Source organism: Juglans regia, chromosome 7, assembly GCF_001411555.2.
Source record: "Juglans regia cultivar Chandler chromosome 7, Walnut 2.0, whole genome shotgun sequence".
In the NCBI taxonomy this organism is placed as follows: Eukaryota; Viridiplantae; Streptophyta; class Magnoliopsida; order Fagales; family Juglandaceae; genus Juglans; species Juglans regia.
This window is the reverse complement of record NC_049907.1, coordinates 18,875,455-18,946,248: the sequence shown is the minus strand read 5'-3', so window position 1 is coordinate 18,946,248 and position 70,794 is coordinate 18,875,455. Positions and strand designations below refer to the sequence as shown.

The 70,794-nt window shown below is 33.1% G+C and overlaps 2 protein-coding genes and 1 long non-coding RNA gene across 5 annotated transcripts; 2 read left to right on the top strand and 1 right to left on the bottom strand.

Moving 5' to 3' along the window:
- Nucleotides 1-13,519: 13,519 nt before the first annotated feature.
- LOC118349038 (protein CANDIDATE G-PROTEIN COUPLED RECEPTOR 7-like) lies at nt 13,520-14,988 on the bottom strand. The gene has a single exon (XM_035692412.1). It carries the CDS (start codon nt 14,973-14,975, stop codon nt 13,701-13,703), a length of 1,275 nt encoding a protein of 424 aa, XP_035548305.1. The 5' UTR covers nt 14,976-14,988; the 3' UTR covers nt 13,520-13,700.
- Nucleotides 14,989-20,123: 5,135 nt separating this feature from the next.
- On the top strand, nt 20,124-25,371 carry LOC108979671 (UPF0481 protein At3g47200-like). 3 transcript variants are annotated; one of them, XM_018950379.2, is made up of 3 exons: nt 20,124-20,187; nt 20,340-20,425; nt 23,541-25,371. In XM_018950379.2, exon 3 carries the CDS (start codon nt 23,565-23,567, stop codon nt 25,287-25,289), a length of 1,725 nt encoding a protein of 574 aa, XP_018805924.1. In that variant the 5' UTR covers nt 20,124-20,187; nt 20,340-20,425; nt 23,541-23,564; the 3' UTR covers nt 25,290-25,371. The 3 variants fall into 3 exon arrangements, with proteins under 3 accessions (XP_018805924.1, XP_018805929.1, XP_018805925.1); XM_018950384.2 differs by having other exon boundaries at nt 20,158-20,187; nt 20,355-20,425; nt 23,547-25,371; XM_018950380.2 differs by having other exon boundaries at nt 20,160-20,187; nt 20,355-20,425.
- LOC118349039 lies at nt 20,323-38,906 on the top strand. Its single transcript, XR_004802019.1, has 3 exons — nt 20,323-20,335; nt 38,184-38,185; nt 38,872-38,906. It is a non-coding gene; the product is annotated as an uncharacterized LOC118349039 (long non-coding RNA).
- The last annotated feature ends 31,888 nt before the right edge of the window (nt 38,907-70,794 follow it).

The following is a 70,794-nucleotide window of genomic DNA, read 5'->3' as shown; positions in this document are numbered from 1 at the left end:
GATGTAACACAGCAATTGTTAATAGTTAAATTAATTTTTAATACTTGTAAAATATTTAATTAAAATGTAATATAATATAATCACAAAATCTTTTGCACTAAAATTAAAATAGAAACTTAAAATATAGATGTAACATAGCAATTCTCAATAGTTACATTAATCTTTAATACTTAAAAAATATTTAATTAAAATATAATATAATATAATTACAAAATATTTTGCACTAGAATTAAAATGGAAACTTAAAATATAGATGTAACATAGCAATTGTAAATAGTTAAATTAATGTTTAATACTTATAAAATATTTAATTACAAAATAATATAATGAAATTACAAAATATTTTGCACTAAAATTAAAATAGAAACTTAAAATATAGATATAACATAGCAATTTTTAAAAGTTAAATTAATGTTTTATACTTATAAAATATTTAATTAAAATGTAATATAATATAATCACAAAATCTTTTGCACTAAAATTAAAATAGAAACTTAAAATATCGATGTAACATAGCAATTTTTAATACATAAATTAATGTTTAATACTTATAAAATAGTTAATTACAAAATAATATAATAATATTACAAAATATTTTGCACTAAAATTAAAATAGAAACTTAAAATATAGATGTAACATAGCAATTGTTAAAAGTTAAATTAATGTTTTATACTTATAAAATATTTAATTAAAATATAATATAATATAATCACAAAATCTTTCGCACTAAAATTAAAATAGAAACTTAAATATAGATGTAACATAGTAATTGTTAATAGTTAAATTGATGTTTAATACTTATAAAATATTTAATTACAAAATAATATGATAATATTACAAAATATTTTGCACTAAAATTAAAATAGAAACTTAAAATATAGAAGTAACATAGCAATTGTTAATATTTAAATTAATGTTTAATACTTATAAAGTATTTAGTTAAAATATAAAATAATATAATCACAAAATATTTTGTACCAAAACTAAAATGGAAACTTAGAATATAGATATAACATAGCAATTGTCAATAGTTAAATTAATGTTTAATACTTATAAAATATTTAATTAAAATATAATATAATATAATTACAAAATATTTTGCACTAAAATTAAAATGGAAACTTAAAATATAATATAACATAGCAATTTTTAATACTTAAATTAATGTTTAATACTTATAAAATATTTAATTACAAAATATTTTGCACTAAAATTCAAATGAAACTTAAAATATAAGATGTAACACATAGCAATTTAATGGTTAAATTAATGTTTAATCATTATAAAATATTTAATTAAAATATAAAACAATATAATCTGAAATATTTTGTACCTAAAACTAAAATGAGCACCAAGTATAGATATAACATAGCAATTCTCAAAGTTACATTAATGTTTATGCACTTAAAAATATTTAATTAAAATACCAATATAATATAATTTTAAAATATTTTGCACTAAATTCAAAAAATGGAAACTTAAAATATAATATAACATAGCAATTTTTAATACATAAATTAATGTTTAACACTTATAAAATATTTAATTACAAAATAATATAATGAAATTACAAAATATTTTGCACTAAAATTAAAATAGAAATTTAAAATATAGATATAACATAGCAATTTTAAAAGTTAAATTAATTTTTAATACTTGTAAAATATTTAATTAAAATGTAATATAATATAATCACAAAATCTTTTGCACTAAAATTAAATTAGAAACTTAAATTTAGATGTAATATAGTAATTGTTAATAGTTAAATTGATGTTTAATACTTATAAAATATTTAATTACAAAATAATATGATAATATTACAAAATATTTTGCACTAAAATTAAAATAGAAACTTAAAATATAGAAGTAACATAGCAATTGTTAATAGTTAAATTAATGTTTAATACTTATAAAGTATTTAGTTAAAATATAAAATAATATAATCACAAAATATTTTGTACCAAAACTAAAACGGAAACTTACAATATAGATATAACATAGCAATTCTCAATAGTTAAATTAATGTTTAATACTTATAAAATATTTAATTAAAATATAATATAATATAATTACAAAATATTTTGCACTAAAATTAAAATGGAAACTTAAAATATAATATAACATAGCAATTTTTAATACTTAAATTAATGTTTAATACTTATAAAATATTTAATTACAAAATAATATAATAAAATTACAAAATATTTTGTACAAAAATTAAAAAAGAAACTTAAAATATCGATATAACATAGCAATTTTTAATAGTTAAATTAATGTCTTATACTTATGGAATATTTAATTAAAATGTAATAATATAATTACAAAATATTTTACACTAAAATTAAAATAGAAACTTAAAATATAGATGTAACACAGCAATTGTTAATAGTTAAATTAATTTTTAATACTTGTAAAATATTTAATTAAAATGTAATATAATATAATCACAAAATCTTTTGCACTAAAATTAAATTAGAAACTTAAATATAGATGTAACATAGTAATTGTTAATAGTTAAATTGATGTTTAATACTTATAAAATATTTAATTACAAAATAATATGATAATATTACAAAATATTTTGCACTAAAATTAACATAGAAACTTAAAATATAGAAGTAACATAGCAATTGTTAATAGTTAAATTAATGTTTAATACTTATAAAGTATTTAGTTAAAATATAAAATAATATAATCACAAAATATTTTGTACCAAAACTAAAACGGAAACATACAATATAGATATAACATAGCAATTCTCAATAGTTAAATTAATGTTTAATACCTATAAAATATTTAATTAAAATATAATATAATATAATTACAAAATATTTTGCACTAAAATTAAAATGGAAACTTAAAATATAATATAACATAGCAATTTTTAATAGTTAAATTAATGTTTAATACTTATAAAATATTTAATTACAAAATATTTTGCACTAAAATTCAAATAGAAACTTAAAATATAGATGTAACATAGCAATTGTTAATAGTTAAATTAATGTTTAATACGTATAAAATATTTAATTAAAATATAAAATAATATAATCACAAAATATTTTGTACTAAAACTAAAATGGAAACTTAGAATATAGATATAACATAGCAATTCTCAAAAGTTACATTAATGTTTAATACTTAAAAAATATTTAATTAAAATATAATATAATATAATTACAAAATATTTTGCACTAGAATTAAAATTGAAACTTAAAATATAATATAACATAGCAATTTTTAATACATAAATTAATGTTTAACACTTATAAAATATTTAATTACAAAATAATATAATGAAATTACAAAATATTTTGCACTAAAATTAAAATAGAAACTTAAAATATAGATATAACATAGCAATTTTTAAAAGTTAAATTAATGTTTTATACTTATAAAATATTTAATTAAAATATAATATAATATAATCACAAAATCTTTCGCACTAAAATTAAAATAGAAACTTAAATTTAGATGTAACATAGTAATTGTTAATAGTTAAATTGATGTTTAATACTTATAAAATATTTAATTACAAAATAATATGATAATATTACAAAATCTTTTGCACTAAAATTAAAATAGAAACTTAAAATATAGAAGTAACATAGCAATTGTTAATAGTTAAATTAATGTTTAATACTTATAAAGTATTTAGTTAAAATATAAAATAATATAATCACAAAATATTTTGTACCAAAACTAAAATGGAAACTTAGAATATAGATATAACATAGCAATTCTCAATAGTTAAATTAATGTTTAATACTTATAAAATATTTAATTAAAATATAATATAATATAATTACAAAATATTTTGCACTAAAATTAAAATGGAAACTTAAAATATAATATAACATAGCAATTTTTAATACTTAAATTAATGTTTAATACTTATAAAATATTTAATTACAAAATAATATAATAAAATTACAAAATATTTTGTACTAAAATTAAAAAAGAAACTTAAAATATCGATATAACATAGCAATTTTTAATAGTTAAATTAATGTCTTATACTTATGGAATATTTAATTAAAATGTAATAATATAATTACAAAATATTTTACACTAAAATTAAAATAGAAACTTAAAATATAGATGTAACACAGCAATTGTTAATAGTTAAATTAATTTTTAATACTTGTAAAATATTTAATTAAAATGTAATATAATATAATCACAAAATCTTTTGCACTAAAATTAAATTAGAAACTTAAATATAGATGTAACATAGTAATTGTTAATAGTTAAATTGATGTTTAATACTTATAAAATATTTAATTACAAAATAATATGATAATATTACAAAATATTTTGCACTAAAATTAACATAGAAACTTAAAATATAGAAGTAACATAGCAATTGTTAATAGTTAAATTAATGTTTAATACTTATAAAGTATTTAGTTAAAATATAAAATAATATAATCACAAAATATTTTGTACCAAAACTAAAACGGAAACTTACAATATAGATATAACATAGCAATTCTCAATAGTTAAATTAATGTTTAATACTTATAAAATATTTAATTAAAATATAATATAATATAATTACAAAATATTTTGCACTAAAATTAAAATGGAAACTTAAAATATAAAATAACATAGCAATTTTTAATAGTTAAATTAATGTTTAATACTTATAAAATATTTAATTACAAAATATTTTGCACTAAAATTCAAATAGAAACTTAAAATATAGATGTAACATAGCAATTGTTAATAGTTAAATTAATGTTTAATACGTATAAAATATTTAATTAAAATATAAAATAATATAATCACAAAATATTTTGTACTAAAACTAAAATGGAAACTTAGAATATAGATATAACATAGCAATTCTCAAAAGTTACATTAATGTTTAATACTTAAAAAATATTTAATTAAAATATAATATAATATAATTACAAAATATTTTGCACTAGAATTAAAATGGAAACTTAAAATATAATATAACATAGCAATTTTTAATACATAAATTAATGTTTAACACTTATAAAATATTTAATTACAAAATAATATAATGAAATTACAAAATATTTTGCACTAAAATTAAAATAGAAACTTAAAATATAGATATAACATAGCAATTTTTAAAAGTTAAATTAATGTTTTATACTTATAAAATATTTAATTAAAATATAATATAATATAATCACAAAATCTTTCGCACTAAAATTAAAATAGAAACTTAAATTTAGATGTAACATAGTAATTGTTAATAGTTAAATTGATGTTTAATACTTATAAAATATTTAATTACAAAATAATATGATAATATTACAAAATCTTTTGCACTAAAATTAAAATAGAAACTTAAAATATAGAAGTAACATAGCAATTGTTAATAGTTAAATTAATGTTTAATACTTATAAAGTATTTAGTTAAAATATAAAATAATATAATCACAAAATATTTTGTACCAAAACTAAAATGGAAACTTAGAATATAGATATAACATAGCAATTCTCAATAGTTAAATTAATGTTTAATACTTATAAAATATTTAATTAAAATATAATATAATATAATTACAAAATATTTTGCACTAAAATTAAAATGGAAACTTAAAATATAATATAACATAGCAATTTTTAATACTTAAATTAATGTTTAATACTTATAAAATATTTAATTACAAAATAATATAATAAAATTACAAAATATTTTGTACTAAAATTAAAAAAGAAACTTAAAATATCGATATAACATAGCAATTTTTAATAGTTAAATTAATGTCTTATACTTATGGAATATTTAATTAAAATGTAATAATATAATTACAAAATATTTTACACTAAAATTAAAATAGAAACTTAAAATATAGATGTAACACAGCAATTGTTAATAGTTAAATTAATTTTTAATACTTGTAAAATATTTAATTAAAATGTAATATAATATAATCACAAAATCTTTTGCACTAAAATTAAATTAGAAACTTAAATATAGATGTAACATAGTAATTGTTAATAGTTAAATTGATGTTTAATACTTATAAAATATTTAATTACAAAATAATATGATAATATTACAAAATATTTTGCACTAAAATTAACATAGAAACTTAAAATATAGAAGTAACATAGCAATTGTTAATAGTTAAATTAATGTTTAATACTTATAAAGTATTTAGTTAAAATATAAAATAATATAATCACAAAATATTTTGTACCAAAACTAAAACGGAAACTTACAATATAGATATAACATAGCAATTCTCAATAGTTAAATTAATGTTTAATACTTATAAAATATTTAATTAAAATATAATATAATATAATTACAAAATATTTTGCACTAAAATTAAAATGGAAACTTAAAATATAATATAACATAGCAATTTTTAATAGTTAAATTAATGTTTAATACTTATAAAATATTTAATTACAGAATATTTTGCACTAAAATTCAAATAGAAACTTAAAATATAGATGTAACATAGCAATTGTTAATAGTTAAATTAATGTTTAATACGTATAAAATATTTAATTAAAATATAAAATAATATAATCACAAAATATTTTGTACTAAAACTAAAATGGAAACTTAGAATATAGATATAACATAGCAATTCTCAAAAGTTACATTAATGTTTAATACTTAAAAAATATTTAATTAAAATATAATATAATATAATTACAAAATATTTTGCACTAGAATTAAAATGGAAACTTAAAATATAATATAACATAGCAATTTTTAATACATAAATTAATGTTTAACACTTATAAAATATTTAATTACAAAATAATATAATGAAATTACAAAATATTTTGCACTAAAATTAAAATAGAAACTTAAAATATAGATATAACATAGCAATTTTTAAAAGTTAAATTAATGTTTTATACTTATAAAATATTTAATTAAAATATAATATAATATAATCACAAAATCTTTCGCACTAAAATTAAAATAGAAACTTAAATTTAGATGTAACATAGTAATTGTTAATAGTTAAATTGATGTTTAATACTTATAAAATATTTAATTACAAAATAATATGATAATATTACAAAATCTTTTGCACTAAAATTAAAATAGAAACTTAAAATATAGAAGTAACATAGCAATTGTTAATAGTTAAATTAATGTTTAATACTTATAAAGTATTTAGTTAAAATATAAAATAATATAATCACAAAATATTTTGTACCAAAACTAAAATGGAAACTTAGAATATAGATATAACATAGCAATTCTCAATAGTTAAATTAATGTTTAATACTTATAAAATATTTAATTAAAATATAATATAATATAATTACAAAATATTTTGCACTAAAATTAAAATGGAAACTTAAAATATAATATAACATAGCAATTTTTAATACTTAAATTAATGTTTAATACTTATAAAATATTTAATTACAAAATAATATAATAAAATTACAAAATATTTTGTACTAAAATTAAAAAAGAAACTTAAAATATCGATATAACATAGCAATTTTTAATAGTTAAATTAATGTCTTATACTTATGGAATATTTAATTAAAATGTAATAATATAATTACAAAATATTTTACACTAAAATTAAAATAGAAACTTAAAATATAGATGTAACACAGCAATTGTTAATAGTTAAATTAATTTTTAATACTTGTAAAATATTTAATTAAAATGTAATATAATATAATCACAAAATCTTTTGCACTAAAATTAAATTAGAAACTTAAATATAGATGTAACATAGTAATTGTTAATAGTTAAATTGATGTTTAATACTTATAAAATATTTAATTACAAAATAATATGATAATATTACAAAATATTTTGCACTAAAATTAACATAGAAACTTAAAATATAGAAGTAACATAGCAATTGTTAATAGTTAAATTAATGTTTAATACTTATAAAGTATTTAGTTAAAATATAAAATAATATAATCACAAAATATTTTGTACCAAAACTAAAACGGAAACTTACAATATAGATATAACATAGCAATTCTCAATAGTTAAATTAATGTTTAATACTTATAAAATATTTAATTAAAATATAATATAATATAATTACAAAATATTTTGCACTAAAATTAAAATGGAAACTTAAAATATAATATAACATAGCAATTTTTAATAGTTAAATTAATGTTTAATACTTATAAAATATTTAATTACAAAATATTTTGCACTAAAATTCAAATAGAAACTTAAAATATAGATGTAACATAGCAATTGTTAATAGTTAAATTAATGTTTAATACTTATAAAATATTTAATTAAAATATAAAATAATATAATCACAAAATATTTTGTACTAAAACTAAAATGGAAACTTAGAATATAGATATAACATAGCAATTCTCAAAAGTTACATTAATGTTTAATACTTAAAAAATATTTAATTAAAATATAATATAATATAATTACAAAATATTTTGCACTAGAATTAAAATGGAAACTTAAAATATAATATAACATAGCAATTTTTAATACATAAATTAATGTTTAACACTTATAAAATATTTAATTACAAAATAATATAATGAAATTACAAAATATTTTGCACTAAAATTAAAATAGAAACTTAAAATATAGATATAACATAGCAATTTTTAAAAGTTAAATTAATGTTTTATACTTATAAAATATTTAATTAAAATATAATATAATATAATCACAAAATCTTTCGCACTAAAATTAAAATAGAAACTTAAATTTAGATGTAACATAGTAATTGTTAATAGTTAAATTGATGTTTAATACTTATAAAATATTTAATTACAAAATAATATGATAATATTACAAAATCTTTTGCACTAAAATTAAAATAGAAACTTAAAATATAGAAGTAACATAGCAATTGTTAATAGTTAAATTAATGTTTAATACTTATAAAGTATTTAGTTAAAATATAAAATAATATAATCACAAAATATTTTGTACCAAAACTAAAATGGAAACTTAGAATATAGATATAACATAGCAATTCTCAATAGTTAAATTAATGTTTAATACTTATAAAATATTTAATTAAAATATAATATAATATAATTACAAAATATTTTGCACTAAAATTAAAATGGAAACTTAAAATATAATATAACATAGCAATTTTTAATACTTAAATTAATGTTTAATACTTATAAAATATTTAATTACAAAATAATATAATAAAATTACAAAATATTTTGTACTAAAATTAAAAAAGAAACTTAAAATATCGATATAACATAGCAATTTTTAATAGTTAAATTAATGTCTTATACTTATGGAATATTTAATTAAAATGTAATAATATAATTACAAAATATTTTACACTAAAATTAAAATAGAAACTTAAAATATAGATGTAACACATCAATTGTTAATAGTTAAATTAATTTTTAATACTTGTAAAATATTTAATTAAAATGTAATATAATATAATCACAAAATCTTTTGCACTAAAATTAAATTAGAAACTTAAATTTAGATGTAATATAGTAATTGTTAATAGTTAAATTGATGTTTAATACTTATAAAATATTTAATTACAAAATAATATGATAATATTACAAAATATTTTGCACTAAAATTAAAATAGAAACTTAAAATATAGAAGTAACATAGCAATTGTTAATAGTTAAATTAATGTTTAATACTTATAAAGTATTTAGTTAAAATATAAAATAATATAATCACAAAATATTTTGTACCAAAACTAAAACGGAAACTTACAATATAGATATAACATAGCAATTCTCAATAGTTAAATTAATGTTTAATACTTATAAAATATTTAATTAAAATATAATATAATATAATTACAAAATATTTTGCACTAAAATTAAAATGGAAACTTAAAATATAATATAACATAGCAATTTTTAATACTTAAATTAATGTTTAATACTTATAAAATATTTAATTACAAAATAATATAATAAAATTACAAAATATTTTGTACTAAAATTAAAAAAGAAACTTAAAATATCGATATAACATAGCAATTTTTAATAGTTAAATTAATGTCTTATACTTATGGAATATTTAATTAAAATGTAATATAATATAATTACAAAATATTTTGCACTAAAATTAAAATAGAAACTTAAAATATAGATGTAACACAGCAATTCTTAATAGTTAAATTAATTTTTAATACTTGTAAAATATTTAATTAAAATGTAATATAATATAATCACAAAATCTTTTGCACTAAAATTAAAATAGAAACTTAAAATATAGATGTAACATAGCAATTGTTAATAGTTAAATTAATGTTTAATACTTATAAAATATTTAATTACAAAATATTTTGCACTAAACTTAAAATAGAAACTTAAAATATAGATGTAACATTGCAATTGTTAATAGTTAAATTAATGTTTAATACTTATAAAATATTTAATTAAAATATAAAATAATATAATCACAAAATATTTTGTATTAAAACTAAAATGGAAACTTAGAATATAGATATAACATATCAATTCTCAATAGTTAAATTAATGTTTAATACTTATAAAATATTTAATTGAATTATAATATAATATAATTACAACATATTTTGCACTAAAATTAAAATGGAAACTTAAAATATAATATAACATAGCAATTTTTAATACTTAAATTAATGTTTAATACTTATAAAATATTTAATTACAAAATAATATAATAAAATTACAAAATATTTTGCACTAAAATTAAAATAGAAACTTAAAATATAGATATAACATAGCAATTTTTAATAGTTAAATTAATGTTTTATACTTATAAAATATTTAATTAAAATGTAATATAATATAATCACAAAATCTTGTGCACTAAAATTAAAATAGAAACTTAAAATATCGATGTAACATAGCAATTGTTAATAGTTAAATTAATGTTTAATACTTATAAAATAGTTAATTACAAAATAATATAATAATATTACAAAATATTTTGCACTAAAATTAAAATAGAAACTTAAAATATAGATGTGACATAGCAATTGTTAATTGTTAAATTAATGTTTAATACTTATAAAATATTTAATTAAAATATAAAATAATATAATCACAAAATATTTTGTACTAAAACTAAAATGGAAACTTAGAATATAGATATAACATAGCAATTGTTAATAGTTAAATTAATGTTTAATACTTATAAAATATTTAATTAAAATGTAATATAATATAATCACAAAATCTTTTGCACTAAAATTAAAATAGAAACTTAAAATATAGTTGTAACATAGCAATTCTCAATAGTTACATTATTGTTTAATACTTATAAAATATTTAATTACAAAATAATATAATAATATTACAAAATATTTTGCACAAAATTAAAATAGAAACTTAAAATATAGATGTAACATAGCAATTGTTAATAGTTAAATTAATGTTTAATACTTATAAAATATTTAATTAAAATATAAAATAATATAATCACAAAATATTTTGTACTAAAACTAAAATGGAAACTTAGAATATAGATATAACATAGCAATTCTCAATAGTTACATTAATGTTTAATACTTACTCGTGATGGTACACTTACTCGCACGTATGCACCGATTGCTACATCCTCTTGGTCTAAAGTTTTCCAAGATATGAAAGACCACATCAAAAACCGTTGTTTGGTAATAAGCTACACCTCAAGCAACTAAGTATAAAACATGTTACTTTTAAGTTACTTTGTATTTATATTAATTGTTTATAATTTTCGAAAGAATGAGTTTGAGTTTAATTTTGGCCGAAGAAATGATCGATTAACGATTGAGGAACTGATGTCAAATGCATTTCAGAGTTACAAAGGTTGATGTCATGCACATTATAAGAAGTTCAGTACTACAATAGATGTGTGCCAAAATCCATTCCAAGCAATTCCACCAAACGAATTAGAGAATGTTTGTGATATGTTTGAAAATCCTGCTTATCAGGTAAAATCGCTGCTATCTTTTTTTAATAGTATATCACATATGCATTAAACATATAGACTAATATTTTTTTTTGGAACAAAGTATTGTGAATAAAGCAAATAGATCAAATTTAAAGATAAATCATCATGCAGGTTCTCGATCTTTCCATCGTTTGTCTAACAAAATGGTAAGTTATTTTAGTGCCCGTAAAAAATTAACATATAATACATTTTTCTGATTTAAGTTCTAATATAGATTTTCCTATTACAGAAAGAAGAAAATCCATCTGACTGTGATCTGACCCAATTGTATGCTAAAATACATAAAAATCGTGATGGTGTTTGGGCCAGTCCCAAAGCAGAGGCAAATTATGTAAGTTTAAATTTTTTTAATTCCATTGTCACATAATATTTTTGTTACTTATATTAACTTTAATGTTGTTGCTTTTGTAGGATAAGATGATATCTCTTAAAGAAACTGTTGCGGATCCATCTGATGCATCATCTATCAACGATGCTTAGATTCTTTCTCAAGTTCTTGGATCACATTATGGATATTTGAGAGGTTTAGGACATTGCGTAAAACCATGCTCATTATCATCATCCTATTCTCGAGCCAGATCAAATGACGACAAGACTAAGGAATTGGAGGAAGCAGTACTTGAGATAAAACGATTGAGGTCCAAGGAAAAAGAGTTGCTGACCGGATTAGATTAAGCAGCGGATTTGAAGGCGAGATTAAAAGAGATGATGCAGTTGAATAACCAAAAAATGTTTGAACAATTATAATCAATGATGTACAAAAACTCTAAGCCACCACCAAAGTCTTAAAATTTATGTTTTCTTTCATTGCATTTATATTATGATGTTCCAAAAAATTTGAACAATTGATGTTTGAATTACAATTTTTGTAATATAAGTATGATATTTTTATTTAAATTCTGATTTGTATGATTAATACACTTCGAATGGTAAATAACCAGTTCGAATAGTAAATTACCATTTGTAATTCCATTCGAACTAAAACATACCCATTTGAACAAAAATTAACCCATTCGAATGACAAACGAGAAATACGGACGTTGGAACAATAAATTATTTGTTCGAACAACATTAATATGCAAAATCCCGTTCGAACGGATATAAGTTTCGAAAATAAAATTTCTATTTGAATAGACATAATTTTTGTTCGAACACAAGTCGTTTGAATAATTTATTAGTTTGAACGCGTAAAATCTGTTCGAACACTTTGTTCATTTGAATATAATCAAATATGATCATTAATTCGAATGAATATTTCATATTGTTCGAATGAATGTCTCAGTTTGTATAGAGAAATATTCCATTCAAACAATGTATTGAGACGAAATCAGTTCGTCTAAAAAAAATATTAGTTCGAATGGTTTCGACTGGATCCGCCCAATTTCATCTCTAAAAATGATTTTTTGCGATGAAATTTGATTTTCGTCTCTAAAACTTTTTGAGACAATCTTTCCGAGACAATTTTTCATTTCTAAATATAAGTTGGGACAAAAATTGAGTTTTTTGAGATAATTTTTTATCTCAAAAAACACAATCTCTTATAGCGAGATACTGTCCATTTCACATACATACATGAGTGTATGAAATCGTAACTGGTAACTTAAAATAACAGGCACAGTAGATCAAGCAACAAAAGAAAACACAAATTTTATATCCTGACAATTTCTGTAGTACTCAAATTTAACAATAGCCATTTTGTAATAGTTTGAAGTTTCTACCTCAACTCCCCAAATTGATTACTGCTCCAGCTCCAAAAATCTTCCTTGTTAACGCTCACAATTTGAACTCATCCTCAAGCTTCAGCGCCTAATCAACTGCTGCCTCCTCCTCATCATCGACCACAAAGTACGGGTTGTGTGCCTCGGGTTTGAACTTGTACCCGGTGAACACATAGAACGCCAGCGTCGCCAACTCTGCAGCCACGACATTCGTCCAAAGATATCGATACGAAGTGTTAGTCTCTAGTACACGCACCACAACGCGGGTAAAACAAATGTAGCAAATCACCCCGACGAAATACTGCCTAAACAAGGTCAAATTAACCGCCGCCGCCTTGCCGTCAGGCCTCGCCTCCTTGCGCAGGTTCTTGATCGACCACACGATAGGGAACAACACCGCGCAGCAGCAAACCACATCGACCAGCAAGAACACCTGATTCCAGGTGACCCAATCCTGCGCGAACGGCCCGCTCTTGTCGATAGCGACTTGAGCAATGTTCGCCACGACCTGAAGCGGGATCACAATCATCAAGACCTTCTTCTCCTTGTCCTGCAAATAGGGCTTCAAAAACGACCAGCCCGTGCCTATCAGAACAATGAGAGTAAAGAGAGCAATTCCGTTCAAGAAACTGAATATATAGAACAACACGTCCCATCCGTGCGCGCTACCGGTGCGCTTGATGAACGATTTTTCCTCGGCTTCGCAGAGCAGATTCAAAGCTTTGAGGATCAGAACGGCAAGCATGAAGAAATGAATACCGAACACTGTCAACCGCTTCTTGTACAGAACGGAGACCCAAAGGCCGGCGAGAGGGAAATAGACCAGAGAAAAGAGGAAGTAAATCCTCGGGAGAATGGTCTTCCCAGCGGGAAGGTAGTCCCGACGACTGTATGCTCCGTCAAGATTGTACATCGCCGACCTAACGTCCATGGAGACCGAGAGCTGGCTCTGGAGGCAGTTGGCGAAGACGAACGTGAACTGATCAGCGTCGGTCTCACTGAATACGATGCTAAAGCCTTTCGCGTCTTTGAGCTTATCGAATGTGTAGACAAGCTTGACAAGTTTGGAGAGGAGGGCGCACGAGACATCGCCGTCCTCCAGCTGCTGGAGCACGTGCATCCAAGAGTCCCGGGTGCAGAGGAAGAATCCGACCTTTGTGAGATCGAGATTCGTGGCGGAGAGGGAGATCTTGGAGACGTTGACCTCCAGACGACCCGTGTGGGTGAATCCAAACTCGTCGAAGGGAATAATCGGTCGGTTGTCAAATCTTACCTCCATGAATCGGATCTCGGCGAGGGAGACAGATGCAGAGAGGAAGAGGAGGAAGAGAGAGAGGAAGACGGAGCACGTAGAGAACGCCATGGGAGAACGGTGTAGTAATACTTTAATGTTGCATCTATTGGCAATTTATATAACGAAAAAACTACTTTACCTGCCAATTTCCAATTTTATTGCTCAAATTGACCGCCTGATAAAAATAAAAATAATTTTTTTTTATTTTTTTCAGTTAATAATTTTAAGTATATTAATATATTTTTTAAAATTTTTAAAAATATTTAAATATATTAAAAAAATATGAATAAAAAAAAATTATAAAAATAACTAGTGGTTAAAGTGAATAGACAACTCTAGACGATAGATTAGCCTGATTCTGACAAAATTAGAGTTGACGACACGTTCGACTCTGACAACTTGGAGCAGAGTCAAGTCCGAAATCAAATTTTCAAAATTTTTACTCTATCCTAAAATTGGGATAAAAAGAAGAAAAATTCACGGAGGCTCGAGCCTCGACCCCATCCGGGGGTCGCAAACTGACCATAGACTTTGGATCTACCCTAAATATCGAGACAGCCAATACTTGAATGTAATAATGACAAAATTCCTTTGTCATAGCTAGCTAGCTTGTAGAATTTTCCCCTACACGAACAACACATGATGACTTTTCTGACCTAGACTTATAGTGGGGCCAACAGCTTTCTTTTTTCTTTTCTTTTTTATTTTTTAAGCAAATTAAGCATAGTAAAGATAAACTATATAGTTACAAAGATACAAAATTTAGTGGGATGAAAATCCTAGACAATCTTTTCAAAATAAACAAAAAATAGCACCAAAATAAATAAAAAAAAAATAAAAAAAGAGGTAAGTCAAAAACTTGACTCCAACCTAATCCCACAAGATGATGCTTTTCAAAAGTAGTTTTAACACATAGTCTAGTAGACAGACTATAAACCTACGGCTAAACACCGTAGTCAAGAAGGGGTGCGTTGTATTTTGTTGATTTGGTCCAACTGTAAGAGACTATCATGGTCATATCATCTTGATCGCTGGTTAGGAAAAACAGAAACATAGACGAATAACAACTAAAAGATGACCCGATACACCGGTTAAAGATAGCCACCGACAAAAGTGGGGCGTGTAGGCACTGAGCAAAAAATGAGCATGCATATTTGAAAGATCAAAGGCCGCTGGCCATAGTGGTGCCACACGTGGCGGCTGGAAACCCCTTTTGATGCGGAGGCGCATGAGGCCTACGCGCACTATAAGTTGCACGTGAGCCACACATGTCACTGATTTGGATAATTTTCTTCCTCCAACTGACAGATTGGCAACTGGGGAGACCATTGGAGAGGCGCATGGCGATTAAAAAATGCCGGCAAGCAATAGATTGGAACAACTTGTTACTATTACCGAAAAATGTACAAAAAAACTGGAAATAAACTTATGAACTAGAATTGGGCGATCAGAGAGTGAGGTCGGCAGCTTGACTTGGCGACACCTTACTTGCTAGCTTATTTTTTTTAAGAAAATATATAAAACTTATTTTATAATATTAAAATATATTTCTTATTCCATATCCTAGTATCGAATCGAAGCATAGAGAACTTTACAAAAGAAGAGAAAAAAAAAAACTATAATCTACTGCGTTTGAGGATGGTGTATTGGTCTGTGACCAGAGATCTAGGATGGCCCAATCACTGGCTCACTATGGTGAGAAACTGTTAAAAGAGTAAAAGATTATAACTTCAATACTATTATAACCTCTTAATGTTCTATAAATAAAAGTGTAAATGTGGTTAATTAGTATGAAGGAATTAAGTGAGGGAAAAGAAAAGAAATAGTAATTTTTGTAAGGAAATGATTTATTGTTTTTGCTTCTAAAGCCTCTTTCTTTCCCCTAAGGCCTCGTTTGGATACAATAACTGTTTCATCTCTTCATTATAATTTTCATAAATTTTTATATAAAATATAATAAAAAATTCAACTTTTACAAATTTTAAAATAATAATAATATTAAAAAAATAATATTCTAAGAATATTTTATTCAACTTTCAACTTTTATCTCAACTCACTATCCAAACGGCACCTAAACCATATGTTGGGCTTTTTTTTTGTTAAACCCTAAACTAAACCAAATGCTAAATTAATTTTAATCTTTGTTTTAACCACAAATGTTTTTATTTATAATTTTTATAATTTTTTAATTACTAAATTTAATTGTTAGTATAGATTATTAATAATTTCTATTTAACTAGTGTCTAATTAGGTAATATTATACTATATTATTACATGTTATTAACTCATTATACTATTTTATACTAGTGTCTAACTTATTCCTATTATAGACTTGTGTTATATTGTTTAATTGCATGTCATTCTACTAAAGTATTACATGTTATTTTATTAGTTTCTAACTTAATTATACACTAAACGTAGTATTATATGTGTATTATAGTAGTGTTACTATAAATTAGTTATTATATATTAGTATTATATGTTATTATACATTAGTATTACATGTTGTTTTAAACTAGTATTACATGTTATTATACATTAGTGACTATACATTACTATTATACGTTATTATACATTAGTTATTATGCATTAGTATTACATATTATTATAAATTATACATTAATAGTTATACAGTAGTGTTACATGTTATTAGACATTAATTATTATGCATTATTATTACATGTTATTACACATTAATATTAGATGTTATTATACATTAGTGTTACATTGTAGTAATACTATGATGTTTATATATACTAAACTATTATTAGTCAATTTATATTATATTATAAGTATACTATTTTATAATAATTAGCTTATATTAGTAGATTATTGAATTTAACTATATAAGTTCTAGTTATATAATTATATAACTATACTAGTGTATATGATTAATATATTGATAAATACATATATTTTTATAAAACATGTACAATATCAAAATTGGATTCAGAGTTGGAGGGCAAAATCAGAGGTAGAGTCGGCCTGATGACACCTCCAACTCCAATTCCAGAGCAAAGTTAAATTCGAAGTTAGATTTTTAAATTTTTTCTCTACTATAAAAATAGGACAAAAAGAAGAAAAATTCATGGACCGACCCCATTATCTCCGGCCCGTAGGAACTACGCAAGTGATCAACCGAAACCTTCGGCGTCCAGGGGTCACCGACTGACCATAGACTTTGGGTCAACCCTAAATATTGGAAACAACCAATAATTGAATGTATAATGACAAAAATTCCTTATCATAGCTAGCTAGCTTGTAGAATTTTTCCCTACATAAATATTAATGCACGACTTTTCTAACATAGACTTATAGTGGTGGCCGGCGGCTTGACTTGGCCACACCTTACTGGCTAGCTTGATTTTGTAAAAATAAAATATAAAGCTTATTTTTTCATATTTAATAGTACTGCGTTTGAGGATGTTATATATTGGCCCAATCACTGGCTCATTTACATTATGGTGATTGGTGACAAACTGTTAAAGTACTAAAAGATTATAACTTTAATAATATTATAACCTTTTAATGTTCTATAAATAAAAGTGGATAAGTATTTAATGGCCTGAATAAAGACCAGCTGTCAATGCATTTTTTCAGCTTTTTGCAAGGATTTTAATGACCTGGGGGGCCAACGTTTGGGAAACCCACCCACCCGTGGCAATTAAGTATGGCCCGGGACTATTAAAGTTTGTAAATTGAGCTTATTATTTATTACACGTATTTTTCATTATATTTTTATTTAGCATTTTTTCATTATTTGGCCACGAGTGTCTCAACATGATTAAGCTGTTTCGTAAGTTTAGAATGATGATGGATATTCTAGTAACACTCTTCTATTATTAGTAAATTAAATATAGTGGAAATTAGAAGACAAATTATTATAAGGAAAATAATATGAAATAAAAGAAAACAAAGTCATCCTTCGTCACATAGAGATTATACGTAAAAAAAACCTCCTCCTTGATTCGCTTGGTCATATTGAATAATAATGTGGTGGAGACATGTACCACACATGCTTGATTGTTCATATTGCATGAGAATTAGCACTCTCAAGAGATATTGGGAGATAGTACTCATATAATTAGAGCAAAGAGAAAGGAAAATCTATGGACCAACCCTGCCCATCGTCACCATCCCGTAAGAACTACGAACTCACCCTAAGGTAAGGACTCCTTTGGCATCCAGAGGTTGCTGACCGATCGACCATAGACGTTGGGTCAACTCTAAATATCGAAACAACCAATAATTGAATGATCATGTATAATGACAAAAATTCATTGCCATAGCCAGCGAGCAGCTTGTAGAATTTTTCCCTACATGAATAAGTCATGACTTTTATTACATAGACTTATAAAGGTTGCTGGCGGCTTGACTTGGTCACACCCTAGTGGCTAGCTTTATTTTTATTTTTTCAAAAAATATAAAAATTATTTTTTAATTTTAAAATATATTTCTTATTACATATTATTTCTAGTATTAGATCGAGGCGTAGAGTACTTTACAAAATAAGAGATAAAACTATAATCTACTGCATTTGGGGGTGGTATGTGATCTTCATAAAGAGAGAGACATATATCTAGGATTTTAAAAGAGTAAAAGTGAGGGAAAAGAAAAGAAATAGTAGTTTTTACATGTATTTTAACATGTAGAATATTCACCAAATATAGAGATTAATCACTTTAATTAACTCATATGTATTTTGTCTTTACTGTGCATGCATGATCTAATTAATGGAGACCTTATAATTTTAACATGTTAACTCTCTTGCATACAAATGCCAAGTGGCTTTTGCTATATATATTTCGTGTAAGCTATTTGTCGTAATTTACAAATGCATCAGTGCCATCATTTAATCTAAAACTACTTACATTTTTCAATTGAAACAAAATTGTTTAGAATTTAATTGTTAAGATGGACAAGAAATTGGTTGCGTGGTACTGTTTAATATTAACAGTAGTAATTCCTAATAGCAGATGCAATTTAAAAATATATATATAAATATGAGATTATTATAACTTATTCAAAAATATCGAAAATGTTATATTTAATTATTTATATTAAATCCAAATGACTCACAGATGCTGCGGCATTTTCACGGTAAGAGACTAAAGAGTAGGTCGCCCCGTCATTATCTACGACGTTGACTCTGACTTAGTCCACACGTATGTGTGAAGGCATAACATTTGCAGGGATTATTAAAGTCGTCTGAGCTGTATTTAAATAAAGGGCAATCTACAGGAGTAGTGGGGGCGATCTACTTCTTATAATCATTAAGCAAGTAAGTCTAAAAGAAAAAGGTTTTTTTTACATTTCTTCTGTTTTGAGTTTTTTTATTTATTTATTTCCTCGTATATGTAGATTATAGCATACTAAAACAGTGAGGCCACTTTTTCTCCTTTCGATACTCACTGTGTAATTTTCAAATCGTAGTATTCATATTTTCAGGTGCAAAGGTAAAACTCAGCCATTTGAGAACGCGGGGATAGAAGTATCCTGAACAAGTTCAAAATCAAACGGTACATGAATCTTACAACATCAATAATTATTTTTGGCATTATCTATTCAATAGTTATTAGATCTTTCATTTGTTTTGCAAAAATGATTAAGATACATGTCTACATGGATCCCTCTCACATGAACAGTTCCTGTGAATTGATCATGTGCGGGTTCGTGTTTAAATAACCTATATCCCTGTCGTTATCATTTCTTTTAGAGTTCAATGTAAAATCAGTATTTGTTTTCACATTTTTAGAATTCGATATCTTAGTTTTCCCCTCACTCAAAATTGATTCATGAAAATCATGAAGAAACTCACAATTAAGTACTTCCATCAATCTCTCCTTAGAAAATTAATATAGGGCCACGTGTCAGCCTTTGATTGCGTGATATATGGCATCAATATCCACACAAGCCAATTAAAGGTTGACATATGGCATATTAATGTGTTAATCCAGCTGTTAATTATCTAGCGAGAAATTGATGAAGCTACTTAATTATGGGTTTCTTAAAATTTCTGAAGCAATTATACGATAGTTGAAAAATAAGATCCCGAATTATAAAAACGTGTAATTTTCAAATGGTTCGGTATTTAGTTTTTACGGTGCCAAAGCTAAATCATTTGAGAACTCAGAAATAGAAGTATTATACAAAAGTCCAAAATCAAACAGTACATAAATTTTAGTACAATTTCAATATATAATTATTTTTGGCATTACGAATTCAATAGTTATTAGATTCTTAATTTCTTTTATGTAAATGGTTAAGAAGCATGTACTTTCGCGGGTCTACACATAGATACCTCTAACAAGAAGAGTGCCCACAAATTGTTCATGTGAGAGATCCGTGTGAAAGTAAAATCACACATCAGTACCTAAATCTGAATCTATTCTCATCGTAAATAATCATTTTTTATCATAAATACTCATTTTTCTTATAATGTTGATGTTTAGCATTGCATAACCTTATTGTTAACATGAATTTCCCGTGTTAAATGCATTCGATCGTGACGTCTACGTATTTATTAAAAGAGATCTCATAAAAATAAATATCATATATTGACCTAACTCATTGTTATATGTTAAATTTATTTTATAATAAAAAAATTCTACAATTCTATATACAACAAACACATCAATTTCAAAAGTAGAGTTCTGCGAGAACTCTTTTCTAAACTAAACATCCTTCCTATGAAAATGTTAGTAGATTTCTTTGAATTTATTGCTTGATTATTTTAATTTATTTCTTTATTTAATAGTGAAGAAAATAATTATTAGTAAAGTTGTATACTTTTTTATTTTTTTTAATAATTAAAAATATTAAATAGAAAATATAAAAAAAAAAGGAGAAATTTTAAATATAGTACGGCGTCCCGCTAGCAGCACCCTTCCTGGTATACTTGTTGTCAGACCACGGACGGCTCAAGGCCATGGCAATTTAGGCAACTGCCCAAGGCCCCTGCTGGTAAAGGGTCTCAAAATTGTGAAAAAATAGATAAAAAGAAAAAATGATAGACCGAGAAATGCAGTGATGAGTAATGTTAGTTTCAAGTTTTAAATATATAAATTATATATATATTTTTTTATAAAAAATTAGGTTTTACGTATTAAAAAATAAAATATATTTTTTTAAATGCGGTCTATTGTTTTACAAAAAAATTGTATAGAACTTTCTATTTAAAGTTTTTACAGATCATTTCTCTAATATTATAGTTGTAAGACTTGACATATGACTTTAGATTTATCAGCTTAACTAAGTTGTTTTTCACACTTTATATATCTTTCACTCTTTCTTACGCTTAGATTCTTTGGTTTCCATTTTCTTATTGAAATATTTTAATTTTCTATTTGCATAATATTATTGATTTTATTTGGCTATTCTTATGAATTTAGGCTTCCCTTAGATTCTCAAGATCTTAAGCTCTTTAGTGTATTTGAGTTTCGATAGCGTCATAATTGTAAGTAGTTAGGACTATTGTTAACTTTAAATAAATTTTAAATGTTTACATATTTAATAAAACTATTTAATTTTTATTATTATATTAAATATAAAAGGGGCCTCATGATCTTAATTTTCGCTTATGCCTTATTTTATACCGAGCCGCCCGTGTCAGACATTGCTTTCACAATATATTCGCAAATCACAAATATAATAATATATAGAAAGGAAAATAATATACACATAATATTTTTCAGAACATTTTACATAATTTTAAACGATGAGTATTTTTATAAAACATTCTATAAAAGTAACATTCTTTTATAAAAGTACTCTCAATTTCAGAGATCAAAGCTACTTCAATCATCCCAGCTGATAGGTATATAGATGGGGTATTTGACTCACAGTCAATAGTTGCGGCATGCACAATGTTCATGATGATGATGATCACTAGTCTAGTCCACCCTCCTAATTACTCAATGTTTCCTTCGGTATATATAATAGTTATCTGACATTGGAAACTCTTATCACGAGCCTTTTATCAGAGAGCAGTAGAAGAATCCGCAGCAGGCCAGCGATTTACCCGGATCAAATTATTAAGCAAGCAAGTTCATTTCCTTTCGCTTCTTTAAACACACTAATTAAGACAGCAAGTCGATTTTAATTAACCTTTCTTCTTTTCTGCTTTCCTTTGTGATTTTTTTCCTTCTAACATACTGAAACATTTGGCCAGTTTTTTCTGTTCTGCAAAGCCGAATGAAAGGAAATAAAAAAAAAGATAAATAATAATTCCCATCTAATTATCTAGGTGTTTTTCCACTAGCCAAGGAATTGTCTAGTATTTCCAGTGAGTTCAGGTGATTTTTCCGTTTCTAAAGCCGGAATAAATATAAAAAATAATTCCCACCCTGAAAAATGGAACCTAAGCCGCGCGCAATACTAGAAATATCACTCAGCCAATTGTATTGTCTAGGCAAAATAAATGGAAAAGAAGCACCTTGATTATATTTATATTAGTGGAAAGGTTTGTCTTAGATGCATGTCATTTTTTTAATGGGAGCTTTTATAAAATTAGTGAAATTTGTATGCAAATACTTGAAACGGATCTTGTACTATGTCTCTAGAATATAAACCGATCTTCTACATTTTTATCATAAACTTGTTAATATTAATGAGAATTTGTATGCCTTGTATTAGGATCAGAGAGTTGCACACAAAATCATGGGTAGAGATGCTCTCTCCACTCGTATTGAGGCTATTGACAAAAAGCTAGCTGGGACTCCAATTAATGCTGAAGAGCGTTCTATATTTAAAGTGCACGAGCTGTTACTCAAGGTAAATGAGAAGGCTTACAAACCCGTTCTGCTTGCGATCGGTCCTTACAATGACCATGGCAAGGTTGGGCATGAGTTTATGGAAGAGCATAAACTGAGGTATCTGAAGCAAATGCTTCTAAGGAGAAATGAATGTAGTGTGAAAGATTACATCAGTGCCTTGAGTTATTTGGAAGAAAGAGCCCGGAATTGCTATGCCGAACGCATTAGCCTGAAAAAAGATGAGTTTGTAGAAATGATGCTACTTGATGGGTGTTTCATCATTGAGCTTTTCCGAAAGTATGAGGAGTGCAATTCAGGGGATAAGCATGATCCAATCTTCCAAATGAGCTGGATGCATAACGTAATAGCTCGCGATCTACTGTTATTTGAAAATCAACTTCCATACTTTGTTCTCACTAAATTGTTCGAGATGAGTGCGAGTGACCAGGCACCACTTCCTAATGCATCCATACATTCTGTAGAACACATCGTCGATAGTGAGCAGAACAATGAAATTACCCGTCTCAGAAGCTCAGTCTCCAACGATCAGAGTGGTCCGACAGGACTTAGTGATCTTGCCATTTCTTTTTTCTCTGGGTCATTACCATTTCAAGATTGGGAAGTCAAACCATCGATCTATTATTCAACCGAAAAGCCACTTTGTCGGATGCATAAAGCTATCACTCCTCCACTCGAAAAAATAGTACATGAGCATGATCTAAAGGTTGGAGAAATATTCAAGAAAGAAGATTTTAAGCATCTACTTGATCTAATACATACAATGATCACGCTTTCAGTATTTGATATGCAACTAGATCGTGCCATAGAACTTCAAGATGTTGGATGGAAATTTGGCCTGATACGTAGACTTGCAAGTCCTTTACTTGCAAAAATGGAAAATATAAAGAAGGGCAGTAAGAAATTTATGGAGCTAGTTTCTATAGAAAGGAATGAAGACCGCAAGTCAAAACATTGTGGAGCCAAATTCGAGATGATAGAGAAGTTTATGCGCCTACCTTTTTTGAATAAGATTGAAAATTGGAAGTCAATTCCTAACTGCAGAGAAGTTAAAGAGCTTGAAGTCGTAAAGTCAATACCCAGTGCAACGGAGCTTAAAGAGAGTGGAGTCAAATTCAAGGCGGCAAAGCAATGTTGCACGTTTGCCATAAATTTTAGCAATGGGGTATTGGAAATTTCGCCTTTGAGAATAGAAGATGAAACTGAAACTTTTTTGCGAAATCTAATTGCATTTGAGCAATATAGTGATCCAAACAATGATTCGAGTTATGTCACCGACTATATATGCTTCATCGATGATCTCATTAACTCTCCAAAGGATGTTGAATTACTCCGTCGGAAAGGAATCATTGAAAATTGGTTGGGTGATGATGAAGTTGCTTCCACCATGGTTAACAAGCTTGGCCACCATGTCACCGTTTCACCCAGCAAGTCCATTTACATTGAAACTTCCACTGATTTGAACAAGCACTGTGCCAAACGCCTGAATGTATGGATGGCAAAATTAAGGCACATTCATTTCAATAGTCCTTGGGCTTTGCTTTCAGTTTTGGCGGCTATCTTATTGCTTGGACTTGCAATTACACAGACTGTATTTTCCATTATTCATTAGATTTTTATGTAGTGTCTTAATCTTATTGTTCTCTTAGTTAATGTAATATAATGTTGAGTTTAATAGGATTTTAGAAATTAAATGAGCCATGTGGGTTCTCACCTAGTCTTTTGTTCGTGCTAAAAATTAATCACCTTTAATTGAATAATAATGTGGACACATGCTTGATCCTTCGTATTGCATGAGAATTATTAGCACTCGCCCACTACAATAGATTTTGACTTTTGTGAAGGATAAAATCCTTCACAAAACATAAGCAAACTGTCACAAATATTTTTTGTGACGGTTTGACACCATCACCATGACCGTCACCTAAAAGGCGTCACGTAATATTTTTATGACGGTTTACTGTTCAATTGTCACATTTTTTTTTTGGTGACGGTTGGAAGCCTTCCTTGAGTTGTAACATTCAAACGTGATTTTTTTTTTGTGACAGTTAAAATCCTTCACAGAAAGTAATATTCGCACGTAAAATTGACGCTCGAATGTTAACTCGACCACACAAATGATATTTACGTTCGAGTGTAACAATCTTCGAACGTTTTCTAGAACGTTTGAATGTAGCATTCAGATGTTAATGGAGAACCATTCGAATGTAAAATTTTTAACGTTCGGATGTTAGGTTGTCGTTCGCACGTATCTATTATAATCATTCGAACGTTTAGATCGTTTGTGCGTTGAAACGTGCGAACGTAACGTCCTATGTTCGAACGTGACATTACGTTCGCACGTTTTGTTGGAATTTGGTGGTATTTTGTTCGAACGTTGGTTCGAATGTGAAGCCATGTTCGAATGTTTGTTATTTACATGCGAACATTCTGATCAGAAATAGTAATTTCATAAAATTAAAAAGCATATAGATTGTTTCATATTACACCATAAATATAACAACTAATAATGTTTTATAGAGTTGCAAAATAGATAATAAAAGTTTATAATAATGATAATGATAATGATAATGATATATTGATCATTTCTTCTTTTTTCTTCGCTCACTGCGATCCTGCTAAAGTGAGATATCATGTTCCATCTGGACCATCATATCTCTCTATATTTGCTCTTAGACTTCAATGTGTATTCTCTCATTGTGGTCTCTTTGTTGCTCCTACAAACGTGTCTCTAAATCAGACTGTCGTGATAAGAGAGATTCCAACTCCTGTTGTTTCGACTTCCGAAGTAGAGGTCATGGAGAATGAACCGACACGCTTGAAAGAACAGCCCACACCTCTTACCAAACCAGACTTAGTCCCGAGCACTTGCATAAATATGTCTATGTCACTAGGAGATGATTCCTCAAAGGCTGATTGGATCTCAATCATTTTTTCTTCCAATTACAACAAAAATACACAATAAGTAAAATATTATAAGAAATGAGGAATCAAACATAATATGAATTCACATGTTGCATAATTTATTTATAAAAAATAACCTCATTTACATAATTATCTTTAGCGATAGGATTAACCCACTCACTGTGCTCATCAGTGTAAGTAACATCATAAACATGAATGAGTGAGAGATTTTCAAGATCATCACATTTCTAACAAAGCCACAGTAGTAATTTAAAAAATAATATTAGTACTTAAAATAAAAGAATATGATAAAAATGAGTGAATTTTAATAAGTTATTAATTACTATTTTACCAGCAAGATGCTGGAATGACCTTGAATCGGCACGATGGTGGATTGTCAAAGCCATTCTATTCTATACATTGATAGAACTTAAGTGCTGCAGGAGAAGTTAAAAATGTTAAATATAATATATGAAACCAATATAGATGTAAATAACTTGTGGGGAATAAATCTAGAATACCTGATAATCAGGACTTGCAAAAAGATCACAACACTTTCTCCAATCCTATAACTTCATTTTCTGAAAAAGGGACTGAACAGCCTCTTCCAACGTCTTGAATTTCTTGAAGTGGTCATGACATCGTCCCTTGTGACTCTGAAATAATTTAGCCATCAACTCATTCATAGTTCGTACGTCCTTGTTACAACCAAAATTGAGGTCGAATTCATCCTAAGAAGTGAATTGCATCGAAAACATGAAATCAAAACGTCTCTAAAAAAATTTATGATCATATATAAACTCATCAGTACATGACTCCCGTCACAACCTCGGCCTAATCCTAGGACAAGGCTGTGGAAATTTACCTTGTCTCCTACCTTAAAGTGTAGCTCCTTTCTTGTACGATTGGCATATTTCTTCTGCCTCTCTTGAGCCAAAGTAAGCCTTTTTCTGATGATAGCCACCTTTTCTTGCATAGTCTGAACTAAGTCAGGGCCCAACATCTTTTTCTCGCCAACCTCGTCCCAATAAAGGGGCTATCTACATTTACGCCCATACAAAACTTCGTATGGCGCTGCATCGATGCTCTCATGGTGGCTATTATTGTAGTCGAATTCAACTAGAGGCAAGTACTTTATCCAACTTTCTTTAAAGTCCAAGATACATGCATGTAACATATCCTCAAGGATCTGAATTGTCCTTTCGGATTGACTGCCTGTCTGAGGGTGGAAAGCAGTGCTGTAAGTCAATTATGTTCCCAAGTTCCTTTGCACACTCCTCCAAAAAGCTGAGGTAAACCGTGAGTCCCTATCCGATATTATCTTGGACGGAACTCCATGCAACCTAACTATCTCCTTGACGTATAACTCCGCCAACTTACTCATTGAGTAGGTCATCTGGACTGGTAGAAAATGGGCTGACTTCGTTAATCTGTAGACAATCACCCATACTGAATCTTGCCCTCCCTAGGCTTTAGGAAATCCCGTTACAAAATCCATGCTGATTTCATCCAATGGCCAAACTGGAATTGGCAATGGTTGCAGTGCTCCCGAGGGCCTTTGATGCTGGGCCTTAACCTTCTAGCATGTCAGGCACTGAGCTACAAAGTTGGCCACATCTCGTTTCATCCCACTCCACCAATAGTGTCGTCGCAGGTCTCGGTACATTTTGGTATTGTAACACCCCGCTCCTTCCTTCTTATGTATGTTTCTTCTTTCTAACGTGCGTTCCTTCTCTTTGACATAATCAAATTCCGAAGGCAGAAATTATGTAATTGTCCGCCCCTTCTATCTAGCGACTGCAAGCCTCGTTGTGCGTGCTGAACCCCGATGACGTGTTTTCAAAGATATTATGTGACTTTTAAGGCACGCCAAGTGTTTTAAATGTACTGGAAATATTTATATGAGGTATTTTCAGTATTATTGAATTAAGCTTGATTTTGAATAAGACAATTATAATATTTTTGAAGAGCTCCAAAAATATTAGAATTGTTGGAAATCATTTTAATATTATTATTAAAATGATTTCAGTTATTTAAAATATTATGAGATTTAAATTATGTTGAAAGCTTTAACTAATTAAATAGTTTATTCTTTTAAAGATATTAAATAAGACTTCATCATTTTATTAATAATGAAGGAATATTATTTTATAAACTAAAGTTTAGTTAAATAATATTCTACCTTTATTCCTCTAAGTGCTTTTAATTAAGTTAATATTTACGTAGTTTCAAATCAGTGTCTTAATCCTCCACCATTAGATCGTTTTGAGGATCCCAAGATGAAGGGATCAGGATTAAACCCAGACCTCTCTTCCTTCTCCCTCACTTTTCCCTCCCCTCTCTCTCTCCTCCCTTTCCCCTAGTGTATGCCGTAAGTCTCCCCTCCCTTTCTCGCCCGATTCTTCCATGGCCCAGCTCAGCGCCACTGCATGCTGCTTGGCCCCAACGCCACCACCATCGACATCCCCTCACGTCGGCAAGCAAGCCAGCTATGTCCAACGGTCCCCACGTGCAGCCCTCCCTCTCCTTTCACGGTGAGTAACCGAAATGGGTTTCACCCATTATCTCCTCCTTACGCCACCGTATGCGGCCACCCAGGGCCACTGAGCACCACCATGTGCTTCTCCTTCCCTACCCGTTCCTCCTCCACCTGACTCGAGGCCCATAGCCTCCCTCCACCGCACGAGCTCTCTCCCTCATGAGCACAGGTTCCTTACCCATTTCCCCACCATGCGCCGCCGTACGCAGCTACCCAGGCCACTGCACCTCCCACCGCCTCACACCGGTGACCGCCTTGCACGAACCCAAGCCACGACAACCTCCCTCTTCCCCTCCGTCGCACGCACACATGAAACCCATTTATGGGTTTCGCATGGCTTCAAGGCAACCGACGGCCCTAGCGCCGCTATGCGCCGGTGTTAGCTCCACCAGGCACCTCCCCTGGCCACCATGGCTCCTCCCCGAGCTACTCCAAGCCAACCAAGCTCTCCCTCTATTTTCCCATGCTTTGAGACCCACGACCTTAGCTCCTCCACAAGCCGCCGTGTCCCCGACGTGTGCCACCTCATCACCACAACGAGACCACCACTCCAGGACAATGACCCGACCCTCCAATGCCTAGACCCGCACCTCTAGCCACCTCCAATGGCCAAGGCAGCCATTGTACGTGGCTAGCCGCCATTGTACATGGCTAGATACATTGTGTACCGCCCTTCACAGCCACCACGAGGTCACCATGAGCCATTCCAAGACCACACCTAGCTATCTAAATGCCCAAACAGCCACCGTACGTGGGTTAGTCGCCACGTACGACCCTTCCGGCTTCATCAACCGTGACGGTCAGCGAGCAACGCACGGGTTATCCCATCGATGGAATAACCCTGTATCCCTCGTTATTATGTTAGATGTTAATTAGTTGATTAGGTTGTGGACTGTGCTGTTAGTATTTGTGGGGTTCGCTGTATTGTGATGTGCTATGTAGTGAAGTGTTGGGCATATTTGTGTAGTGCGCTGTGAAGTGTTGGGCGTAGTTGAGAAGTGCGATGTATAGTGTTGTGGACTGTGTTGTAATGATGGCATGGCATTTTGTGGAATGGGAAGAGTACATGTGGAGTGTACTCTGTGAGGCGTATCGTGTGTGAAGGTAGTACACATGGAGTGTACTCCATATGGTGGAGTGATGCACCATATGGCGGGTATGCTATAGTGGTGATGTGTCGTAGTGTGTGTGGAAAGAGTACACGAGGAGCGTACTCCATGAGGTAAAACGATAGAGTACACGTGGAGTGTACTCTGTGTGGCGTAGCGTGTGAGAAATGAGTATACGTGGTGTGTACTTCACGAGGCGCAGCGATACACCATGTGGTGGGTCGCAGAGATAAGGATGGTTGTGTGGTTGATGAGCGTAGAATGTGGTGAGTAGTGTCGAGAACTGTGGAACAGTGTCCCAAAGTAGTTATGATGTGGCTTGTAGTCTAAGGTGACAGGTGTCACCGTAATTGACTTATGGCTGGGAGTATGGGTGAAGTAGCAGAACAAGTATAAGAGTGCGCAACGGAAGCATGACTGGGGAACGTCACGAAGTGACATGGTTACTGGTAGTCGTGCTTGCGATGGGTGAGGAGTTAGTGTAGGAATGGCGTAGTAGAAGTAGGACGAGATGTCACGATGTGACAGGAGTACATGAGGGAACGTACTCACGATGTGTTAGGAGTTGACGTAGCAGGATGTTGGGTGACGTGACAAGGTCACGATGTAGCTTGGGAGTAGTCTCGAGCTATATGACGTGATGTAAGGCATAGTTGTGAACGGAGTCTTGTCATGTTATGTGTTTGGATGAATTGTTGAAAGGGACGGGTAGCATGAAGAGTCATGCTAGCTGGGTTGAGAGAAGGTTGGTATCGGAGTATGGTGCTTGTTTACATAAGAGGTGATCAACGTGTTATATGTTGATCTTAGGTGATAAAAGGGTTAGGTACGTGTGTACTCTGGTGAGACACATGTACCGGGCAGATTCACCTTATTTAATGGGTAATCTGTCCTAAGCATAGTTGAACGGTGCTTAAGCCTCAGACTCGGCTTAGAACTGTCTGGCTTGTATGGATGGGAATGAGGATTTAGTGTGGGCTAAGATGCATGGAGGCAGTGACGGGTGTATTGTCTAGGATTTGGATGCATGATTCCGTCAGTCGGAATCATGAGTCGGAATGTGGTCAGTAAGAAGAGTAAGACGATGGTCTTAGTGTCTTAATCCTAAGGTGAATCATGGGTTCACCTTAGTGGATGAGCACTTGAAGTAGAATGTCGGGTTGTAAGAGGTAGTGACCGTAAGTGGTCCCCGAAGGCTTTAACATAGTAAAGGGACACGTAAGAACACGGGATAGAAGGAGAGTGTTTCAAGTGAAGTGTAGCTTATGTCTTCTAAGTTTAAGTTGCTTATGCATTAGACAGAGAATGATGTTAAGGTTATGTGTATGCATGTAAGTTACCATCTGACATGTGCATGAATGGACTGCATGGTATGAAAGTAGCATGGAGACCAGGTAAGTATTACGTTCATACTCTTCTAGAGTTTTCTGAAATATACGAAAATGAAAATGAAACTCTTTCTCTTTACGACGCTTTACCAAACGACACTAAATGATGTTTTTACAAAAAACGTGCTAAGTATAAGTGTTCAAAGGTATAAATATGTACGGCCCTCCTTGGCAGCCCCTGTTTACGCACCCAAAGTATTAATTATACGCATGTGAATGGATGACTATACGCAGTATCTATTGTATGTATCTTCCACAAAAATCAATGGCATGAAAGACGATTTTCGGGCTTACGCCCCAAACGATGTTTTTCTCATGAAATGATGTTTTCTCATGAAAATGAATGTTTTCTCATGAAAGGACTATTAAAGGAAAGAAAGAACTGAATGAAAGTTCTAGCTCTTTAGAGCTGATATGAATAAATGAATGAAAAACAAGAAAGACATGAAAGCATGAAATGTATGAAAATACGTAACAGCCATATGAATGAAAAGGGTACCAATGAATGGGCAGATTGCAATGCCGGGTAAGTAGTACTGGTAGTGCACCTAGTGCTGCCTCCCATGAAAGGGATTCCCAACCTGTGGCCACGGGCGGAGTCCGGGTCCAAAGGAAGACCACTAACCTTAGCACGCAGGGCGTAACAGTGTGCATTGGCCTATGAAAGTGATAAGAAAGAATGTATGAATGCATGAACACATGAACTCTTTAAGAAATGAAGGCACTGACGGGAGAAACGTTTTACGATAAGAAAGCCTTTAAAGAAAAATCCCATCTAGTGACGTTTTCAAACAAATGCACGTATGCATATACGTATAGTATGTATGAATGATGAATGCATGAATAAAAACCTATGTTATTATATTTTAACTATATGAAGTAATGCTTACGAGTCATCGACTTATTTTAGTTTTTATCCATACCCCTCCCCCCACAAGGACCGAAGGAGCAATACTCGTCAGGACGGATATGGCCCATGGGGAAGAGCACGGAAGTCTAGGCATGAGTGTTTAAATGTATGAGAGGCCTTTTATTGTTAAAATTAATGTTTTCCGCTGTAAACCTCTTTTATTCTCAAAGCACATTTTATTTTATAACGTAGAGTCTTGCACCCTGGGTATGGAAGTAAAAAGTTTTAAATCGAACGATAATTCCCATCGTCTTTTCCAAAATCATGTTTTAAAAAGCCCCACCACAAGGACGGGCATTACAGGTACTACCCGGATGCACTGTGTATAGAGACCTATGTGCCTCCCTTAGTATTAGGTCTCATAACTCCTTCTTAGCTGGTATGCACAATCTTCCTCTACACCGTAGAGATCCATCCCCAGAAGCCACAAGGTCGAGGTGCTTCCCTTCCGAGACCTCCGTCTTGATCTTCTGGAAGTCAATGTCTTTGCCTTGAGCAGCTTTGATTTGGTCCAATATTGACGGACCAAGAACTAGGCTACCCTGTCTTGCTTGCACATCCTTCACCATCTCTACTCCCAGCTTTTCCATATCCAAAATAATAAATTTCTGGGGAGTATACATACTCATAAGAGTGCCAGAAGAAGACTTTTGACTGAGGGCATCTGCGACTACGTTGGCCTTGCCCAGGTGGTAGTTGATATTGCAGTTGTAATCTTTCAATAGCTCCAACCACCTGCGCTGCCTCATATTTAATTCCTTCTGAGTGAAAAATATTTTAAGCTCTTGTGGTCCATATAAATTTCGCAGCGTTCCCCATAAAGGTAGTGTCGCCATATCTTCAAGGCGAACACCACGACAGCCAACTCTAAATCATGGGTTGGGTAGTTGTGCTCATACTCCTTAAGTTGACACGAAGCGTATGCTACCACTCTTCCATGCTGCATAAGAACACATCCTAACCCTTTGTGTGAGGCATCGCTGTATATTACAAATCCACCAACACCCGAAGGTATAGTGAGAACAGGTTCCGTCATAAGTCTCTCCTCGAGCTCTTGGAAGCTCTTCTCACATTCCACAGTCCATATAAATTTCTCACCCTGTCTGGTCAACTTCGTTAAAGGAACTGCGATGCGAGAAAACCCCTCAATGAATCTTCGATAATACCCCACAAGACCAAGGAAGCTCCTAATTTATGGGACTGTCTTTGGTCTAGGCCATTCTACTATGGCCTCTACCTTTGCAGGATCTACAGAGATACAATCCTTTGACACTATATGGCCAAGGAAGGAAATCTTTTGTAGCCAAGACTCGCATTTATTGAATTTGGCATACAATTTCCTCTCCCACAACACCTGTAAGACAATCTCCAAATGCTTCGCATGCTCCTCCGGGGTTCTCGAGTAAATGAGAATGTCATCAATAAACACAACCACAAATTGGTCGACATATTCTTTAAAGGTACGGTTCATGAAGTCCATAAAAGCCGCTGGAGCATTGGTTAATCCGAAGGGCATTACTAGAAATTCATAATGCCCTTATCTCATTCTGAAAGCAGTCTTTGGGACATCCTCTACTTTAATCTTCAGTTGATGGTACCCTGAACGAAGATCAATCTTTGAAAATAATTGAGATCCCTGAAGTTGATCGAACAAATCATCGATCCGCAATAAAGGATATCGATTTTTAATAGTCACCCTATTCAGCTCTCTATAGTCAATGCAAAGTCGCAACGATTCGTCCTTCTTCCTTACAAAGAGAACCGGCGCACCCCATGGTGACACACTAGGGCGAATAAAGCCTTTCTCCAACAATTATTGCAATTGATCCTTGAGCTCATTGAGCTCCACAGGCGCCATCCGATATGGCGCTTTAGAAATGGGCGTCGTTCCCGAAATGAGGTCTATAGAGAACTCAATCTCCCTATCTGGAGGTAAGCTAGGCAGCTCATCCGAAAAGACATCAGGAAAATCCTTTACCACCTTAATATTTTACAACTTAGGCTCGTTTGGTGGCAGCATTACCAAACTAGCCAGAAATTTGGCGCAACCCTTCCTTAACATAGTGGTGGCCTTCATTGCAGAGATCACCCTTGGCATAGGACTCTTACCCACATCACAGAAATGAAACTTTGACTTGCTTGGTGGTCTAATGACCACTTCCTTCTTAAAACACTCCACACTAGCATGGTATCGAGACAACCAATCCATACCCAAAATCACGTCGAACTCCTCCATGTCGAACAATATTAAATTGGCAAAGAGACGTTGACCATGTACCTCTATCATGCAGCCATTTAGCATGGATTGACAATTCACGGATTTCCCAAGGGGCGAAGAGACAGACATAACAAACTCTAAGGGTTCAGGTATTTTCTCACTCAAACAAGCATATTTACGGGATATAAAAGAATGCGTGGCACTATAATCGAATAGCACTAATGCACGATGTGAGAATAGTGGAAGAATACTTGTCACCACATCAGGAGAAGCATCAACATCATCCATGGTAAGAACAAAGAGTCGAACTGGTACCAGATTCTTCTGCCCTGGGTTTGGCACCTGAGCATTAGGAGCCGCAAGCATTGGGCGATCTCGTATCACATGACTTGCCTTACCACACTTAAAGCAAGTGTTGGTCCCCATCAAGCATTTTCCAGCGTGAGGCTTGCCACATGCTTGACACGGAGGAGGAGATGCCACGGTACCATGTTAAGGAGATTTGATCATTTGAAGAGGCTTAGGTGCATGGCTGTACATTGGCCTCTTGCCTTTATTCTGCTCAAAAGCTTGGAATTGCCTCTTTCTCTGACTAAACTCTCCCGCACTGACGCGTAGATTCTCCTCCAGCATTACCACTCGATCTTCTAGGTTGGCAAACTTTCTAATTTTCAACACAAGAAGGGAGTCCATGATCTTGGGGTTCAAGCCTCTTTCAAGTTTTTCGGCCTTCAGCGACTCGGTAAGAACCAAATGTGGAGCCAACCTCGATAATTCTACAAATTTAGAGGCATATTGCCTCACTGTCATTGATCCCTGCTTTAGGCCTGCGAACTCCCTGGCCTTAGCCTCTCGAACTGGTAAGGGAAAGAATAGATTGTTAAAAACCTCCTTAAATTTGCTCTAAGAAATCGGAGTGGTTTCTCCCAACTCTTGTCGAATGAGCCCACGAGTGGCCCTCCACCACCCGTTAGCCACATCAGCCAAATTGTAAACCGCAAACTCTACTTTTTGTTCTTCTGTACAGGCAACCACACTGAAGATTTTCTCAAGGCGCTCTAGCCAGTTGTCAGCATCCAGTTCAGTACCCTTGCCATCGAACAACGGAGGGTGCTGTTTGCAGAAACGGTCAAAGGCAGTCAAGTGCGGGACTTGCACCTACATCATGGTTTGCCCGCTGGTGAAGGCCTCAATGAGGCCTGTCGCCGCGTCAATAAGGTCTCCCAAATGTCTGGGGGCCTCTGGTGGGTCCTCAAAATTAAGGGCACTGGGCCGCCCTCGACGCTTATTATTATTATTTTGAGTTGCCATACTGGAACATGTATGACAAGAATATTAGCAACTATTCGCAAAAAATAAACATACATGACTGGCAATCTTTTATAGAATTCATAACGTGCAGTAAAATAACATTTGAACCTGTTGTGGAGCTTGGCATACTTTACAGAGGGGGCTTCAGCCTAGTTATCCCTAAAGTCTACATGACTCCTTAACATTTGCTCTGATACCAAGATTTGTCACAACCCCGCCCTAATCCTAGGACGAGGTCGTGGCAATTTACCTTGTCTCCTACCTCAAAGTGTAACTCATTTCTTCTACGATTGGCATATTTCTTATGCCTCTCTTTAGCCAAAGCAAGCCTTTTTTTGATGATAGCCACCTTTTCTTGCATAGTCTGAATTAAATTAGGGCACAACATCTTTTTCTCACCAACCTTGTCCCAATAAAGGGGTGATCTACATTTGCGCCCATACAAAACTTCTTATGGCGCTGCGTCGATGCTCTCCTGGTGGCTATTATTGTAGTCGAATTCAACTAGCGGCAAGTACTTTATCAAACTTTCTTTAAAGTCCAAGATACATGCCCGTAACATATCCTCAAGGATCTGAATTGTCCTTTCGGATTGGCCGTCTGTCTGAGGGTGGAAAACAGTGCTGTAAGTCAATTCTATTCCCAGGTTCCTTTGCACACTCCTCCAAAAAGCTGAGGTAAACCGCGATGTCTTCCATATCTCAATGCTTCGGAAATATGTGCACGATCCTACACATGTGTTGGATTATGCACCCCTCCAGGTGCACAAGGACTTCTCATACGAGGAAGCGCCAGTCCAATTCTTGGATCTGGGGGTTCGAGTACTTCGCAACAAAACGATCCCGATGGTCAAAGTACTATGGAACCACCATACGGAACAAGAGGCGACGTGGGAGCACGAAGACAACATGAGGGATAAATATCCCACCCCTTTTCTTTGAGGTACGTCCAGTCTCGAGGACAAGATTATTTTATGGGGGGAGAGTTGTAATACCCGAATCCTACTACGTAAGTCCTTACGTCATCTATTAATTTTTAAGTTAAATATTTTGAGATAAAGACTTTTTTTATTTTATTAATTTATTTTAAGATGGGTGTATTTTTATTTTATGTGCGTTATTAAATAATTCAAGGGTATGATTTTTATGACCTTACAATATGTCTTTCAAACCCTTTAATTTTATTTACTCAAAAAATGATCCAAACTCTTTTTATCCATTCATTCTCTAGCTTATGGTACAAGTTTGATTAAATCCCTTTGACTTTTCTTCCCTTGAACTGTAGCTTCTCAAGAAGCCAAGTAAATCTCCTTACCTGTAGCTTCCTCCATTAGCCAAATTAAATCCCCTTTCATTCTCCTACACGACATCTTCCAAGGCAAAGTAAGTAATTTCTTTTCCTTAATCTCCTACACCTGTCGGTCCCAAGGCACACAAAAGAGAAAAAACTTCTCAAGTTTCCTTCCTTCATACGAGAAGCTCTTGGTTCCTCCAGTTCACACGTCCTCTCTCATTTCTTCAAGCCGATCTCTCTCATTTCCTAAACCTGAGATCTTCACCAGAAATCTTCATGGAAATCAACTTCGTAAGTAAATTTCTATGGCTCTAATCTCTAGTTTGAAATCTTAGATCTATGGGTTTAACCTAGGGTTCTTTTTTTTTACGAAATTTTCTGTTGTATTCCAGCCTTGGATCTTTCGGATTCCCTTCCTTTTTCTCTTCTATTGTGTATTTCCGTGGCTTGAAAGGGGACCAAAACAGGTAATATTCCTTCCACGAGATTTTCTTGTGATTGGGGTTTTTCTAAGGAAGTTTGTGCCTTGTAATTGATGGTTTCAAATTCTAGGCTAGCCGAGTGTTGTGTGGAAATTTCCTAGACCAGTTTCATGTTGCCTTCTCTATTGATTGATCTAATGGGTAGTAACCGAAACCCCTGTTTTCTGGGCAGACCGAGTGTGTTGAGGTGGCCTTTCAGTGTATCTCGTATCACTCGAAAATGACATATTTCTTATTTAACTTGGTTAGCCTCAAGTGTTGATTAATTGATTTGTTGATATATATATATATATATATATATGTATATGGATGATGAAATCGTGTGTGTTTAGGCTCTGTTTTGGTGTTCTAGCCGTGTGTTTGCAAGGCAAATTTTGTAGTCCTTTCTTGTGTTTCCTTGAGTCTAAGCCATGTTTTAATTATGCCTCTATGTGTTAAATTAATGGAGTTAAAGTTTTTAATTTTAGACATGTTTTCCCTAAGGTTTATGGCCTAAGTAAGCCACTAAGAGTTTTAAATCTAAACTAGTAAGCTTACCTTAGGAATTTTAATTTGCCAAGTGTTGTACCTTTTTAATTATACTATGTTTTCAGAAAAATATTTGAGGCTTTCTTAAGTTTTGTACAACTCTTGTATTATTTAATTCTATGGTTGAGTGTTAGTTAAGTGAGAGATGTTTAAGACCATGAATGTACTAAGACTTGCTAGCTATCCATGTACTACAGAAATTCTGAAAATATTCTATTTTGGAAGCCTAAATCAGCCCATTCCATCCCTTGCTCAACTTCACCCCTTTTGTTTAATCAAAGATAAACTTTAGTATGGAAAACCCTTGAAGAACAAGTGACAAAAACCAATCTCTTGTAAGCATTGTCTTTTGTTAGAGTTACTTTCACATGATGTTACAAAGCTGTCAGAATGCCATTTTGATAAAAAACAATTCTAGATTTAGTAGTACCTCCTCGTTCCCTACCATTCTTAAATAAATCCCTACCATCTTATACATTTTAACTTATGATTCCTACATATCCCTTGTATAGGAAATAATAGCCTTTAAAAAGGGACAGCAAGCAAGTTATATGCTTTCATGAGTTCTTTAAATGTCGGAATGAGGATATTAATGTTTGACTTAGTGCCATGTATGTAGCTAAGGGGTTAAGGAAGATGCTTTAATTTCAATTTGGAATTTAAGTGAGCGCGTAAGGGTATCGAATAGTAAAGTTTAAAGTGAAATGAATATTAATATGTTTATCTCATTTCATTGAATAGGAGTTTATTTTGAAGATTCAAGGAACCTACTAGTAAAGCATCGAGGTAAGTAGCTATGACCATGCTCCTTACACAAAGCTCTCTTATGAAAGAATGTCTCTCTCTTCAAATATTCTTTTTAAGAAAGAGTATATATTATGTACAAGCCTTTCTTGGTAGCCCCTGTTAAGCACCCTATTGATTATAATTGTGTGTATGTAAAGTAATGCATCACGAGATTTTATGCATGCTCTCTCTTAAATAGCTATGCCTTACCTATATGTAACATGACATGAAACACTCTTTTCAAAGAAGCGCATATGCATTTGGACTAAGGAAAGATAATGAAAACGTTTGACTGTAAAGAAAGGAAAGAAAAGGAATGACAACATGAAAATATGGATTGCATAGAAACCCTAAGCCGTGTGTAAACAGTGAGTTGAGAGAAACCCTAACCCTACTTCCCGCCGCCACCCGCACCCACCATTGATCGGAGAGGGACGCCGCAGTCACAAACGAGGTTGACGTGCCTCGACATCCTTGCTGAGGGCTATCGGAGTCGGTTCCTCATCGTCGAACTCTTTCTGTGTGTTTCTATGACGGCGTCGGCCACCGAGCACTTTGATTCCATCACAGATCTGATCGACTAACCCAGACGACTCCGTTGTGGGTCTCCGACGTCGGTCCTCCTCTGGCGACTGGGATTTTTCTGCTACTCTTCCGTTACCTTCTCCAGCAAACTGTGATTTGAGCCTTTCCACTAACCATCGGTACAGACTACTTCGACGAACTCCAGCAACCATTTTGTGGGCCTTCAACGTCAGTCATCCTCCGGCGACTAGTAGTTTTCTCCGTTAACTCAGGGATTTTTGGCAAAAAAATCCGTTAACTCAGGGATTTTTTTTTTTTTTTAACCTTAAGAGGATGAAGTGGCAATAGGGAGTAGTGGGAACAGATTTGCAGTGGGTTTGACAATGACGATGAAGCACGATGCAGTTTCCTCCCAATTGGAAGGAGAGAGGTGGTTGAAAGTTGAATAAAAAACTTTCGTTTTTACGAAAGAGAGAGGTAATATTTTTCGTATTTCTGAACGTAGCAAAAGGATAGCTAAGTTCATGTATCTAGGGGGGATGACAACTTCGTGGGTGGCTAAGTGGATTGAGGATTGTTTAGAACTTAACTGCCATGAAGGTTTCTTCAGAGAGTTAAGGATGGGTAATGGAGATTTTAGCATTCAACATCATGTTAATGCAAGGGGCAGTTTTCTGCATCTCTCTGGATTTGGAAATGTTTGTTGGTGATTCCGAAGGGCGCAAATGGCATTGGATGGAAAGGCTTTTTGCAATCCATTCTAAGTGTCATTGAATCCAAAACCATTACTAGAAGTGGGGAGTTTTTTGATGGAAAAACGATGGAAAGGCCTTCCTCAATCAAAGGTGCTTCGTACGCAGCAGTGTTGAGGTCACGGGCGGGGTAGGCCGAGATCAGCTCAGCAGTAGAAAGAAAGGGCAATGCACTTGTAGGAGACAAAAGATCTCAGGTGACATTGGGAGAGTTGGAGGGAGTCTTATGGGATGCCAAATCCCAATTGAAGGGAGTTATGGATTATGTAAGAGATCTAATGATTAAAGTGGATAAGGTGTTGGACCTAGTTGTGGGTACAAGTGTGCTACCAAGTGTGCTGAAAAGTGTGTAGGCAAAGGGTGTGTCAACGATAGGGTCATTGGACGCTGGCATCTTTGTTCATGCCAATGTCACTATGCCTTTTGAGGGAGGTGTAGGGTCTCAAGCACTTTGTAGTTGAAGATGAGGGTCCCTCCAAGGTCTCGAGTATTTTGGAAGATACAGTCGAGCCTCTTTTAGAAGATGCAAACTGGGCAACAGAAGGTAGTGCTTCCCCTCTTGAGGAAGCAGCACGGTAAGGATCATTGAGGGGTGGAGCTAATACACATAATGTTGATGGAGGGGAGGAATTTGCAATGGTAACAGATGGAGGGGACAACAACCAGATAGATGTTGAGCAACCATTGGGCGGGAAGGATTTTTCATTGGTGCCTCGTGTGGCGGAAAGTTTAGAATTGGCATTGGTGCCCCATGTGGGGGAAGGTTTAGAGTCGGGAGCGTAGTCGGGTATTGTGGATGGGGATAATGTCATTCCCCTGGTTTTTTTTCCTCCAATCAACAATATAGTGGGTTCAACATCGGATTGGATTCCGAATAAAGATAACGGGTTTCTACAAACCCTGGGACTTTCATATGGAGAACGAGAGAATATGAAGACCAATTTAAAACACTACTCAGTGCAATCGAGGCGAGCCATGCGCTTGAAACCAAATCTAAGTTTAAGAAAAGCAGGGAGTTGAAGAATCTTTCATGTTGGGTTGAGGATTAGTTTTAAGGAATCTAGGGGATGAGGTCGGGGAGGTGTAATGATAGTTTTCCAATTCGGGTTTGGTATATTTTGGGTAGGTTTTCATGGGCTTTTGGGTCATTATGGGCTTTCTTGTATGGGCTAGGTGTTTTTTTTGTATATGTCCAATGTACTTGGTTACTCCTATTGATATATATACATAATATTATTACTTATAAAAAAAAGCATGAAAGTACGTAATGGCCTTATGAATGAAAGGGTAACAAAGAATGGGCAGATTGCAATGCCCGGTAAGTAGTACTGGTAATGCACCCAGTCCTACCCCCCATGAAAGGGATTCCCAGCCTATGGCCACGGGCGGGATCTAGGTCTAAAAGACCTCTAACCCCAACACATGGGGCGTAATAGTGTGTACTGGCCAAAGAAAGTGAAACATAAAATAAAGTCATCTCAAAGAAATGTTTATGCATGAAGCAAAGAATCGTTTATGTATGAAAGCAAAGAAATGTTTATGCATGAAAGCAAATAAATGTTTATGCATGAAAGTATAGCTACTCCTTAAACTGTTTATGCATGAAAGCATTGGCAAGAATCAGCAAATGTTTTATGTATGCATGTTTTCAAAAGAAAAAATTATGTGATTAATAAGTTAACAGCATGGTGTACTGCTTACTGAGTATTAGATTCACTTTCTGTTTATGTTTTAAATGTGCAGGTATGGATGAAGAAGCTGTGGAGCTAGGCACTACCGAGGAGGGAGGGGCCGATGCTTAGAGTTTCCCTGACGGTTTGACTTTGATGATAATGGTTATGTTTTTATGTTTTTATGATGGGTCCCATGTTGGGACATTTTGTTGGGTTAATGTTAAGACAATATGTCTTCGGGCATGATGTAAATACTATGGTGGGGTGATGGTAATGGCGTAACTTCTATGGTGGGGTGATAGTAACCCCACATACGATGGTTAACACCTTTTTGTATGTGTTGTAGGGACTGAGTCCCCTCTTATTTAGGACTAGTTATGTTTGAATGAATGAATGATGGACTCTGAGAGTCCTTTATGTAAAATATTGAATAGATCGTCTATTAGGTGTTCTTTTAAACTAGAAGTGCAGAGTACATGCGAGACAAGTTCACGCATATCCTTTATTACCCTAGTAGAAAAAAAAAAAACATAATAAATAGTACTAAAAAAATGATAAGGAAAAAACAGGTAAATTGCCACAGCCTCGTCCTAGGATTAGGGTGGGGTTGTGACAACTCCGAATGTGATCCTTCACCTCATTCAGAGCATACCTCCATGATTGCACATAAAATGGAGCATAAGCATGGACTAGTGTGCCGACATAGGAGGAAAGCAATGCTACACTATCATCTACTCCTTGAGTAAAGTTATCAAGAATGTTAATCTTGATCTTTTAGTGCCTTCTATTTGTTTTCAGAGCAAGGCCACGTGTTAAGCCATGTCCGCGACGTGACAAGGCATCAACTAATATTTTTAAAATTATTAAATACAGTCTCCAAAATATTGAAATATAATTAATTATCAATAAAATTTCCTTACTGGTAGGTGTCGACTGGCTGTTTGTCTCTTGTGTATCAACTTGTTCAGGAGCGAAGTCCTCAGTTGGGGAGTCGCAAACGGGTTCAGAACTTGGGGGAGGAGGCACATTTCTTTGTTGTCGTTTTAGTGACATCCTTCAAAATGATTAATATTTTTAAAAACTTAGTATAGAATAATTTATAAAAAAAATGTATTGTATTGTTACCTATGTAAATAAAATATTTAATACTTTTATTCTTCACGTCCATATGTATTTTTTATGCTTGTTTCAGAATCGACTTCAATAAAATCTTTGTCATCATCATCATCATCATCTTCTTCTTCATCGACTTCCTCTTTAGACTCTTATTCTTCAGATTCTTATTCTTCAATTACATCATGAACTGAATGATCATTTAATATAGATGGGTCGAGATGTATGTGTGAGACATCATCTTTACATAAGGGGATTAGTTCAAGTGCACTGAGGTCAACAAATAAATTAATACCCTCTCCATCTTCCGGTAGGCTTCTATAATCGGAGTGTCATCTTCATCTCCACTATGATCGTGATCCACTACCATTCCTACATCATAAATATTCCGAGGCACAAATTTTTGTATGATTCGCCAAGTTGTCTCTCCACTATCTTCATCGGCCCTTTTCATTGGATCAACCAAGTAATAGACTTGGGTTGTTTGACAAGCTAATACGAATGGATCATCTTTGTACCATTTACATGCAATATTGACACTTGTAAAGTGACTATCCCTATGTATCGAAACCCGACCACCGCCTGTATCCCACCAATCACATTTAAAAACATATGTCACATTCCCATCTAGGTATTTTAATCCGATAATGTCACGTATGACACCATAGTAGTCAATATCATCTTTTTCCATGTCTTCTCTCGAGCAACACACCACAGTTTTGCATCTTTCGATTACGTTCACGGTCCATAGTATAAAATCTATAACCTCGAACTATGTATGCAATGTATCAAAGTACTCTGTGTGAGGGACCACGGGCCAATGCATGTAATTCGGAAGAAACTGATGCAGGATCATTAGCACATTGTTCCAAAATCTAACAATTGAAATAGTCAAAAAAATTATTAAAAGTAAACAAGAATTAAAATGGTTTAAAATTATTTTAAGTCATGGGACATTTAAAATGCAAACGCATTGTTCAATCCATCTGAAAAATTCTTCTTCGTGTCTCGCGTCTATATTCTCTATGCCTTTTTTCCTAAGTTTGTCTATGTACTCACTGCATATATAGAAGTACAAAAGAATAGAATTTTTGAACACAAGAGTTATATAATAATTTTTTTAATTAGAATTATTCTAGGTATGCAACAACATACTTGAGATAATCATCAATCTCCTGATAATTATTTAACACATACCACCGAGCTTCTCCTAACTCTCCACCAATTAAGTCGTATCCTGTTTGTTTACCCAAGGGCCATACATTCTAGGAAAACACTGATAGCTCACGAGGGGGAGGAGCAACAAGATCAGCATTCCGCTTTCACGATTAAATCGTATCTCAACACCATGAAAATATAGAGAGCAAAATGTCAACCATTCATCGTGTATATAAGCCTCCGCTATTGAACCCTCAACTCAGGCTTTATTCCCAATAGTGCGCTTCAATCTACCCAAATATCTTTCAACTGGATACATCCAACAGAACTGTACCGGGACACCTAACAGTACCTTTCGAGATAAATGTATTGCTAAATGGATTATTATATCAAAAAATGATGGTAGAAAGATCTGCTCCAATTTACACAGTATAGTAACAATTTCTTCTTCCATTTTTTGTAACATATCTAGATTTACTGCCCAAGAGCACAAATCCTTAAAAAACATGCAAAGTTCGGTTATGTCGACACATACATTAAGTTTCTCACGAATTCTCACCGGAAACAATTTCTGCAAAAATACGTGACAATCATGCCTTTTCAATCCACTTATTTTCCAATCATCAGGGCTCACGCATCTACTGAAATTGGAGGCATAACCATCTGGCAACTTCACACCTTACAACCATTTGCAAAAAGCCATCCTCTCATCCATTGTCATCGTAAAACATGCATGCGGCATAACCATCTTGTTGCCTTCCATTCACAAATGTAGATTATGTTTAATTTCCATTATTTCAAGATCTTTCCTTGTCTTAATAGTGTCCTTCATCTTTTAGTTAATGCTCATCAATATCCCCATAATATTATCACAAATATTATTCTCTATGTGCATTACATCCAAACTTCATGACAACATGCATGATGGCCAATACGGCAAGCGAAGAAAATACTACGCATTATCCAATTCAATTTTGCAGCTCATTGTTTTCTCTTGTTCTTTCCCCGAACTTTGCCAAAAGTGTTCACTCTAACTCCCAGTAACTATTCGACTATCTCGTCCCCAGTCAACTCCTTCGGTGCAGTTCTGTCCTTAACTTTTCCATCAAATTTAGTGCATTCCCTTCTCCATGCATGATTTGCTGATAGATATCGTCGATGGCCCATGAAGCACATCTTTTGCGAATATTTTTGTTACTCACTTACAATTTCTTTATTACACACATGACATGCTAACTTCCCTTTAGTACTCCAACCGGAAAGATTTCCATATGCTGGAAAATCATTTATCGTCAACATTACTGAAGCATGCATCTGAAAAGATTTCGACATGTATGCATCAAAAGTTCTGACTCCTATTTCCCATAGGTCTTTCAAATCTTCAATTAATGGTTGCATGAATATGACAATACCATTCCTAGGTTATCTTGGGCCGAGGATAACTAAAGTTAACAAAAAGTTTGGCGCCTTCATGCACCTCCATGGTAGAAGATTATACGAAATCAACACTACGGGCCAAGTGCTGTAACTTGTACTCATATTTTCAAAGGGATTAAATCCATCCGTTGTTAGTCCTAGGTATTAATTATCAAACCTTTGCCAAGCAAGTGAGTCAGCTGGGTGCCTCATATATTCGTCATCCTTAGCTCTTTTCTTCTCGTGCTGCCTCATCTTGAGCTATTTTTTTACACATATATAGCCTTTGCAATCTGGGTTTCAGCAGGGAAATGACACAAAATCTTCACCGGAATACTTTTTTTACCTTTCCACCTCGACTCTCGACATACGGGACAAGCCTATTTTTCCACATTTTCCTTCCAAAACAAAACACAATCATTCTTGCATGCACGTATGGACTTGTACTCAAACCCTAAGCCCTTTCTCAATTGTTTCGCTTCATAAAAATGCTTCGAGAATGCAGAACCTTAAGGAAGCACCTCATTAAATAAGTCCAAGACTATGTTGATTGCTTTTTTTGACATCCCACACAAAGACTTAATGTGAAGTAGCCGTACAATAAATGACATTTTGCTGTGTTTTTTACATCCAGGATAAAACTCATGCATTGCATCTTCCCACATTGTAGAGAAATTCTCCGATTCAGTCCCTCAGCCACTTGAGGCGTCCTTGTCCATTTCATCCATAAACATCCTAACTTCAATGCCACCTAACATCTCCTTCATCTCATCCCGCTCAGTATCTTCATCCATGTGCCGCATATCAATACCATGACCGAACATAACCTTGGTTGATTGTTCGTATGGCTCACCATGCAATTCTCATCGGGTATACCCCAAATCCATACTATTCATAAATATATGACTTTTTACTTCATCCAATCCTATAGCGCACATATTTTTGCACCATCGACATGGATACTTAATGTAACCGCGATTATTGGTAGAGGCCTGAGCAAAATCAATAAAGGCTTTAACTCCACGTGCATATGATACATAGTCCTTTCCAAATCTGTCGCCAAGATGCATCCAACTTTTATCTATTTCTAAAAATGCCTATCGATTAGTATAATGCAAACTAATTTCACATGCATCACATGCTCCAATTCTCACTGCTCTTTAGATATTTAGTAGTTGGTCCTATTCGATTCGAGATTATATCATCCATATTACACAAATTTCGTCACTCTTCTACTTTCCATGTCAGTAAAAATTTCAGCAGCACCTCCTCATAGTTCTTCAAGTATACATGCTCACGAAGAGGGATTCTCACCCTATGAATAATATACCTGAAGTACAAATGAGGAAGATACCTAAATTTCATGCTAAACGTGTAAAGTAGGAGTAATAAAAATGTGCAATATAGATAATATAATCCCAAACTGTCCACACTGGACAATTCAGAAGTTAGTGAACACCTGAGTGTACATTAATTCCCAAACAGGTTTAAAATTATTCATGCAATGTCATATAAAATCTAACAAATAACATATAGATATATATGACACACATGTTATGTCGAAAGTTTAGAGGCTTTGTTTTAAGTAATGTATGTGGAGCATGTTATTTGAATTACGTAGAAATTAATTGTATTAGTACATATAAATTAAATTTAAGTTAAAATTATTTTTTATTTATTAATTATTTGTTTTTTATTAGTTATTTACTAAGTATGTTATGAATTACTCAAAATTTTTTTATCTTATTTGTTTTATTTACTAAGTATGTTATCATGAATTACTTTGTTTTATTAGTTATATAGTATAATCTAGCCGCTTATTAATATATAGTATTTGTTTAATTAGCTTTTTGTGTAATATCTTATTAATTACCTATTTGTTTCAAACCTAGTATATATTATAAATTTATATTAATTTTTTAATAGTGTTTAATTACCTATTTGTTTCAATCCTAGTATATATTATAAATTTATATTAATTTTTTTAATAGTGTTTAATTACTTTATATTAATAGTGTTTAATTTCAGAGAGAATAATTGAGTCGGTATCTACTAATATGAATTCATAAAAATGCTGGATTTTCTTAATATTTTACGGAACATAATGCCAGTATGGTAAAAGAAAGGCATCAAGTAATTTTTGGAGGTCGGGCAGGTGTTGAATTTCAGATTCAATTGGGAAGACTGAGTGCCAATAAGATTTGATGATAATAGGAGATGAAAAATGATGAGATAATAATGGAAGATTAATAATTTGGGAAGGAGAAGAAGAAGAATGAGAAACAATTTTGGAGTAAGTTGGTAATTTTGGAGGGGTTAATAGTGAGAATGAATTGTAGGATGGTCTAATGTTTTGTGGTAATGACTCCAATACCGTATATGATCTTGGAGTTGTAGAATGACAAAATGAAGGATAGGGAGGAGATGGTGGTCGTGCGTATGAAGATTTGGATTTTACTTTTGACTTTGAAGTTAACATGATTTTCCCTGTAAGAATTCTCGGGATAGAAAATCAGGAAGAAAATTAGATTGTCTTTTAATATGTTCAATATCAAAATAAAAAATACTTAATATAGCTTGCCATCTAGCAAATATTTGTTTAAAAGTCAAGTTTTTCACATCTTTAATCAAAACTTCCTTGGTTGATTTACAATCTATTCTAAGTAAAAACTTTTTGTTCAACAAATCATCTTGAAATTTAGAAATACATAATACAATAGCTAAAATTTCTTTTTTAATAGTAATGTAATTCTTTTGAGCAGGATTCCAACATCCTAAATGGAACCGAACAATCTGTTCTAGATTAGTTGATAATTTTTGTTTCATAATTCCTCAATATCCAAGATCAGAGGCATATGTTTTAACGATTTTAAAAGTATGAGGAGATGACAGTCCTAAGCATGGTAATTTCTTAACATGAGCCTTAATTTGTTTTATAATATTTGTATATTTTTTTGTCCAATGAGGTAGATTCTTTTTTAATCTTTTAAATAATGGTTTACATAATGGCCTGAGAGATTGATAAAAGTCTGCAACATAATTGAGGCTTTCTAAAAATCTTTGTAATTGTTGCTTATCTTTTATTTCATCTGAAAATTTATCAGCAAATTCTATTGCTCTGCTAATTGGTGTAATAGTTCTTTGATAAATTTCATGTCTAAGAAATCTAATTTTATCTTGAAATAATTTTATTTTAGGTGATGAAATGACTAATCTGTTTTGATTGATAATTTGAACGAAAGTATTTAAATGTTTCCAATGTTGTTCAATATATGAATAAAATATTAATATAAACTATCAAAAAATGAGTAAAAGGGAAAAATATCTCATTCATAATATTTTGAAATTGACTAGGAGTATTTTTTAATCCAAAGGGCAAAACATTCCATTCAAAATGTCTAAAGGGAACTGTGAATGTTGTTTTATAACGATCTTTTTCAGCAAATTGAATTTGCCAAAATCCAGTTTTCATATCAAATTTTGTAAATATTGTAGCACCATATAATCGAGATAATAAATCTTTTTTATTAGGCATTGGGTATCTAATCCATTGTAATCCTTTATTTAAAGGTTTATAATTGATAACTAGACGAGGAATTCCTCTTTCTAACTCTGCCTATTTTTTAACATAAAATGCAGCACAACTCCATAGTGATTTACTTTTCCTTATTAATCATTTTGTTATTAAATCATTATTTTCTTTTTGCAGTATAATAATAATTCATTATTAATTTGAATAGGTATAGCCTTAGTTGGAATATCTTTCTCAGAAAATCTTTTTTCATAGGGTAATTCAACTATATGTTGTTTTCTGTTCCAAAAGGCATTAGGCAGGTTAGAACATACTTCATTTTCAATTACACTTTTAAAATTATCAATTTTTTGGGTTAATAATGAGTCTTTTAATTGTTCTTGAATTCTTTTATATTTTGATTCTTGTTTTAAAAAACTTATCTGGTTTTCTATTCTTTTAATTCTATTTTTTGTTAAAAAATTAATTCCTCTGTTTAATGAAATTTCTTTTAAAGAGTTAATTTCTTTTGATACTGGAGGAAACAAGAATTTAAATTGAATTTCTTGTTCAAGTATTTTAGTAAAAATTCATTCTTCTACCACAGATAAAGGATAAAGTAGGGCAAGGAAGGGATTCCCTAATATTACTTTAGTATTAATATTTTTTACTATAATAAATGTTGTTTTAAAACAAATTCCATTATTTCAAATATGTGCGTCAGATAATTTATAATTTATGTTTAGTTTTGTTCCATTAGCTTGGGATAATATTTCTTTTGTTTTTTCAAAATATTTAGAAGGTATTAAGTCTTCTTGTATACAATTTAAATATGCTCCTGTATCTAATAGAGCAATTGTAGTGAAAGAAAATTCTTGATTAATTGAAACTATTACTTTAGCATACCTAACCCAACAATATCCCTTTACAAATCCTAAATCCTAAAATATAAAATATAAAATTATACATTCCACAATTATAAAATACAGATTCAGCTTGATGGGGAGCTATACAAAAAAAACTATAAAATATAAACCCTAATCAAATTTTGAAATCTGTAAAAAGTCCTAAATCTCAAATCTGTAAATTTGATAAAAACCCTAAATGAAATTAATCAATTAGTAATGAATTGAAACATTGTAATGATTCATGAAGTAAATGTAGGATTTTGAAAATTAAAAAGCATATGTATGTTCAATGTTCACATACCGATTAGCTCGCCGAGAGAGGGGAAAACAATATCTGTGATTCTGTAGCCTCGGGAACAACTGGAAGCGGAGGAGAACATAACGGACCAACAGTGTCAATGACAAGGGGCTATTGATGGCGTGAGAGAGGGGCTGAGCCTGAGAGAGGCCTGCGGGGACTCGGGGACTCGGGGACTCGAGTGGTAGAGCAGAGGTGGTCGAGCAGGGAGGGGGGCTATGAACCGTAATATATATATATATATATATACGTAATATATATATATATATATATATATATAGCCCCATCAAATGACGTCGTTTGGCCTTTGGGACTAAAATTTAGTCTATATGCATAATATATAATGTATAGTATAGTATATATTTTACATATATAAATAATATATATAGTTATATTAATATATAGTTATATATATTTTGTTACAGTGATTTAACCTATTAAAAAAAATTATCGTGATTTATATCTAATACTATAATATAGTATTAATTATAGTGATTTAATATAACTATATTAGTATAAGTATAACTATAGTTTATATTAAACTATAGCTATATAATATATTAGACTATATAATATATTAGACAATATAATAGTATTAATATTAGACTATTAATATAGCCATATAATAATATTAGTTATATTAAACTATTAGTATTAGTATATATATTAGTATTAGTTATAGCTATATAATATATTAGACTATATAATAGTATTAATATTGGACTATTAGTATAGCTATATATTAGTATTAGTTAGAGTGATTTAGTATAACTATATTAGTATAAGTATAACTATAGTCTATATTAGACTATTAGTATAGCTATATATTAGTATCAGTTATAGTAATTTAATATAATTATATTAGATTAAGTATATATAGTAGTATTAGTTATAGTGATTTAGTATAACTATATTAGTATAAGTATAACTATAGTCTATATTAGATTATTAGTATTAGTTAGACTATATAATAGTATTAATATTATACTATTACTATAGCTATATATTAGTATAGATATATAATATAATTATAACTATAGTCTATATTAGACTATAATTATAACTATAGCTATAATGAGTTTGTTAATTGTTATATTAGTATTTGTTAATTGTTATAGTGAGTTTAATTTATTATAACTATATTATTGTCAGTATTATAGTGATAGTATTAGTATAGTAATTTAGTATTAGTAATTAGTATTAACTAATTACTATATCATTATTTTATATGTGATTATTTAGTATAGTGATTATTTAGCTATATATAATATATCAGTATAATTAGTTAAATATTAGTATAGCTATAAATAAAATGTTATTAATAATTTGAATATATATTTTATGCTTAAAGCATATGATAAATTAAATTTTCATATTTAAGATTAACATTTTATGTTATAATTTATAAATGATAATATGAAATCATTTCATATATAATTATATATTATATATAAAAAATATTTTCTTTAATACTTTGTATAAAACTTATATATATAAAATATTTTTTTTAAAATTTTTTTTCCCAACCGGTTCGGTCTGGTCTTGGAAACCATGAAATCGGAACCGGACCGGAACTGGCCAGTTTTACGGTTGCAAGAATGAGAGGCCTATTGAAACGGAGATAATCTGGCGAGATGATGTGCTTCTTCTTCATTGTCACTATCTAGAACTTGTGAAATTGCTTCGACTAATTTTTTCAAATCATTGTTTTTGGTAATGGATGCTAATTGCGCTTGAGATCTGCTTCGTTGGACTAGAACTTCTAGAGTCTTGGTAACGTTTGATAACGTTTGAAAACATTTTTAAGACATGGTCATAATTATATTTTTTCCACCATTTGACAGAAACTTGGCAAGCTAGAAACATAATGGTTTTGAGAGAGGGATGAGATTTGATAACATATTCCCATTTTATAATTCAATTTAATTTTGTTTTGAGGAAGAAAAGAAGGAGTGGTGAACAATGGTTTAATGCTGGTAGACTGTCAACTTGTGAAGTAAAAATTCGAGAACTTTCTTGGAGGAGAAGTGGAAGGAGAAGAGGTTCAAGTCAATACTAATTTTTTAATAGTGTTTAATTACCTATTTGTTTCAAACTTAGTATATGTTATAAATATATATTAATAGTGTTTAATAGATATTAATTATTTTTTAATAGTGTTTAATTACTTATTAGTTAATTATGAATTCTTTACTTTTCCTATATTTTCTATCTCCTAATTGTATATCCTACCCTACATTCACAATATTATAAAATTCACAATATATGCCCAAATTACAATATTATCATAAATCACACAAAATATGCACAAATTACTCCATATTATGTTTCATCACAACATATTCTTATTTATCTTTTTTTTTTTTTTTAAATTCACAATTAATTACCAATACATTCACAATATACTCACAAAATATTCACAACATATTCTTATTAAATTCATAACATGCATATTCACAATATATTCTTATTAAATCACAATCACTTATCTAACAACATATTCACAACATATTTCAAACAAAGTTTAGAAATATACGTAACCCAACAATATCCCTTTACAAATGACAAGCTTCAATTATCCCCAACAAATAATCCTTCAAACAAAAAACACAATATTAGTTTGTTCAAACTAAATAATACATAGTTAAAAGAAAATAAATCTAAATAGACAAGAAAACACAATACTAACCTCTCTTCAAGAACAAAGAAAATAACACAAGCCCCCAACAATAGCTCTCTCACTCTAACTCTCTCTCACTCTATGCGGCACGTGTTGAAGGCAAATGGGATGACTTGCCTTCAAACCGTGCGGAATAAAGATTTTGTCTGGGGTTGTCTTTATTTTGATGGCTGCAATAGGTCTACTTAAAGTCTTAACAAGAACGACGATGTATTAAGTTGTCAATCAAGTTGTTGCAGTGACATTTTAAATGAAAAGTTGCTACATAAAAAAAGCGGTATGTTCGAACGTTACACTACACGTTTGAACGTTAAGTAAAATTTCAGCTTCTCGTTGAAAGAATCGCCTAATTTTTAACAATTACTAACGTTCGCACGTACAATCGTTCACGTGTGAACGTTAATAATCCCCACAACAAGCACATATCAGGCGGATTAAGTTCGAACGTCCACTAAAAATGTTTGAACATTTTGTTGAAGACATCGTAGGACATGTGACCTATAATTCATGCGGGAAAGTTCCCGCCAATGTTTTCATTCATGTTCCCACATCCAAGTTTAACGTTCGAACGTTACGTTGTACACGTTCGAACATAAATAAACTTAGGTTCCACATATATTGTCTAACAATTAATGCGTGAAAAGTCCTGCTAAATTTTTAAACATGTTCGCTTGTCACCACAACACGTGTGAATGTACATTTGTATTGTTTGAACGTGCACTATGTACTAGTATAACATATATACTAGTACATAGTGTTATTAGTATACCATATATTATTAGCTTATAATATGTTAGTACATAACATTAGTTGTTAGTTATATTTTATTCATATATTAACAACATTAGACTAATATATATAGTATATATACTATACTAGTGCACTATTTTCTAGTATAATATATATATACTAGTACGTAGTGTTTTTTTTTTTTGTTTGAAATCAACATAGTAGTCAATTTTATTGAACTAAAATATGGCATTTAACCAATACAAGAGGTGTTATTAGTATAACATATATTATTAACTTATAATAAGTTAATACATAAAATTAGTTGTTAATTATACTTTATTAATATACTAACAATACTAAGACTAGTATATATAGTTATAGTATATACTAGTACATAGTGTATAAGTATGGTATATTAAGTATATTACATATAGTATAGTAATAATATTCTTGATCGACAATCACATATTCATACTATATAACAACTATATTATCAATAATAATATTATTAGATTATATAATATATAACAACTATTATATATTATATGATAAATAATATATTATTTAGTATAAATTATAAAAAACTTATTCTAGAGACGTTTGAACGTTCCAATATAATGTTCGAATATATCAGAAATTAAGTGACAAACGTTTGAACATAACAATATAACGTTCGCATGTCTCAGGAATTAAGTGACAAACGTTCGAACGTTAAAATAGCAAAGTTCGTATGGCTTTCTTGCACATCCCGTGACGTTCGCACGTTAACACTATAACGTTTGCACATTACGTGTATATAGGCTTTCATTTGAAAGCGAAACAACATTTCAAATGAATCCTTTCATTTTCCTCTCGTCACCTCCATCACAAACTACCGCCAAATCCGTCACTGCTATCGTCAAACTCCACTAAAAACGTCAGAAAAGATGTATGCATCCCTCTTTAACCTTTGGGTAGATTGGTTTTGATGTTTAATGTAGGTTTCTGGGCTTTTCGAAACCCATTGGTGGCAAGACTTTCATCTTGATTTTCCGGCCACCATGGGTTGCCAATGGCAAAACAACCACCACAGAAAGCTTTCTTGAAGTGTATACTTCATTTCTATAGTGTCTTTTGGTCACTTTCATTGTGTTTGAGGTGTTAGGGAATGACTGATTTGTCTTAGCCATTTCTGTCTCATAACGTTCAAACGTTAGTTCCTCATGTTCGAACGTTATACCATTCAAATGAGGAAGACGATATAAACGTTCGCACATTAATCAAATAACGTGCGAACGTTCTATAGTATGTGCGAACGTATTGAGAGTACGTGTGAATGTATATTTTACATTCGAACATATGTTTGTAACGTTCGCACTTATGGACGTTCATATTCTTGAGCGGCACATACGTGCGAACTTTATTTAACATTCGTTCGAATGTAAAACCTTTCAGTTGAAAAAGGTCATAAACATTCGAACTAATAGTTAATGTACATTTGAATGTCTTAATAAATACATTCAAGAGCTTTCTCACGTGTGAATGTATTTGTTTTGTGCATTCGAATGTAATAATTTTCAGTTTATTTTATTAATACCGTGTGAACGTATATTTGGTTTAATTCGAACTTGTGTTTGCCTTCATCACATTCGAACGTAACTCATCTTACATTGGAATGTTTATCCTAAAGGAAATCAATGTGCGAACATAAAGCCTAAAACGTCCGAACGTGATATTTTACGTTTGAATGTGTTCCTGAAATAATTTAGATTATAGTACATAATATGCATCATAATACTAATATTGCTCAATTATTTTAATTCTTTCAGGAAGTGGCTTATCTTCTGACGACTAGGAAAAGGGGGAGGGAAGGAACAAGCCAAGACATATCTTGAATCGAGGCTCGAATAGTGATGTCCTAACGAGAAGTCATGATCAACCTATTCGAAGAACTCATATGGGAGCATAAGAGCGTTAGAGACGTGTTCGTTACGAGAGGCTGGATGAGTATCTGTACATTGAGGGGTAGCCCTCAATGGTTTGGGAGATTTATATGGGGATATGCTCCATGCCTCTGGATGCATTCTCTCACACCGTGATAGTACGCAATGTTCAATTCGAGGTCTTGGCGGACGTCATCATTGAGCTTCTGGGGATCCATCGCGTAGTTGAGATATCAACTACAGGAGATGCTTAGCCTAGGGATGGATCCCAAGTAGATGCAAATGTAGGCACTTTTGCATTATCTACTGGCCCAGTTGATCGGTCGGAGGTTGAGGATAATGATGAAGCCAGACTCGCACACAGTTCCTTATACAAGTGGCGCGTGGAGAGTCTCCGACTTGCCACTTATTTTTGAGAGGGTCCATTACGAGGCGAGCGTCGTCTCCCCAGACAACCTCCCATATGAAATCCTCATTACCGAACTATTACTGGCCCGGAGGGTGCAGCCCTAGGTGGAGGAGTGGTTGACAGAGCATATCAGCCTCATTGACATGACCACACATCGTTGGAGCATTGCATAGGGGAGGGGGCATGCTCGATGTCATCCTGGCCTTGTTCCTCCGACCTAGTCTGGGTCTGGTGTTGCTCCCCATATTAGGAATACTAATCAGTCATCGACGGGTACATCTATGGGAGATGCGTAGCCTGCTTGGCTCGATGCGTAGCCTGCTTGGGTTGATGTGATGGTCTCAGATATTACTACGCACATCGACATACAGATAGCTTCAGTAGAACAGAGTGTCATAGATTTTGTCACCGAAGTTGGCCATCGGATAGATATCCTAAACGAAAAGGTTAACATATTGACTTACGATTTTAATAAAAATGTAAACAACTCGTACTGAGTATTTTTCACTTTTATTGTGTTGTTTACAAAATTTTATCATATTTTGTACTTTATTTTTATCATATGTAATGAACAATAGTATTTAATATATTTACTGTTTTTGAATTTCAATTCTCAATCTTTTTTAATGTTAGCTTATCCAACTTTAATATTAAATTATTGCACTTCAATTCTCAATCTTTTTAATTTGAAATATCCAATTTTAATATTAAACCAATTAACGTTCAAACGTGAATCACTAGCGTTCGAACGTTGCAGCAAAACATTTCTACGTTTGCACGTAAATAGCCTCAACATTCGAATGTCCAGGGCACGTTCTAACTTGAATATGTATACGTTTGAATGTAATGCAATTTTTCGGCTGCCTTCAGTGATGGTTTGGGCACTGTCAAAATTGCCAAATCGTCAGAAAAACTCATTTCTGTTGAAGTGGCCTGAACATATAGGGGGTAGTCATGGAAGTCGAACTTTGGGTCAACCCTAAATATCGAAACATCCAGTTATTGAATGTATAATTTTAAATAGCAAGCTAGCTAGCTTGTAGAATTTTCCCTTACATGAATAACACATAACTTTTATAATATAAACTTGCAGTAGTGGCCGGCGGCCCAGATTTGGCCACCCTGATCTGGTCTTTACAGAAGAGGTCTTTTACCTTTCTTCTTCTCAAGTTTTGCTCCTATATCTTACTAAAACACTTGGCGTTTTTTATGCTTTCTTTCAGTCCAAAATAGAGGTAAGTAACAACATGGAATGGCATTATCTCTACCTTTCAAATGGTTCAGTATATATTCATTTTTTCAGGCGCTAAAGCTAAACATTTGAGAACTTAGAGGTAGAAGTATTTTGAAAAGTTCTAAAATCAAACGAAATATGGATTTTACAGTTTCAATAATTATCATGACCTTTGGCATTACCCATTCAATAGTACTTAAAATTAGGTCCATACAATTTTTTTTTATTAATTCACTGCATGCATTCTTTTGATTGAGTTATTGGAATGAAATCATTCAAAAATGCTACATCCACATTTTTTTTTCTTTTACTTAGTGATTAAGAAAGTGTTTTTTAATGATTTTGTGATTTTTTTTTAAAAAATTGATTTTAAGAATATAAAAAAAAAATGAATGAAAAAAAATCAAAAACACTTTTTTGTTTTTTTCGGGACGGGTCATGTGCTACATCTTGCTCGAAATCATTTATTTAATACTCAAAGAATTAAATAACACTCAATTTAATAATACTGATCCCAATATAAAGCAAGATTAATACAAAAGTCCGAGTCAATTCTACTACTTTTCCCTATAAAAGGAATGGCCTAATATTTTCATGTTAGTTAAGCTCTTCTCCTATAGCTAGAAGAGAGAGAAAAATTAGATAGGTCTCATTTCGTGAATTATGTTAATCAATCCACGTGAATGATCTAAATACAAGAACTATGATTGAGCAACTAGATCTAAAAGTTTCATGGGACAAATCTTGTTAAGTATAAGAGTGGACAACCTAATAATGGGAGCAACAATGGATCTAAATACAAATCTTTTCCAAAAGTTCGTCTTTAAGAAAATCTCATTTGATGAGGCATTAATCAATAATGATCAAAGTTTTAGAAAATATAATTTTGCAATTAATGGATGCATGAGTTGGGGTGCAAATAACCTGAAACAAGAAATGGATGTAATTTCATTTACATTCACGTCTCCCTGGAAAATCCATACCTGAAACACTCTAGTCATGTTATGGCAACAAATGACCCTCCAGTAATGATTCTTTTGCCGACAGTGATCAACCTCTTCTGAAAAAAATTTAACTATCTTCTCCTATGTTAAATGCAATTGGTGGTGATGCTTTTGAGTGTTCTTTTGGAACAAAAAGAGCAAGAGTTGAGACTTAAGGCCTCGTTTGTTTATACAAACGAGATGAGATGAAATGAAAGTTGAAAGTTAAATAAAATATTATTAATTAGAGTATAGTTTTTTAATATTATTTTTGTTTTGAGATTTGAAAAAGTTGAATTGTTTATTGTATTTTGTGTGAGAGTTTGAGAAAGCTATAATGATTAGATGAGATGACATGGTTTGTGAAAACAAACCCGGCCGTTGAATCATCAATTAACCTATTCAGATAATGGACTTCTAGTACTAGTTTGGCATTTGGTTTTACGATATATTCTACTACAAAAAAGGTCTAATCCATTTTTTCTTTGAAAGAGAAAACTAATTTCATTAATCATTATCAAAAGCTTATAGCAAGTCTAAGGTCACATGTGACATATAGTTGTAGCATTACATCATTTCCTTGGCTACAATAAGTAAAATACTGGAAGGGCACTCTTCAATGTCATATAGATCTTCTACACATTCAAGAGCAACTTTTGCTAGTTGATGACCTGCTATGTTTGCCTCTTGAGACGCATGTGATGCTGTCTAGATGGCAAAAGATTCCAAAACTTGTCGAGCATCTCCTATGAGGTAGCCTCCCAAACTCCAATTCGAGCAAATCAACAGCTTGTTTGGAATCTCCCTCTAGACAGATCTACTGCACGCCTATATCTTTGCAAAAAACTGCTGCTAGTAGGAGTCCATAAGCTTCAGCATCCAAAGGGCTTTCCCTTAGAGACCTGTTGGCACAAAGGGTACCAATGACTTGTCCGAGATGATTTCTGATTATCACTCCAATCCTAATTCTTCCCTCCCCAGCTTTAATAGCCGCATCCCAGGTAACCTTTAACCAGTTTTCATCAGGTTTGGACCACTTGTGAAATCCACTAGGAAGCTTGATACTGGCTACCTGTCTCTTTGATTGCCTCCTTGTTAGATAACAATTCTGCTTTGGCCAGTTGACATACCATTGTTGGATGCCTCTTAGTATGGCCGCCACCTCCTCAAGTTTTGTAGGCTCAAGGAGTTCTACCATTGCTGACCAGATATTAAAGAACATCTCACTGTGGAAGTTCATCTTTTGCACTCTCTTAACATCTTGAGACCATACGTCTTGGGCTGTAGAGCATCCCCATAATGCATGACCAGATGTTTCAGGGTATTGCATACATATTTCACATGAGCTATCTTCTACTATTTTCCTCCTTCTCAGGTTTGCTAAAGTGGGGAGAGCCTCATTACATGCTCTCCATATGAACATCTTGGTAGCGGGTGTTACTTCTAGTTGCCAAAGGATCTTCCACACCAGTTTGTCTCGAGATCTACTTGATGTCTCCCCTTCCAAGTCCCTTTCCATTTCTCTGCAGAGATGATATCCACTCTTCATAGTGTATATCCCATTATTAGTGAGCTGCAATACCATCCTATCTTCTCTTCCACCTGGACTAATAGGTATTTCTTTAATGGCTTCACACTACTGCAAGGAAAAAATTTCATGAAGGAGGGATTCCTTCCACATTTTCAAGTGGGGATCAGTGAGATCATTGATTTTTTCACACCAGCAGTCAGCAGCTTGAGGTGACAGAACCTTATGTGAGGGAGAGGATGGTATCCAGCTATCAGTCCATATATTCACTTTGAAGCCATTCCCTACCCTCCACATGAGCCCTCGTTTTAGCAAATCTAGCCTTGCATGAATGCCTCCCCAAGCAAGGGAAGGCATTGACCACAACTGAGCTTTCAACAAACCAACTTTGCTGAAATATTTCTGCTTGAAGACCATGGCCACCAGAGAGGTTGGATTCTGTTGGATCCTCCAGCCTTGTTTTGAGAGCAAAGCTAAATTAAAATGTCTAAAATCTCTGAAGCCAAGACCTCCTGAGTCCTTGCTATAGGTGAGTTGTTTCCACCTGACCCATTGTACCTTCGAGGTGTCCTCATTGTAGCGCCACCAGAATTTCCTAAGTATTTGATTTAATTTTTTTGTAATAGAAACTGGTAGCAGAAACATTCCCATTGCATAGATAGGTATGGCTTGAAGTACTGTTTTGAGGAGGATTTCCTTCCCTACGGTGGATAGATACTTAGTCTTCTAGTTTGCCACTCTAGCCCATGTTCTGTCAAGAAGAGAGTGGAATGCAACAATTGTTGCTCTACCCACCAAGGTAGGAAGCCCCAAGTACTTCTCAAAAGATCCAGATGACTTTACTCCTACCAACTACAGAATCTATTGCTGTGTTGCCTGCTGAGTATTCTTGCTAAAAAAGCTAGAAGGTTTTCCTTTTTCAGCGCCTGTCCCGAGGCCTTACATACAGGGCAAGAATGTTAAGAATACAAGTGAGTTGTTCACAAGTTCCTTGACAGAAGAGAAGGCTATCATCTGGTGAAGAAAATGTGGTTTACTTTGACTGGGCCCCTTCCTATTGGGGTTGGTGTTAAGTCACCACACCTCTCAGCTCGATTCAGTATGGATGTGAGGCCTTCAGCACAAAGTATGAACAGGTAGGGGGATGAGATCCCCTTGTCTAAGTCCCCTAGAGGGCAAAAATTTCTTTTGAGGCTCACCATTAACCAGAATTGAGTAGGATACTGAGGTAAGACAAAGTTGGATAATTTTGATCCAGTGAAGGGGGAATTCCATCTTAAGCATGATTGCTTCCACAAAACTCCATTCTACCTTATCATAAGCCTTGCTCATATCTAGTTTCAAGGCCATGAAACATTTTTTCCCTTTTGTAACGCCCCGCTTAATTAACGAGATTATCTAAAATGGAAGTGATATGCAGATGGGAATGTTTCTACTACTAGTTTTTGACGGCAGCATTGTAGAAGGTGCTATAGGACCATTGTAGCCACAATAGGGAAGAAATTGTGGTGGTTTCAGGCTACTATTCCCCTTGCTCAAAAGGACGCAAACTGTAGAAGGTAGTAGGACACCTCCATCTCATCACCTTATTTCGGGCTGCACCTTCATGATCACCTGGTACCAACTCTCCGCCCTCTACCGTCAGAAAAAAAAAGGTCTTCAAGAAGTGACCTTGCTCCTGCACAAATCAGCCATGATGATGGTTCAAAGGGATTAGTCAAGACAATGATTAAGATCTGCCAAAGGAAAACCAGCTGAACCCGTTAGCCCCCTTGAGTGGTTTTGATGATTTGCCTTCCCTCTCCTCTGCCCCACGACTTGGCCAGTCTCCATAGGAGTAATGTAGCAACCATAGGAGTGAAACCATGGTTGTTTAGAGCACTGTTTTGACCTACACAAGATGACACAAGAGATGGAGTGCATATTTGTAAAATTCAAATTCATACACCATCTTCCATCATTTCCCTTGACCAAAGCCAATGTCCCATTTCCCTTGGCCGCCTATAAAAGGCCCCCTCACCCTTTAATTTCCTCCAAACCTCAGCATCAAGCTTCCTTTTGAACCTTGAAGAACGCTTCCCCCTCTTAAAGATCAAAAGAGTGAAACCGAGTGAGTTCTTAAGTGTTCTTGTGTAAGGTTGTCTAGAGTGCTTGGAAGGCCACTAAATTTGTAAGTTTTGTTGCTTTTGATCTTAGTTAGCATGTCAAGCTTTGTTTCCATGAGTTGGTACGAAATTTGGGTGAGTGTTGGGAAGGTTATCATGCTCAAATAAAAATCAAGTTAATTAAGGGATGGTTTGGATAATTAAATGTTTTTAAGTGGGAACTTAGCTATGGCCTGTCTTAAGCATGGTTTGATATGATTCATTATTGTATTAACATGATTATGGAAGGTTTAAATTGTGGTTAGAAGCATGCCATGGTAGGTTTTGAATTTATCTTGTTTTGATCATGAAGTATGAATCGATTTTGAATGAAGTAGAGATTAAGGATATCTTAGCCATGATTAAGTACTGGGATGAACTTTGTTATCCAAGAATTTTTCTTTAACATGTCATCAAAGATATCAGTGGTCTTTTGTGATTAAAGAAAAACTCATATGCATGCAACCATAGGGACCAATAGTTGAAAATACACTTAGGCATCAACTAAAGTACATGCCACGGGTTGGGACCTTTTGGGCAAGTTCCACTTTGATTCTTGAAAATCCAAGGGCATAGATAGTTTTAGAATGCCAAAAATATGAAGTCCATGACTTTTTATTAAATTTGGAGTTCGTTTGCAATTAGTGAAAATTTAGGATCTTAATGATAGTTTTTTAAGGTCTAGGGGTATTTTTGTATATACTAATTTTTGAAGCCTTGGATTTTGGACCTCACCCATAGAAGTATTAATCCTAACTTAGTACGCACTTGATTTACGTAGCTATGAGATTATTTTTCAATTACTACGGAAGTTTGTAAATTGGTCTCTAACTTACACCTTGACAGATTATTTATGATTTATTGATAAATGCCTCATTCATGTTTCAATTATCACTTTGAGTATAAAATATCATGTTATATGATACATTGAGTGTATATTTACATGACATGTGATATTCATACCATTTTAGCATATTGCATCAATAAATGTCATTTCACATAAAAAGTTTGCTATATATGTATATGTCATAGAATACATTTTTCTAACTTAGTATGAAAATAATTTTTGTCATGACCCCCAAAGGCTAGGATGAGGAATTACCCTAGTGGAACTCCTTTGTCTACTCTGGAGTGAGTAAAAATGGAGTGGTGACCCCTTGGTTGACGAAGAACTGTCAACGGGCTTCGAATGGATTCTTTTTAAAGGACGTCGGAGCGAAGTCATATGTTATGACACCTAATATTGGTGGGTGTATATGTTATGATGTTATGTTATATTACCAATGCATTGAGAACGATGTGTACAGACAATGACGTAGTGCCAAGATGAGTTGTGCTACGGTCACTAGCAGGTACTCACAATACACAAGGAGAATTGTGACAATACCACACGTTATGATTAATTCATGAATCATTAAAAATGATGAAATGTTATGATGAAAATATTATCTCTTGACGATTAAAGTAAAAATGTTCTCTGAACAATAATGTGTGCTTCCATTTTTTTGAAAATGTTGAGGGATCTAGATGGAGACAAATTGTAGCACCCGGGCCCATTAAACCCAAGGCCGATCCATTGGATTCTCCTTTTATTTTTATTTTTTTTTCTTTCTCTTGTTTTCATGCAGCTGGGTAACCTCCCCTACTGCACGATGTTGTTTGCGGTGAGCTTTATCTTGCCGCTTGCATTTTATCTTCTCGACTATTTTTCAATTTCAGTTTCTGCACTTCTGAAGATTCCTCCACCCAATCTCCATGCCTAGGCAGTTTGAAGTTTGAACTTCCTTCCCCTTTTTGAGTTATCTTCTTTATTTAATTTTTGTCCATCACTCGAGTCTCTCTCTCTATTTATCTATCTTCTCCGCACCAAGTTGCTAGGCACCTTGAAACTCCACCATCCAACCACCACGGGTCTGCCCCCACGGCCAAGCACCTCTGTGTCCTCAACGAGAAACTATCCCATGCACTCGTCAGCCTCCGCTGAACCAGTCAAGATCATGCCAAAAAGGAATGAGCGTTGTCGTACGTCTATCCCTTCTCCATGAACCAGTTGCTGCCGACGTGAACCCGAGATACCCACCAACCTTCTCGACGGAAGCCACCAGTATAGCCAAGAAGCCCAGCTGTGTTCAAGCACCGTCAACCACTCACCACTGAACCACCCCATGCTGTGACACCGTGAGCCTCCTTCATGCCTCCTCCCTCTCTCGGTTTCTTCCCCACAACCCAAGGGCCAGCAAGACCACCACAGAAGTTTTCGCTCAGTCTCGGTGCAACAAAGAACTCCAACACCGCGCTGCCCCTACACCATCAAGCCACCATTCAAGCCATTGCATGTCCCCTATTTTTGACCCCCGAAACAGAGCAATTAAACCACTTTCCACCGCCTCCATTTTGCAGCCCCATGACACGTCAGTGAAGCTTAACGACGCCGACCAACCACCCTTCCTCCACCCATGTGCCACTCCACGATTTGCTGCCACCCCAACCACCATGTCGTCGCCTCTGGCTGCCTCCATAAGTATCTCGCACGATACCTCTCTCACTGTGTTTCCTCTCTCTAATTTGTCTCTCTTTCTCTCTTAATCCCTCTCTATCTCAATGCTCTCCGTGTTGCTGATCGCCGTATCTTTGCCGTCGTGCTAACACCTTACATCCACTGCGCGCATCCTTCTCGTTGGTAAGAAACAACCCTATCTTCTACACACGGGTTGGCTGGAGGTAGTTTCATAAGTTTGTTTGTTTGTTTTTAGAGCACATGCTTTGACAAATTTCCAAAAATATCACTGATTTTACGTAGCGTGTCTTTCCTTTATATACTAAACTGTTATATGGACTTAATTTTTAAATACATGTTTTCGTAAAGAAATTAAATGAAATTTAAATTGTATTATTTAGTATTAAATTATTTTTAAAGTTCAATTTTAAAAATAAATAGTAAGTACGCAATTTTACTTTTGAGTACTTAAATTTGATTAAGTTGTATTTTTATTAAATGGTATTTTTGTTGATTACTTTAATCGATTTTGCTATATTATTACATTAAGTGAATATCGAGGTATTTGAGAATTTTTGATATTTTAGGGTTTTGAGGAATTTATATTTTTAGGAAAATAGGTTACTTAGCGTCTTAGGTAAGTGTTGAAAAAGGTGTTAATTTCAGATACTTATGGAAATTACGCGATTATTTTTATAGGTGACGATTGATTTTTCGTTCAGTACTGTGGTGGACAATTTTTGAAAAGCTAAAAAGTCTAGGTAAGCGGGGTTCATATGCTAGGCTTTATACAAGTTATTAAGACTGAGGTTGATTTTTTGAAAACTTTGCACATTTTGTTATGAAATGAGAACTTGGAAAAAACCAACCTCAGTTGCTTATTTTCACTACTCATGAAATCTGTATGAAAAAGGAAAAATATTTTCTGACATGCATTGTGTAGACATGAGCTAAATGTTGTCATGTTGTTTCGGAAATCTGAAAAAGAGCGATATTGAGAATCTGAAAAATTGTTCATTGATTTAGAAAGATGCTTCGATTTTGCTTTCAGTATGTGAGAATGATCTGATTATATTTTGGTACTCTGTTTTATTTTGATATAGCATCTGAAAACCTTTGGCATGGTGAACTGATTTTGTATCTGACTCTGTCTTTGCTCTGCTCTGTTATGTTCTGCTCTGTTTGGGTTGGTACCAACTTCTCTGTCTCTGAGTGCACCGACTTTGGAAACAAAGTGGTTTTATTGTGGTCTTTCATGTGTGCACACTCGGGGCTCTGAGAGTAATAAGGGAGATTTCACCTCTGTCTCTGCCCGGTTTGGCCACCGGGGTTAGCACAACCCCACCACGGGGTGAAATATGGTCTCTGCTTTGTGAGATGTTCTGTTTTGATGTGATGATGACGCGAAAGTACTTTGGGTTTTATATGCCTTAAAACTATCGCTCTGTTACATTTGAAAACATGTTTTGTTCTGCATGATAAGTTTAGAAAATATTTTGTTATGCATACTGTACTTTGTAAATGCTCATGTTTGCACGCTAGTATATATTCTCTTCTTACTGAGTTGTTGATAACTCACCCCTTATCTCCATAACATTTTTCAGATATTTTGGATACTTCAACGGAGGTTGAAGAATAGGAAACATGGGTAAGGCTTGGTGAGCATAGTATATTAAATACAAGGAGGGTACTTGTTATTGGAGAATTTTCATTGAACAATTTCGTTTTGCTCTATTGACTTAGTACTTTGGGAAGTTGGCATGTATTTTGAGACTTTGTCGTATTCTTAATTCTTTATTTCGGAGTAAATGGTTTAAAGCAATGAGGTCTATGGATAATTGAGGAATTTGAGTTTATATTTGTACAGTGATATATGATTTTAAGTGTGAAGAGGTAACTCTTTGGCCCATTTGGGATCGGGGCGTTACACAAATGCACATTTTTCTGCATTTCCTACACTTCATATTTATCATCCTTCATGCATAATTTATCTTTGTGCAAGTTGGTTGTTAACTTACTGAGATTTCATGTAAATCTTACCCCTTGTATACCCATTATCATTCCACTCGGAATGATAGAAGTTGTCTCAGGATACGAAGAGGATGGACTAGATGGAGTACTGGATCCATCTAATTGAGGAGGAGCCTGACCTCGAGAAGAGACTAGATTTGATTATCATGTTTATAGCCCTAGTCCTTTATGCCTTAGATCGCATGAATGGAATGATTTAATTTTGTACCTAAGTCTATGCTATGTTGGTATTTTGAACTTGATGATTTCTAATGAAATTGGGATGTTTTAGTTATTATGGCATAAGTTCTGTTTTCACCCTTTTATCCGTTGCGATTATTGCATACTGCTAGTTGCATACTAGAATGCATTGCTCATTAATTGTCATGTACAGGAGTATGTAACCTTGTGTTACATGTCCTGACGCTCTAAGTCTCCGTTCCATCCCAAGCGGAGATAACTAATGTATTCATGGAATGAAGGACCTAGTAGGAAACTAATGTATTATCTATGATAAGCGTTCCAAGAACAAAGGCACTTTGGATCATGGAGATGATCTTGGGAAGAATGACTTTCAACCTATTTGAAAGAGTTTCTGAAAAAATTTTGTACAATACATTGCATAGACTAATGGGTCTATATTTAGCGACTCTCTTAGGAATTTTTACTTCAAGTATGAGGGAAATGTAAGTATAATTTACCTCAGTGAGAGATCCACCCTTGTTGAGGACCTGGAGAGCATAAGTGCATACTTCCTCTCCCACTACCTTTCAGTGCTTCTGATAGAAATGGGCTGGGAAGCCATCAGGACTAGGGGAACCTAATGGGTTCATTTGAAAAACAACAGCTTTGACTTCCTCTCGAGTGAGTGGGTTCATGAACCAAGTTTTCATCTCCACAACCATTGTGGTATCTAATGCATGCAGACATTCCTCAATTTTGGTAGGGAGAGAAGTAGTGAAAAGGGAGGAGAAAAATTATGTGAACACATCACCAATTTCTGCCTGCTCAGTACAATCTATCCCTATGGATCCACTACACACTTGATAGCATTAGTCTTCCTTCTTTGACTTGCCTGCATATGGAAATATTTGGTATTTTTATCTCCACGTTTAAACCAATGGTGTTTTGCCCTTTGGTGCCATTTCAAGTCATCTTCTGCAAGAGAGAGTTCCACTTCCTTCTGTAGCTGCTGCATGGGGATTAAGTGTTCACCATTTCCAGTATTTTGAAGATGACTAATCTTGGCCTGCCCCTGTATTAGTGCCAATTGGTTATTTTGCTTGTTTTTCTGTTTCCAGCGTAGCAGGCCTCTTTGACGTACATCAAGTTTGAGTCTCAATGATCTGGCCTCACAGCTTAGTACACTATCCGTATGCCATGCCTCAGGCACAACCTTCTGGCATTCTTCTCTAGTTTCCCAAGCAACCTCATATCTGAAGCACATCCCTCACCTTCTACTCCCATGTATTAGATGATGCTTATTAATGTGTAGAGGAGAGTGATCAAATTTAATGGCAGCAAGACCAGTACATGAGGCAGAGCTAAAGAGATCATTCCATTCATTGTTGGCAAGGGCTCTATCTATTCTCTCCTTTGTGAACTCACTTCCACTTCTGCTGTTAGACCTTGTGAATCTCTATCCCTGTGAGTGAAAATCATTTAGGCCACAGGATTCAACAGCCTACCTGAAGGCCTCAATTTGCTTGTAAGGCCTAATTGTTGTGCCCATTTTTTCCTTTTGATGAAGGATTTCGTTGAGTCACCTGCACATAGCCAAGCCATGGTATTGGAAGGCTTTAGCATCCTGAGTAGTTGCGAACTATTGCTTCTCTTGGCAGTGTCCGGGTGACCATAGAGCCAGTGAACTGCCAGGTACGATCATTGTCTTCTTCCTTTACCAAAGCATTGATATGCCATAGAGTATAGTTGATCACTTTGACATGCCATTCCTCTTTCCACAGTAGAGCAATGCCTCCACTCAAGCCCACACTATCCACTGCAAAGCATCCATCTAGCTTCAAACTCCTTACCTCCACCATTCTTTTTTTGCTACACTTAGTTTCCACAAGGAAAACAAAGTGGGGGCACTTTTCCTTAGTTAAATTTCTAAGGATACTAACTATCCGAAGGTTCCCAAGCCCTCGGCAATTCCATACTGAGATACTCATTGTGTATGGCAAGGCTAGGAACCAACCACTGCCATTGAATTGTAGTCCTCCTTGTTTTCATTGTAAGTCTTGAACCTCTTAGGGCCAGGTTCCTCTTCCTTATAAATCCTTTTACAGCCCCTTTTAAAGCTAGTCCTTAGGGAGTTGTTCGAGATGTCAGCCAAGACCTCACCTCCATTACCTCCTGTGTGAGAGACCCTCCCTCGAGCTTGTCTTTTCCATTTTCTGGTGTTGTTCATCTTCTCACCTTTGCCAAGTGTTTTATAATTTCGGCCATGTAGGCGGCCTGTCATCACAGATATGGTGTTACCCTTTTGTTGGGGGAAGATACTATCAGCAGGTGTTTTCTCCTCGTGAAAGTCTTGTCCCTCACAAGTTCCAGGTAAGGAGATCAAAGGTGCTTGTTGATTAGCACGTGCCATAGGTGCGTTGGTGGGGTCTAGTTCCATATTCATATTAGGCTCCTGTGTGCCTTGGACCCCATTGACATCTTCGAGTGTGGATGCCTCAAGCAAGTGCGAGGATTGCTCATTGTCTGGTGGTGGACTTTCAACCTGACTTTTATTTGGGGTCCCTAGGTAACAACCATTAAATTTACCTTTGTCCGAGGTCCCTTTTATTGATGCTTGTCCTTTGTCATCGCGAGGGTCTTGTGCTCGTTTTTCAGCCGAAAGTCGGAGTAATCTTTAGGTGCGGGTAGAAGCACTGGTGTCGATCTGAGTGTGACTGATTTTTTAATTTCTTATGTTTTTGTTTTTTGAAAAATACTAATTTGCCTTCTGTGTTTGACCGTTAGTACGTTACTACATTTTATTTATTTTAAAATATTTTCAAACCCATACAACGTGACACTTCATACAACCCATCCAACTACTTAACTGTCCCGACACTTCACACGACCTACATGATGTACAACCACATCATGGTTACGCCACATCTAATCACTTCACATAGCACTTCAAACTACACGGCTCATCCCAACACTTTACACAATTCCCAACTACTTCCAAATCGTGATCCCATCACCTCACATGGCATCTAGCCATTACGCAAACTGCATAGTGATCACATCACTATGCACAACACCATCACATCACAACTCCACACCTAGAGTACCATTCACAGTTCCCAACACTTCACATCACCATCCACAACTATGCAACCATCCCAACACTTCGTAACACGTCACACAGCACATCCCAACAACAGCACACAGTTCACAATTCACAACACCACACATTGCATAACAGCCCCATCACTTCACACAACTTCACACTTCACAATGCATCACACTTCACAATAATAACACACACACCACATATAATCCCATCACTTCAATTACACCAATACCACAAACTAATTCGTCCATAGTTCACAACACATCGCACTCTAGAATTACATCATAGTCCACAACAACATCCAGCTTCACAATAAATAAACTATTGACGGAAAGGTAGAGAGATTATACCATGCATCGGGGATGATAGGTTGCGTCCCTTGTTGTCCAGCAAGGTCCCGTGGTGTTAAAAGCCACATGTTTGTTGATCTGAAAGTGAACAGAGCGAAGGAGAACAGGGGCTGAGCTAGGGTTTGGAAGGTTTCGTGGTGGCGACAGGAGGTGGAGAGGGGTGGTCCGTGGTTGGCTTGGCCGTGTATGGTGGTGGGGGTGTGCATGGGTGTTAGAGGTAGAAGGAGAAAAGAGTGGGAGGCAAGGCCTCGGCTGGCTGGTGCACGGTGGTGCTAGGGCTGTGTCACTGGCCGTGTATGACAGTGGGAAGTGGCTGCGCACGGCAATGGATCGGTGAAATCCCTGAGCGAGAAATGGAGATGTGTAGTTCGGGTGCACGACGGTGGATCTAGGGAGAGGAGGTGGCCTATGGTGGGGTATGGTGGCTTATGGTGGTTTGGTGCCATGATCTAGGCGGAGCTACGGCGGTAATGGGGAACTTGAGGGAGAAAAGAGAGCTCGGGAGGGAGAGGAAGAG

Excerpts from the sequence above, each read along its gene's own strand:
- LOC118349038 (XM_035692412.1), bottom strand. The coding sequence starts at position 14,975 with ATGGCGTTCTCTACGTGCTCCGTCTTCCTCTCTCTCTTCCTCCTCTTC.
- LOC108979671 (XM_018950379.2), top strand. The coding sequence starts at position 23,565 with ATGGGTAGAGATGCTCTCTCCACTCGTATTGAGGCTATTGACAAAAAG.